Source organism: Tachyglossus aculeatus, chromosome 19 (assembly GCF_015852505.1).
Source record: "Tachyglossus aculeatus isolate mTacAcu1 chromosome 19, mTacAcu1.pri, whole genome shotgun sequence".
Lineage (NCBI taxonomy): Eukaryota > Metazoa > Chordata > Mammalia > Monotremata > Tachyglossidae > Tachyglossus > Tachyglossus aculeatus.
In genome coordinates, this window is record NC_052084.1 from 19,448,406 (window position 1) to 19,520,494 (window position 72,089).

Here is a 72,089-nt window from a genome sequence, read left to right on the forward strand (position 1 = left end):
GATTGAACAGCAAGAAACTAAACAGAATCAGAGAAACATCCTGAGAACTTCAGCTTGCCAACAGATAGTCTTCACATTTAAAGGAGGGGAAAAAAGAGAACATGGTATATATTTCCAATGTTTCATAAGTTGAACAGTCCGTTCATAAGTTCCAGACACCACAGGTTGGACACTAAGTACGAGATTTACCGCCAATCTGACAAACTTTTTCTTTCTATTCCTGTAAGATATGCTCTAGTTTTTAGCATTGCAGACATACCATTTGATCACCCATTTCCTCCATGTACCAAGAGCAGGAATGCTGCAATAATTACTTTCTAAGATTTCTGAAATTTATGGTGGGGCAGGGATATTTGAATGTATAAGACAAACATACTCAAGGCAGATCCTGATGACTGTAAGTTGATCCTCAGTGCCGAAATGCTTCCATGGCACTGATTAGAAATAGGCAAAAGGAATCTGATAGTAGACATAGTAATATTGCACAGAGAGCAATATGGAAGTTGTGATGATTTGAACTATGAAAACCAGAAACTGTGATATTATTTAGATACCCACTCCAGTTATAAAAATAAGTAAAACAGGCACCACAGCATGAGTTGAGTATAAAAGATCTGCTTCAGTTTGGAATTTCCTGCTATTTTGCAGCTTGTGTCACAACCTTGGAGATACTTAAATGTTCTCCAAATTTCCATTGCTTTTAAAATAATACAGATACTGGGTATTTTTTTTTAATTCACTGAGCCATAGCAATGGTTCCTCCATAGGGGCCCTTATTTTTTAGCATTTGGGTTTACTGAACTTTCAAAATAAAATACTTATTTCTTTTGCCCATTGTTTTTTTTTTTTCCTCTGCAATATTTTATTTATTTGTATATGCATATTATTTACAAAAATAGCTCCTTTACACCAGGGGTGGGATCCATGTTTTTTGCGAGAAGAGTCCAACAAGTGAAACTTTAGAGCATTAAGTGAACTAAGCAATATATAATTTCTGGCCTGCCCACAAGCAGCTAAGATTCAGAGGAAACCTTGGCTTTTTTTTTTAATGGTTTTCATTAAGCACTTACTATGCACACTGTATTAAGCACTGGGTTAGGTATGAGATAAGTTGCACACAGTTCATGTCTTGCATGGTGCTCACTCTGTTAATCCCCATTTTACAGATGAGGTAACTGAGGCACAGAGAAGTTAAGTGACTTGCCCAAGGTCACACAGCAAACAAGTGGTGGAGCAAGAATCCTCTGACTGGCAGGCCCGTGCCCTTTCCACTAGGTCATACTGCGACACTAGCTTGAATTAGCATCATTCTCTCCTCCCACTAGATCCCAGATCAAACTTTTCATTCCTTTCCATCTAATCTACTCTTTTTGCTCTTTCTCTTCTCTCCCACCACTTACCCTTTTGGTCATGACCTCCACACTGTCTTGAATTTCCTTTCCCTATTCATCAGCCACAACCACTGCTTTCCCCATCTTCCAAGCTCTTCTGAAATCACAACTCTTCCACCAGGCCTTCCCTTACTCATTTCTATTCATTCTGTTCACTTCTAGCCTCCCCACCTTATAGTCCCTACTCAGTTTACCACAACCACAACTAGCACTTCAGCTGTTCTGTTCATCTTTAGTTCTTAAGCACTCATAATTCCCCAGAGTCTGTTACTTACTCCTGTTAGTAATTTATCCTAGATTATAAAGCCTTTGAGGGAAGGGATTATGTTCATTATTATTATTCTCATTTATAAGAATAAGAATAATACTGATGGTATTTGTTGTGTGCTTACTCTGTGCAAGGCACAGATACAAGCTAATTGGATGGGACAAAATCCCTGTCCTGCATTAGGCTCAGTCAAAATCTCCGTTTTCCAAATGAGGTAACTGAGGACCAGAAAAGGGAAGTGATTTTCCCCAGGTCACACAGCAGACAAGGAGCGGAGATGGAATTAGAACCCATGACCTTCTGACTCTCAGGTCTGTGCTTTATCAACTTGGCCATGCTGCTTCTCAAATGGCAGTAGTGGTGGTGGCAACAGTGGTAATAACAGTATTTGTTAAATACTTCGTGAATGCAGAGCACTGTATTAAGTGTGGAGAAAGAGTACAAAGATGGGAATTAGATACGGACCCTGTCCCTCAAGGGGTTTTTGCTCTAAACCCAAAAGATGCTCAGAAAATATGATCGGTTGAAAAGAATTAATCGATCAATTGGTCATAGTGATTGAGTGCTTACTACATACAGAGCACTGTACTAAGCACTAGGAAGAGTACTAGACAACAGAATTAGCAGATTCGTTCAATCAAATTTATTGAACGCTTACTGCATGCAGAGCACTGTACTAAGCACTTGGGAAGTACAAGTTGGCAACATATAGAGACGGTCCCTACACAACAGCGGGCTCACAGTCTAGAATCAGCTCCCTGCCCAAAGTAAACTTACATCTAGAGGGGGAGATAGACATTAATATGCATAAATAGGCAATTTCTAATATATAATTTAAAGATGTGTGCATAAGTGCTGTAGTGTTGGGGGTGGGACGAATATCAAATGTCCAAACGTCAAAGATCAAAGTGCACAGACAAGTCAATAAGTAATGTAGAGAGAGTTGATGTAATACCTTAAAGCCAATTGTCAGAAACTTTTCGTTGAGGTGGTTCTACAGCACAGAGATGAGAGCACCTGTTTCATAAATCAGGGGTTGTGAGTTTGAATCTCACTAGGTCTGGCCTTCAAATGATTTCCTCTGGACTGTAACACATCGTGGCCAGGCAATGTGTTTGATATTGGAGGGTAGTACTCTCCCAGGTGCTTAGTACAGTGCTCTGCACACAATTAAGTGCTCAATAAAGATGACTGAGGTGGAAATGCTTGATCCTTCTAGACTGTGAGCCCGCTGTTGGGTAGAGACCGTCCCTATATGTTGCCAACTTGTACTTCCCTAGCACTTAGTACAGTGCTCTGCACACAGTAAGCGCTCAGTAAATATGATTGAATGAATGAATGAATGAATCACTGAGGGTTTTTGATGAGTGGAAAGCTGTCTTCAGGAGAACATATATAAGGTGAAAAAGAAGAAATTTGCTTTATGCAAAAAAAATCTCCTGCTTTATTTTCTGTACCTAAAACCTTCAACACCTGAAAAGATAATGTATGGGATGGGCAAAAAGAGAATTTTGCTTCCTGCAAAAACTCTCCAGCTTTTCTGGGCACCTAAGATCATCAAGGCCTCAGAAGAGAATATTTGAGGGGCAAAAAAGGAGAAATTGGTTTCTTGCAGATACAGCTCCTGTTCATTATTTGTTCCTGAATTGTACTTTCCTAGTGCTTAGTACAGTGCTCTGCACACAATAAGCACTCAATAAATACGATTGAGTGAATGAACATTTTAGAAAAATCATCTGGATAGCAGGGTGAATTACAGTCCAGAGAAAGGAGAAACTGGAGACCGGGAGATGGATGAGGAAGCTGAGACAGTAATGTATTCCAGGTATAAGTTCATGAACTGGAAAAGTTTGTAATTCACAAAACTGGAATACATGGCCTTGCACCTTAAAAAAATCTTCCCTATAACTGGGCATCTCTAGATTGTAAACTCCTTATGGACTCTAGTCTACTAACTACTAATTCTGAGAAGCAGCATGGATAGAGCCAGGGCCTAGGAATCAGAAGTTCATGGATTCTAATCCCAGCTCTGCCACTTGTCTGCTGTGTGACCTTGGGCAAATCACTTCACTTCTCTGTGCCTCAGTTACCTCCTCTGTAAAATGGGGATTGAGACTGTGAGCTCCATGTGGGACAGGGACTGTGGCCAACCTGATTTGCCACAGGTTGGTCAAGGCCCTACTGAGAGCTCACCTCCTCCAGGAGGCCTTCCCAGACTGAGCCCCTTCCTTCCTCTCCCCCTCGTCCCCCTCTCCATCCCCCCCATCTTACCTCCTTCCCTTCCCCACAGCACCTGTATATATGTTTGTACATATTTATTACTCTATTTATTTATTTATTTTACTTGTACATATCTATTCTATTTATTTTATTTTGTTAGTATGTTTGGTTTTGTTCTCTGTCTCCCCCTTTTAGACTGTGAGCCCACTGTTGGGTAGGGACTGTCTCTATATGTTGCCAATTTGTACTTCCCAAGCGCTTAGTACAGTGCTCTGCACACAGTAAGCGCTCAATAAATACAATTGATGGTGATGATGATGATGATTTGCCTGTGTCTACCCTCGTGCTTAGTATAGTGCCTGGTGCACAGTAAGTGCTTAACAAATACCACAATTATTATTATTATTGTATTGTACCTCTCCCAAGTGCTTAATACAGTGCTTTTTACACAGGAGTCAATCATATTTATTGAGCTCTTACTGTGTGCAGAGCACTGTAATAAGATCTTGGGAGAGTACAACAATAAACAGTCACATTCCCTGCTCGCAATGAGCTTACGGTCTACAGTCTAGAGAAGTAGAGTCGCTTCGTGGAAAGAACCCGGGATTGGGAGTCAGAAATTGTGGATTCTAATTACAGCTCCGCCACTTATCAGCTGTGTGACTTTGGGGAAGTCACTTAACATCTCGGTGCCTCAGTTACCTCATCTGTAAAATGGGGACTAAGACTGTGAGCCCCATGAGGGACAACCTGATTACCTTGTATCTACCCCAGAGCTTAGAACAGTGCCTGGCACATAGTAAGCGCTTATCAAATACCCTCATTATTATTATTATTATAGAGTACATGTGCAATAAATAGCATTGAATGATTGATCTTTAAATTATTGTATGTGTTTCCTTTTTATTAGCAAATTCTAGATTGACATAGAACCTAAACTCACGGACTCTTGTAGAAGGAGAGATTTACAAAACCATGAAACTACAGATTCAAAATCAATTCAAATTGTATTAATTTATAAGTATGTCCTAACAACTCTTGCTCAAAGCACTTAATTCTTGAGGGTAAAATCTATGGAGAGTAAACAGGAATTGGTTGGTGTTACTATTCCTGCTGACATATTGTTTCAATTGTTCCTGGGAGGGTGAGAGGAAGGAGAGGTGAGATAGGCTGTCCGGTGGATGAGTAACAGATCTTCCCTGTTAAGTGGGATCCTCTCGATCTCACAAACAAGAGTTAACAAGGACACACTGTTATCTTTCCTCGACACAATTCTTAACACCATGTCATGATTTTAGAGAAGCAGCATGGCCTAGTGGAGAGAGCATGGGCCTAGGAGTCAGAAGGATCTGAGGTCTAATTTTGGCTCCTCAACTTGTCTGCTGTGTGACCTTGGGGAAGTCACTTCACTTCTTGGGGCGGGGGTGGCGGGGTCTCAGTTCCCTCATCTGTAAAATGGGGATTAAGACTGTGAGCCCCATGGAGACAGAGACTGTGTCCAACCTAATTTGTTTTTATCCACCCCAGAGCTTAGTACAGTGCCTGGCACATAGTAAGTGCTTAACAAATGTCATTATTAGTAGTAGTATTTATAAAGAATACCACAATTATTGTTATTACTATTATTACTGCCCAATTTATCTGTGCTACCTGGAAACTTTTCAAAGGAGCACATTTGTAACTAGAACAGACCATCATTCCCTATAATAATAATAATGATGACATTTATTAAGCTCTTACTATGTGCAAAACACTGTTCTAAGTGCTGGAGAGGTTACAAGGTGATCAGGTTGTCCCCTGGGGAGCTCACAGTCTTAATCCCCATTTTATAGATGAGGTAACTGAGACACAGAGAGGTTAAGTGACTTGCCCAATGTCACACAGCTGACAATTGGCAGAGCCGGCATTTGAACCCATGACCTCTGACTCCACAGCCCATGCTCTTTCCACTGAGCCTAGAATTTGGAGTCAGGAGACCTGGGTTCTAATCCTAGTTCATCCTAGTTCAGCTGAGTAACCTTGGTAAAGTGCTAAACTAATCTGTGCCTCAGATTACTCATAGTAAAATGAGGATTATATATATATCTGTTTTCCCTTCCCTTTAGACTTCGAGCCAACTGGGACAACATCTATATCGAATCTATTAATCTTGCATCTACCCAAGTGCTTGGCATATTAAAAACATTTATCAAATCATCATCAATGGTATTAAGTGCTTACTCTGTGCAGAGCACTGTACTTAGTGCTTGGGAGAGTACAACAGAGATGGTAGACATGTTTCCTGCCCAAAACGAGTTTATCACACTTACTGCTATTATTCCAGGAAGGTGTTTCTGTGGAGTAAAACATAGTTATCATTAGGGTAGCCCAGGTAATAATAAAGTGCTTAATACATTGCTCTGCACACAGTAAGTGGTCAGTAAATATGATTGAATGAATAATAAGTTAATCAGGTTTGACTCAGTCTCTGTCCCACATGGGGCTCACTGTCTTAATTCCCATTTGAGTTAACTGAGGCATAGAGAAGTTAAGTGACTTGCCCAAGATCACACAGCAGAGGCCTCATGACTGACACATGGCAGAACCAGAATTAGAATCCAGGTCCTCTGACCCCCAGGCCTGTGCTCTGACCACTAGCCATGTTGCTTATCTAAAGTGAATATGATATAGGAGAAGTTAATGTGGAAAACAACTATGAAAATATCATGCTACAGAGCCTCAGTGCTTAGCACAATGCCCAGCATAAGGTGAGGACATACTCCTTAGACTGTCAGATCGCTGTGGGCAGGGAATGTGTCTGTCATTATGTTGTACTCTCCCAAGTGCTTAATACAGTGCTTTGTGCTCAATAAGCACTCAATAAATCCAAAGGAATGATTGAATAAATGAACTAAGCTCCTTATAGACGGGAATCGTTCTACCAACTAAATTCTACTCTTCCCAAAAGCTTCATAGGTTTCTGCACACAGTAAGCGCTCAATAACTGCTACTGATAGATTGAATAAATACCATCATACATGAGGAAGAGAAAATATGATTCAAGCCCTTAAGAACCTGTCTAATTAGATGCAATGGGAAATTATTCCTTTAAAGACTGTGAAATAGAAGCTGTAGTTTCCAAGATTACCATGGATATTCACTGATACAATGTGGACATTATGACAAGGAACGCTTCCCCTAGATAATGGTTCTTTTTATATTTTAAACCATAGAATCATAAGCCTAGAAGCACCCCAAGTGAACAACTTTTAGCAGCTTGGAATTGGAGCAAGTGTGGCCTTGTGCAAAGATGGGCCTGGGGATCAAAGAATCTGGGTCCTATTCCTGGTTTCAGGCCTTGTCTGCTGTGTGACCTTTGGCTAGTCACTTAACTTCTCTCGGCCTCGGTTTCCTCAAATATAAAATAGATATTCAGTACCTGTTCCCCCCCATGTAAGCGCATATAGGACAGGGGCTGTGTCCAACTTGATTAACCTGTATCCAGCCCAGCACTTAGAACAGTGCTTGACACATAGTAAGTGCTTCACAAATAATAATAATAACTTGTCAATTAAAGGTGATGATCTGAATTCCATTGTTCCAGATGGTAACAGACTCATTTGGGAATGGAGGGTAAAAATGGCTTCTGGTAGTTTCTGCAAATTTTAAATTTACTTTTTCAGGATTTTCCCCATAAAACTGCCAAATGGGGAAAAATCCACGACAATTCTCAAGAGGCAGTTTGAAAAGGTCCAACCACAACAACATAGAACTCACTGATCCCAGGGGACAGGTGGTCTGCTTCTGCTGTACTGCTGTTCCAACTAGGGGAATTACATCCACCTGCCTCTTTATTCAGCCTTTCCAGAGAAGGAGCTTCCAGAACTTGCTATTTTGTGATGACACCAAAACCTGGAAAAGAACTCTTCAAGGAGTTGGCTCAGGATAGAATGGAAGACTTATGGGCTCTGCCACTTACCTGCTGTGTGTCTTTGAACAAATAATTCGACTTCTCTGGGCTTCAGGTTCCTCCTCTGCATAATGGAGATTTGATAACTGTTCTCCATTGTATTTAGGCTATGAGTCCTTGAGGAACAGGGACAGTGTCCAATACAATTATTTTGTATCGACTCCAACACTTGGAATAATAACTTGGAATTAAAAGCTTGGAATTGGAATAATTCCAATAATAACATTGGAATTGTGTACGGTGTTTAACACTGTCGGTAAGCACTTAACACATACCATTATTATTATGTAAAATGGGGATGCAATACTTACTCCTTCTTAAACTGTGAATCCCATGTGGGGCAGAAACTGTGCCCAACCTCATTGTCCTGTATCTACCCCAATGCTTAGTACAGTGTTTGGCACATAGTAAGCGCCTAACAAATACCATGCTTTTTTCTTTTTTTAAAATGTTATTTATTAAGTGCTTACTATGTGCCAGGCTCTGCACTAAGTGCTGGAGTAGATTCAAGGTAATCGGTTTGGACACAATCCATGTCCCTCATAGAGTTTAATCCCCATTTTGCAGATGAGGGAACTGAGGCACAGAAAAGTTAAGTGGCTTGCCCCAGATCACACAATGGACAAGAGGCAGAGCTGGGATTAGAACCCAGGTCCTTCTGACTCCCAGATAATAATAATAATAGTAATAATAATTGTGGTATTGGTTAAGTGCTTACTATGTGCCAGGCACTTTACTAAGCCCTGAGGTAGATACAAGATATTCAGGTTAGACACAGTCTCTGTCCCATGTAGGGCTAAAAGTCTTTAGCACCTTTTTATAGATAGGGTAACTGAGGCACAGAGAAGTTAAGTGACTCACCCAAGATCACACAGCAGGTGAGTGGCAGAGCCAGGATTAGAACCCAGGTCCTTCCAACTCCCAGGACCTTGCTCTAACCACTAGGACATGCTGCTTCACTCATTCTTCTTCTAGTTCTTTCCTGGCATTTTTAGTGGCAGATTGGACTAGGTTTTCGCACTTTCACCTGATATGTGCTTGAGTGCTTTTTCTGATGAGCTGTGTTGAGTCATCCACACTCTCTCCCCCAGGGACCCCGTGCTTAATGACATTCTTTCCAAGGTGGCTTGTACAGATATTTGGGTGCAGACTGGGTGTCATGGGGCAGAGTAGATCTGAGACCTCATCATCAAAGGACACCATTATTTCTAATGATTGTGTCGTTTGTTCAGCACTTACTATGTGTGAAGCACTAAACCAAGCACTGGGGTAGATAATCCAGTTGGACACAGTCCCTGTCCAACACAGGCTCACAGGCATATCTGTGAAACATAAAACGAGAGTAGGCAGGACAGAGAGGACAAAGACAGGCTGCATTTTTGAGGTAAACATCTGAGTTATCAGAGATGACATCAGGGTTACATACCTATGGACAGTGGCATTGTCAACATTGATGAGAAAATTGAGGAAAGATGAGAAATTCCATTTTGGTGATATTCAGTTTAAAGTGTCTAAGGGTCAAAGCAGATGTTCCGGAGATAGGTGAAAATATGAGTTTTAAGAGGAGCTAAGAGGTCAAAGGTGGAGATGTAGAATTGGAAATTGTCTACCTGGAGATCGTAGTTGGAACCAAGGGGCTAAATGAACTCCTCTAAGAGAGGGTAAATTCACTGGAAAGAGGCGAGGACTGGGGAGTGAGTCAGGCTGGACACTTTTATTTTAAGGAGGAGGGGATGGAGAATCTGCAAAAGAAGCCTCAAATCAATCATGGGAATTATCAGTTGAAGGAAAAGGAAGAGTCAAAGTTGGGAAAACCAAGAGCCTGAAAATCCAAAGTCCCACTGATTTTGCCTTATTTTTCCTCATTATAATTGGTGGCATTCAATGACCTACATTTAACTTGGGAAATAACGAGTAAAGATCTGGAATCAGCATGGAAAAGATTAAGTATAAAAATTCCTTATTGGGTGCTTACTGTGTGCAGAGCACTGCACTAAGCTCTTGGGAGAGTACAATACAACAATAAACAGGCACAGTCCCTGCCCACAACAAGCTTACAGTCTAGAGGGGGAGACAGACATTAATATAAGTGAATAAATTATAACTATGTACATAAGTGCTGTGGGGTTGGGAGGTGGGGCGGATAAAAGGAGCAAGTCAGGGTGAGGTAGAAGGGAGTGGGAAAAGAGGAAGGGTGGGTTTAGGGAAGGCCTCTTGGAGGAGATGTGCCTTCAGTAAGGCTTTGAAATGGGGGAGACAAACTGTCCATTGGATATGAGGAGGGAGTGTGTTCCACGCCAGAGGCAGGAGGTGGGCAGGAGGTCGGTGGCGAGATGGATGAGCTCAAGGTATATTGAGAAGGTTGGCATTAGAGGAATGAAATATGAGGGCTGGGTTTTAGTAGGAGAGTACCAAGGTGAGGTAGATGGGGACATGGTGACTGAGTGCTCAGTCAATCAATTGTATCTTTTGAGCGCTTACTACGTGCAGATCACTGTACTAAGCACTTGAGAGAGTACATTATGACAGATTTAGTGGACACATTCCTTTCCCATAAAGAGTTTACAGTCTCGATACAAGATAATCAGTTTGGCTTCAATCCCTGTCCCGCTTGAAGCTAAGTAGGAGGGAGAATGATTTGCACAACATCACATAACGAATGTGGTCAATTTGGGATTAGAACCCACGTCCTCCGACTCTAAAACCCGTGCTCTAGCCGCAGGGCCATGTTGCTTCCCTTACCCCAAAATAGTCTACTGAGAAAGTATAAAAGTCAGGCAAGGCCAGTTGGAGACCCTTTCTGTAGAAAAAAGTGGTTCGCCTATTACCATAATGGGGAAGGCAATGGCATTACCACACATGTACTTCCCTGTGAGACTCAGCCTTTGGAAGCCATCAAAGTTGGTATGTCTAGCAGAAGTGTTTGTAATTAGAGTAAATGGAACTGAGACCAAAGGAGGGGTTATGGCTTTGATCCCAGGTGGCCCTGAAATGAGGAGCCTAACGGTGAGGAGGCCCACCCCCCCAGATGGAAAATTTTAGAAGCATTTGTTGCAAACCTAATACGTCCCACAGAGTAGGAAATGATTTACAAGTTCAGACTATTCTTGCTACAATATTCAAACATTTTTTTCCCCCAGGCCATAAAAATGTAATCCTAAACAAAGTTGTAGTTTGGCCAAAAATGCTGAGTATTGATTTACACCTAAACTGCATTAACTTGAGGCTCCTTTGATTTTTGATTACTACAACCTATCATGAAAAAGAAGGGTAGTGTGAAAAATATGCTTTTCAGACAAATTGTATTAGTGTCTGCATTATTTTGCTTAATAAGTCACCATAATACCATAATTCCTTTTGTCTTATTTTCACAAAGGGTCAAAGTAAGCCTGGCAAGAATCATATTTTTAATTTTTGATCATTTATAAATGGTTCTGGATAAGACTGAATCATTCTTGCAGTGAAATGGTGCCTCTTGGCCTGGGTGATATGTGAAAAGACCTTGAAACTACTCAGTACCGATAGCATTTGCTACTTATCGATCATGTGAGTGTTGAAACTCCAGGGTAATGTAAGAATCTGGGCCTTGTTCAAAACAGGATACATTTATATGGGAATAATTTCTCCTTTCAAATAAAATGCATTCACAGAGCTAGATAACTAGGGATATGGATGGCTTTGTCTGAGTCACTACTAAAAGCAGAGAGGATAGACCTACTTAAATCTATTTTAGAAACTCCAATAAGATGTAACCGCACTATTTTATTGTGATAGCTTAAATGTGGTAGTAACTTTAGAAGGTATGGCTTTATAACATAATTTATATAATCTTTTGAACACACAAATAATGATTATGTTTTATTTGTATTTTCAAAGGATTATATAAAACTATTTTCTTGCTTCAAATACCTTGCTTAATAAATTCATGAAACCCGAACATGGGGCTCTTTGGAGCAACAAATAGATCAGAAGTCTTCTCCTCAGAAGGCTTCTCATTCTCTTGTGGATTTTTTTTTAAAGAGTATCTTAGTCCTGCTGCAAGTAAACCGTGAGTGAAAAGTTCTTTGATTTTGATAAGAACTCTTGTCAATCTTTTCATATTACCAGGATCTTAATATCCTGTTTCAGTAGTGTTTATTAAAATATCAAAATGTCCTATTTGTGAGGGAGTGAAGAGTGGAGAAGAATGTAAGGAAGACAGCCAAACAGTGGACCTCAAAATGCCCACCACTTTTCTCTGCCTCACCTTTAAACGCCCCCAGATTCGCAAGTTATAAATTGTGTATGTCAAGCCCTCCCATTCTTAATTTTCTAAAGAGAGTCATTTTGGCTCAGATAAAGGAATTTCTATCTCCCAAAGTCTCCCCCTCCCCCCACCCAACCCCTTTCCCTTTCTTTCTTTTCACCTTTCATGCCCCTCCTCTGTTTATCCACCAAATATTACCCTTCTCTGTGAAAAATAGTCACTTCCTTTCACCGTGATTAAAATCAGTCCTGGAATAGTGATGGCAGGGAAGAAAGAACTATTCTTCCAACTGCTGAAAGACTCATCTAGAATGTCTGTTTTCAATCTGTAGGGTACATTATCTTAGGCAACATAATCCTCATTTTTACTAATATATACACAGCTAACTCAGAGTTGAAAAATTAAGGATTTGCCCAGGCATTCAGATTTTTGGCAATACAACTCTTGGGTCTCTCAGAACTGAAGTAAACACCGAAGAAGAGTGTTCTCAATGCTTCTCTTGAGAAATAGGAAAAAGTAGAAAACGACTTTAAAATTCCTTGGTATGTTTATTAGCACAAAAAGCATTTATCATCTCTAGATTGTAAGCTTGTTTGGGGGAGGGAACATGCCAACTAATTCTGTTCCATTGTACTCTCACAAGCGCTTGGTATGGTGCTCTTCATATAAATAAGAGCTCAATAAGTACCATTGATTGATTGATCTATGGTATTTATTAAGTGCTTACTATATGCAGAGCACTGTACTAAGCTCTTGGGACAGTACAATTCAACGGAGTTGGCAGACACATTCCCTCTCCACAGATCTATCGAGGTGTGGTGGTCTTCTGAGAACTGGTCAAAACAAAGTCAGCTCCTACCCTGTAGATGCTAACAATTTTGCACAATACTGAGCAGAGAGAGCTATTAAGGACTGATAGGCAAATAATAATAATGATTGTGTTATTTGTTAAGCACTTACTGTGGGCGAAGCATTATACTAAATGCTGGGGTAATCTAATTCAATAGCTTCTGTCCCACATGGGGCTCACAGTCTCAAGGGAAGGGAGAGCAGGAATTTAATCCCCATTTTTCAGATAAGAAAACTGAGACCCAGAGAAGTTAAGTGACTTGTTCAAGGACACACTGAAGGCAAGTGGTAGAGCTGGAGTCTAGATCCAGGTTTCCTAACTCCCAAGCCCTTGCTGTTTTTAGTAAGCAACTCTTCTTCTATTATGCATTTATTGAATCCATTTAAATAATTTGACTTTAAGTCAAGGAACTAAGTTAATTTAGTGGGGCAGCATCAAGCAGAATCTCCTTACTGTTGTCAATAAAGTACCCAAGTACCCAATTAACTCTCCTGCTCTTCACTTACTTTGCTGAACTTCTAATACAGCTCAACCTGCGTATGCAACTCCTCTTACCTACTGCCTCTACTTCAATTTAATCTTTCTTGTCACCAGCCCTTTGCTCACTCCCCCTGGCCTGAAACTCCTTCTACCTTCATATTCAACAGACCACTATTCTCCCTATCTTTGAAGCCCCATTAAAATCACATAATAATAACAATGGTATTTGTTAAACACTCACTATGTGCCAGGCACTGTATTAAGCTTGGGGAAGGATATGAGTAAATTGTGTTGGACATAGTCCCTGTCCCATGTAGGGCTCACAGTCCCAATCCACATTTTGCAGATTAAGTAACTGAGTTCCAGAGAAGTGAAGTGATTTGCCCAGGGTCACCCAGTAGACAAGTGGTGGAGCTAGGATTAGAACCCATGATCTTCTGACTCCCAGGCCTGTGCTTACAGAACACCCCATTCTCTATCTGCAATCATTCTGGTACCGTATCTGTAGAATTTTTTTGATAACAATATGGAAGTGGTTTACCATCACCTCCTTCCCTGCTTGGGAAAGTACAATACGATAAAGTTGGATGACATGATCCCTGCCCACAAGGAGATTACAATCTAGTTCACTGTTCTAAACTCTTGGGAAAGTACAATGCAATAAAGGTGGTTGACATGGTCTCTGACTACAGGGAGCTTGGAGTCTACAGTTTCCAGGAGTAGGAAGTGAAGGACAATGCAGAAGGTGATTGAAGGGCCAAGGAAGATTAGAATAATAATAATAATTATGGTATTTGTTAAGCGCTTACTATGTACCAAGCACCGTCTAAGCACTGGGATAGATACAAGGCAATGAGGTTGTCCCATGTGGGACTCACAGTCTTACTCCCCATTTTACATATGAGGCAACTGAGGCACAGAGAAGTTAAGTGACTTGCCCCAAGTAACACAGCTGATAAGTGGTGGAGCTGGCATTAGAACCCACAACATCTGACTCCCATTTTCCACTAAGCCAAGCTGCTTAGTTTTGAGCCCACTGACCTTGATCTCCTTGATTCTCAGTCCCGTGTTTTTCCCATGTTGTGTTCCATGTAGCTTTGGTGGGACATGTGACAAAAGACATCAGGTGCACAAGTCTTATCTCTTGTGTGTTTGCATCATGTTCAATGGCTGTATGATATTAAAAATACTATGCTACTAATTTTTCAACTTCTACATTCCTTGAAGGAATTTATTGTCTCCTCCACTTAAAATTTCAACTCTAAGGTCCAGCCTCAAAATGCCCTTTTATAATAATAATAATAATAATAATAGTAATAATGGTGCAAATTATGCGCCTTGTGCTGTACTAAGCCCTGGGATGGATACAAGCAAATTGGGTTGGCCATGGAGCTAACAGTTTTAATCCCCATTTTACAGCTTAGACTACAGAGGCCCAGAGAAGTGAAGTGATTTGCCCAGGGTCACACAGCAGAGAAGTAGCAGAGCCAGGATTAGAACCCAGGTGGAAAAATCATTTTTATTTTATCTTGCATCTGTAGTCTAGGCAAAAAGAAAAAATATAGTTAGGGAGGGGTTTTCTTAATAACAATACAAACTTTAAAAAAAGAAACAAGTTTTTCTTCCCAATATTTCTTAAGCAAATATACCAGGATTGCTCTGAATGAGAGAAAATGATTTTAAAGGCAAATTGGAAGATCTTGGAGAAAATGGATAATAATTTTCAAAAATCTTATGCCATTATAATAACACAGTGCTTGCTTATGTCTTCACCAACACAAAGAAATCCACAGGAGAATTATTCCAAACAAGCTACATGATTGGCTGATTAGGTTCTGAAATGAGAGCAAAGATGAAACATTCTTATTGTCTCTCCACAAACATATATTGCAAAATCACGCAGAGTGGGTGAGATTCAAAACAAGCCCCAAACTATTTCTCAACATTAGAAAATAAGTCCACTGAACTTTGAAGATATTTCTTCATCAATCTGTCACTCTCCCTTCTCTTCTCAAGCCCCCATCCTCAAAAAAGGATAAGGACAAAATAGAACCACTAATGAATGTGGTTCATTCTCAAATCTACATCTCCACCTCTCTTCACCCATGTTCTCTCTCCCTCCCTCCAGGCTCATGTAATAATAATAATAATAATAATAATGGTATTTGTTAAGCGCTTACTATGTGCAAAGCACTGTTCTAAGTGCTGGGGAGGTTACAAGGTGATCAGGTTGTCCCATGGGGGGGCTCACAGTTTCAATCCCCATTTTACAGATGAGGTAACTGAGGCACAGAGAAGTTAAGTGACTTACCCAAAGTCACACAGCCGACAGTTGGTGGAGCCGGAATTTGAACCCATGACGTCTGACTCCAAAGCCCATGCTCTTTCCACTGAGCCAAGCTGCTTCTCATATCTCCTCCTGCCTTCAGGACATCTCCATCTGGATGTCTGCCCGCCATCTAAAACTCAACATGTCCAAGACTGAGCTCCTTATCTTCCCTCCCAAACTCTGTCCTCTCCCTGCCTTTCCCGTCACTGTAGACGGCACTACCATCCTTCCCTTCTCACAAGCCCACAACCTTGGTTTCATTCTAAACTCTGCTTTCTCATTCACCCACACATTCAATCCATCATCAAAACCTGCCAGTCTCACCTCCACAACAACACCAAGATCTGCCCTTTCCTCTCCATCAAAACCACTACCTTGCTGGTTCAATCTCTCATCCTATCCCGACTGGATTACTGCATCAGCCTCCATTCTGATCTCCCAACCTTCTGTCTCTCCCCACTTCAGTCTATATTTCACTCTGCTGCCCAGATCATCTCTGTACAGAAACGCTCTGGACATGTCACTGCACTCCTCAAAAATCTCCAGTGGTTGCCTGTCAACCTTTGAATCAAGCAGAAACTCCTCACTCTCGGCTTCAAGGCTCTCCATCACCTCGCCGCTTCCTACCTCACCCCCCTTCTATCCTTCTACAGCCCAGCCCGCACCCTCCTCTCCTCTGCCGCTAACCTCATCAGTGTGCGCCATTCTCGCCTTTTCTGCCGTCGACCCCCGGCCCACGTACTTCCTGTGGCCTGGAATGCCCTCCCTCCACACATCCACCAAACCAGCTCTCTTCCTTCAAAGCCTTACATGTCCAAGACTGAACTCCTTGTATTCCCTCCCAAACCCTGCCCTCTCCCTGACTTTCCCATCTCTGTTGACGGCACTACCATCCTTCCTGTCTCACAAGCCCGCAACCTTGGTGTCATCCTCGACTCCGCTCTCTCATTCACCACTCACATCCAAGCCATCACCAAAACCTGTCGTTCTCAGCTCCGCAACATTGCCAAGATCCGCCCTTTCCTCTCCATCCATACCGCTACCCTGCTCGTTCAAGCTCTCATCCTATCCCATCTGGACTACTGCATTAGCCTTCTCTCTGATCTCCCATCCTCGTGTCTCTCTCCACTTCAATCCATACTTCATGCTGCTGCCCGGATTGTCTGTGTCCAGAAACGCTCTGGGCATGTTACTCCCCTCCTCAAAAATCTCCAGTGGCTACCAATCAATCTGCGCATCAGGCAGAAACTCCTCACCCTGGGCTTCAAGGCTCTCCATTACCTCGCCCCCTCCTACCTCATCTCCCTTCTCTCCCTCACCCTCCGCTCCTCTGCCGCTAATCTCCTCACCATGCCTCGTTCTCGCCTGTCCCGCCATCGACCCCCGGCCCACATCCTCCCCCGGGCCTGGAATGCCCTGCTTCTGCCCATCCGCCAAGCTAGCTCTCTTCCTCCCTTCAAGGCCCTACTGAGAGCTCACCTCCTCCAGGAGGCCTTCCCAGACTGAGCCCCTTCCTTCCTCTCCCCCACGTCCCTCTTTCCATCCCCCCCATCTTACCTCATTCCCTTCCCCACAGCACCTGTATATATGTATATATGTTTGTACATATTTATTACTCTATTTATTTATTTTACTTGTACATAACTATTCTATTTATTTTATTTTGTTAGTATGTTTGGTTTTGTTCTCTGTCTCCCCCTTTTAGACTATGAGCCCACTGTTGGGTAGGGACTGTCTCTATATGTTGCCAACTTGTACTTCCCAAGTGCTTAGTACAGTGCTCTGCACACAGTAAGTGCTCAATAAATACGATTGATTGATTGATTGATACTCAGAGCTCACCTCCTCCAGGAGGCCTTCCCAGCCCGAGACCCCCTTTTTTCCTCTCCTCCTCCTCCTCCTCCCCTCACCATTGTGCCCCCTCCACCTCCCCTACCCCCTTCCCCTCCCCACAGCACTTCTATATATGTATATATATTTATTACTCTATTTTTTTGTACATATTTACTATATTTATTTTATTAATGATGTGTACATAGCTATAACTATTTATTCTGATGGTATTGACACCTGTCTACTTGTTTTGTTTTGTTGTCTGTCTCCCCCTTCTAGACTTTGAACTCGTTATTGGGTAGGGACTGTGTATGTTCCCGATTTGTACTTCCCAGGCGCTTAGTACAGTGCTCTGCACACAGTAAGTATTCAATAGGTACAATTGAATGAATGAATGTACAAAACACGGAGTATATATTTTCTTACTGTAAAATTGGAGTTGTTTTGTTTTCAGTAAACCCATTTCTTCTAAATAAGGTTGCCTTCTTATCTACTCAAATTACCACCTTTCCCAGAAAAAATATAGCTAATTGTGGTGTAACATATGTTTTGCATGTGGGAATTGGTTTGCCAGTTTAGGAACAATTTGTTTGGTTTTAGGTGTTGCAAGGTTAAAAGAATGACCCCTTGATTGGGATTTCAGGTGGATTTTTGATTTCATGTAATTTTATGAAGATCTTAAACAGTTAGCCCCAAGATCATCAATTTTAATGATTCTGGGCTTCTCTGGGTGTCTTAGTGTTTATCTCCCTCTCTAGGTTGTAAGCGTATTTTGGGCAGGGAATATGTCTGTTAATTGTATATTGTACTCTCCCAAGTGCTTAGTACAGTGCACACACATAATACACACTCAACAATATTGGTTATGAGGATGATGATGATATTTGTGAACATGTGTATGTGTGTGTGTGTGTGTGTGTTTTTGAGGTTTTCTCCCTTTGTATTTCTTCCTCTCTTTCTGTTTTCCTTTCCTGCCATTTTGTTCTGCTCCCTGGAAGTTCTACCTGCCCCCACCCCACCTGAATTCTCAGGAAAATGATCAGCTTAAACTATTCCCCACAATCCCAGCACTATCCGATACCATAATATAGTATAGCATATATATTATAGTAATGATACTATAGTATCATTATCCACAAAAATAAGTTCTAGTGGCGAATAATGCAGAATTGTAGTTTCTTCTAGGACGATAGACTAGTTGATTACCTCCCAGTAAATTTTGATCCTAAAAATCAGCAAACCAGAGTATACTAAATATACAATTGCTCTCCCCCACTTCAAAGCGTTATTGAAGGCACATCTCCTCCAAGAAGCCTTCCCTGACTAAACCCTCCTCATTTCTTCTCCTGCTCCTGTTGTGTTGTCCTGACTCGTTTCCTTCATCCATCCTTCCTCCCACCTCCACAGCACTTGTGTATATCTGTAACTTATTTATCTATCTATTTATTTATATTAATGTCCATCTCCCCCTCTGAGCTTGTTGTGGGCAGGAATGTGTCTGTTATTTTGTGCTATCCTAAGTGCTTAGTACAATGCTTTTCACACAGTAAGCGCTTAATCTATACGATTGACTGATTGACTGACTGGCTAGAAGAGATCTGTTGGTATAATTTCTAACAATTTTCACTTTGCCGGGTCAAGGTAACCAGTTACATTGAAGTAAATAGGCACTATAAATGGAAAGGTTAGAAATGGAAAGGCACTGTAAATGGAAAGTCTAGATGGGGACACAGACATTGATATAAATAAACAAATGACAGATATGTGCGTAAGTGCTGTGAGGCTGGGAGGGGGGAATGACTTAAGGGAGCAAGTCAGATTGGCAAAGAAGGGAGTGGGAGAAGATGAAAGGAGGGCTTTTTCAGGGATTCTAGCCCAATCAATCAGTCAGTAATATTTACTGAGCACTTACTGTGTGCAGAACACACAGTAGTTGAGAGACATGTTGGTAGACACGATCCCTACCCACAACGAGCCCAAGGAAACAAGATGCCCTTAGAATAACATTAGGTAAATCACCAAATTTCCTAATATTTAGACAACTAAGCACTTGAAGTTCCATTAAAAAAAATACAATTATTCAAAGGGAAAAACAAGGTCATAATTAAGTTGTCTTTACCATTTTATTCTGGTATTTGTTAAGTACTTGTCATGTGCCAAGCATTATTCTAAGCACTGGGCTAGATACAAGATAACCAGGCCGATTACAGTCCCTGTGCGACATGGCCTTCACAGTCTAAATAGGAGGGAGAACAGGTATTGAATCCTCATTTTGTACTTGAAGAAACTAAGGCACAGAGAAGTTAAGTGACTTGCTTAAAGTCACACAGTAGGCAAGTAACAGAACTGAAATTAGAACCCAGGTCCTCTGGCTCCCATGCCTTATCTCCTAAGCTATGCTGCTTCCCAAGAACCCAAGCATTTCAGTATCATGCTTCAATTCCCCCTTCAACTTGCACACTCTTTTAAAAGTCTGTTTGACCAGCTATATTAAGGAGATAGCTACTTAGAAATTCACAATGCACCATGAACCAAGCAATCACATTTTAGAACTCCATTAACCCACTCCCCTGTTATTTCTGCTCTAACAAGCTTAGCATTTCCTGGAAACTCACCCACAGGTTGTGAGGCTATTTTTAGCACAATACCTACCAGTATATGTGCTTTTAGGTATCCCAACATTTATTCTCCTTTCAGAAGCAGTGAAGTAGAATAGAAGAGGGTGTAATTGAACCTTTACAGCAAGGGCAGAGGCATAACGATTTATGGCAAATAATCACTGAATTTCTTGGTTATGGTTGGATAGGCAAGTGGTGAGGGAGAAAGACAAGATTGAGGAAGAAAAGAATCCTGCAATGGATTTTTCCAAGCAGGGAACTTGGGTGAACAAAAACTCCTGGGAAGGAGCTGAAGAGGTCCTTTTTCCCAAATCGATGGATGGGATCTGTTCCATAAAAACCAAGATTAAGATGAATAACAATGATGATACTAATGATATTGGTGACATTTGTTATGTGCCAAGCACTATACTAAGTGCTGGGGAAGATATAATAATCAATCAATGGTATTTATTGAGACTTACCACGTGCAGAGCACTGTACTAAGCACTTTGGAGAGTTCACTGCGTCATAATTAAAAGAAACACCCCCTGCCCATAATGAGCTTACAGTCTAGAGGAGGAGCCAGACAATAATAAGGATAAATAAGTAATTTATAATATATGATTGAGAGAAAGGTACATACAATCTGACCACACAAAGTCCCTGTCCAATGCGGAACTCAGTTAAGTGATAGGGAGAGCAGGTATTGTATTTTCATTTTATAGATGAGGAAATTTAGGTCCAAAGAAGTTGTGACATTTTCAATATCACACAGCAAGTATATGACATAGTCAGGATTAGAGCTCAGGACCTCTGACTCCCCAGCTGGTGGTCTTTCCACTAGGCATCACTGACTGAAAGGGATACTTCTATTGAAAATTATGTTGAGAGTGATAAAAATCCGTAGGTTGGATCTGACCATACTGTTGGATATTGAGTTCACTAGAGAAACTTCTCAGCAGATTTTTCCACTGATACTTCTAGGATGTCACTGTGTTTAAATTTATTTTTTTATTTTTTTTTTTTAATGGCATTTGTAAAGTGCTTACTATGTGTCAGGCACTGCCCTAAATGCTGAGGTAAATGTTAGATAACAGGTTGGATGCAGTCCGTGTCCCACAAGGGGCTCACAGTCTTCATCCTAATTATTCAGTTGAGGTAACTAAGACACAGTTAAATGTCTTGCCCAAATGCAACTAAGAGGATAAGTGGTGGAGCCAGAATTAGAAGCCAGATCCTCTGAGTTTTAGGCCCGTACTTTTTCCACTAGGTCATGCCACTTCCCAAGCCATCCTTCCCCTCTGACTGTCCCCAAAGCACAGAATGGAAAAGGGGCATCTTTATTAAGCACTTACTGTGTGCAGAGCACTGTACAAAATGCTTAGGAGAGTACTATATTACAATTAACAGACATATTTCCCTGCCCACAGTGAGCTTAAAGTCTAGAGGGGCAGCAGTATTTCCCTCTCTGGCTTTCTTTCCACTTTGGCTACCTTAGTTTTGGCAGGTGTGGTGGCCCAGGGTCTGGGGTGGGACTGAACCCAGGGAAGAGACCACCTTGGTTATCAGTCAATCAGTCAATCACATGTATTGAGCTATATTCAACAGGAAAGAAGAAAAAGGGGTAAGAACAGGTAGCAGAAGGAGGTTTCTGGGACACTCAAAGGATGGAGAGAGAGGATTTGTCAGCAGAGGAAAGAAAATGAGGAGGAGAAGCTATGGGTGAGTACAAGAGGAAATCTCACCCAATCAGATCCATTCATGGACTAATTTTTTGTTAAAAAATCCAACAAAAAACAGGGTTTATAACATTTATATGATTTTTATATTATCTGAAAGTATGCTGATACACCCTAAACAGTACAATATTGAACTGTATTTCTTTCTTGCACTGGAGTTTTAACTTTGAATATGATTTTTATGCAAGTACAATCACTATTCTTATTAATATAATACATTAATGTGGTTGTATTACTCATCTATAATTTACCAAGTAAACAATTCTGGATAATATTGGTAAAAATAGGACCTCTAGTCTTGACTCATGATCCAATTCCCAATTTTCCACATTTTTTTCTTGTGAGAAGATAGGTTCCAACTTATTTTTCAATCTAAGGCCCAGATTTTAGAAACCAACTATGTCGCAGTCTGTCCAAGCAGCATGGCTCAGTGGAAAGAGCACAGGCTCTGGAGTCAGAGGTCATGGGTTCAAATCCCAGCTCTGCCAACTGTCAGCTGTGTGACTTTGGGCAAGTCACTCAACTTCTCTGTGCCTCAGTTACCTCATCTGTAAAATGGGTATTAAAACTGTGAGCCCCCCATGGGACAACCTGATCATCTTGTAACATCCCCAGTGCTTAGAACAGTGCTTTGCACATAGTAAGCACTTAATACATGTCATTATTATTATTATTGTTATTATAACCATCAGGCACTCATCAAGGCAATCAATCAATTAGTTGATATTTATTGAGAGTGCAAAGCACTGAAAGTCAGGGATACTCAGCCTTGGTCTGGGTACTCAAATTTTATCAGTAATTGAGGACCAAAATATACAACTAGCCTGAATTACCTAAATATTTCAGATGAAAAACTCTTTCTACTTGAACTGTGAAGAAAATTGAGGCAATGCATGGAGCTAATAATGTGATTGAATGGACAGAGATCCTTCTGACTGACAAGTCCTCCAAGATGGATCATTTTCAAGGTAACTTCATAAAGCGATTAATTCCCATTCTCAAGTCTACATCCAGCATTGCTTGAGAAGATGGGGGCATTCCTGGAGCTGGAAGGCCAGAGTTAACGGCTGCAAGTGTTTCCCCCCCTCTCCCCTCCCTGCTCCCAGGAAGGAAAAACTTGTGGGGTTTTTGCGGGAATTCATGGGGCAGCAGGAAGCTGCCAACTCCAGACCTTGTGCAGGGGTTGGAGAAAATTTTCTGCTTTCCCTTCCACTTGCTTGTTGTTTATCATCGGACATAAAAAGGTTTTGCAAATCTGCCAGGTTCTCTCCCTTCAACCCCAAACCCTGGCATTCACATCCAAACCTCCCCTCTGCCCTCAGTTTCTAATCAATTAATTTATTATGGTATTTTTTTTAGCACTTATCAGATCATGGCTAGGGGAAGCAATCAGAGGAGGGGGTGGGAGGGACAGATGCTTACAATTGGGGGAATACAAACCACGGCAGTTTTCCGGAAGCCTTTTATTTGTCATGGAGTCGTAGATAAGCCATCTGCAAACCTATCGTGTACCTTAGTGTATAAGTCCAAGTGTATTTTTGACCAGAATGATTTAGCTGTGTAAAGATAGAGTCATAAAATCAAATTTAAGGTCTTGTTTCTTTCCTGGAAGGGAGAAGGGAAAGTGAAAGGTAGGAAGGGAGAAGGGAAAGTGAAAGGTAGGAAGGGAGAAGGGAAAGTGAAAGGTAGGAAGGGAGAAGGGAAAGTGAAAGGTAGGAGGCAAGGCAAAGGGGAGCATTCCCTGAATGACTTATGTTAATCCTCAGCACTTTGTAGCTGTAATGGCTGAATTTATCAAGCGTGTACATGGAAGTGTGGACTAAACTCTGTACTTCAGAAATTCAGAATAACCAAGTGACACTTTCCTTGACCAAAAGGAGCTTATACTCTAACGGGAAAGACAAACATAAATTTTTTTTTACAAATGGAGTACAAAATTAAAATTAATAAAATTAATTTACAAAATGAATAAATTGAGCAGGCATATATACATGGATATTTTGGATAAGGTGGGATTTTGGGAAGACTTTAAATTTGGGGAGAGCTGCAAACTTTCTCATATGGGAAGGAGAGGGAATACTAAGCCAGGGAAAGAGTGGGAACAAATAGACACAAGCAGAAAGTTGGGGGCAAGGTTTCACTAGAAGTTTGACTTGAGAGCAGTGAAAAGAGGGAGTTGGAAAATAGTGAGTGCAGAGAACAAATGGGTTAGGTGGGGTGAGTTGGTAGAATTTTTCTGTGCCTCAGTTTCCTTGTTTGCAAAATGAGGATTAAGATGGTGAGCCCCATGAGGGACAGGGGCTGTGCCCAATCTGATTATAGTAAGTGCTTAAGTAATATAGTAAGTAATTTTAGTAAGTAATAACATCATCATTATTATTATTAGCTTCTACCTACCCCACTGCTACGCCTGGCACATAGTAAGCACTTAACCAATACCATTAAAAAAGAATTCCATCACTATATTCTCCAATTTGGGTCAGAAGTATTGGAAATAAAACCAATAGAATACTGGCAGGGTGCAGAAGCTTTTGGCTTCCTGAGGAAGAAAGAAACAGATACTCATCCTACTTAGTGAAGCTGTTTATAGTATTGGCTAGGGAGAAGGGAAAGATGGCTGCGGGATAACTCGATGTGCTTACTATATGGAAAATAGTTTTCCTCTTTTTCAGGCATTTTAAAGGGCAAGGTAAGGGGGAATGTGGTCAAGTTGATTTATGATCATTTTCTTGCTCCACATAATATTCTCTGCTGAGCCACTGCAGGAACTGAAAGTCACGGGGAAAAATGTCAATGTCATAATTTTGTTAATCGTTTTAGCATGTGTTTCTTCCACATGTCTAAAAGCTAATGTAATTGAGATTGTGGTTTCAGTGGTATGTTTGAAAATACAATGTGACTAACAACCCAGTGTGGAATATAATGCGATGGAATTTTTCTTTTCCAAATTGAAGAGCTTTTAAAGTGTTTTACCATACTTTTGGTAGCTACTCTTTTAGAGTAGCCATTTAAACTGAAACTTGGGGTTGGTGTTCTTCAGCTGATCAAAAAGACCTTTTTAAAAACTAGTTTTGAAAAAGTGTCTTTTCTCTTCATGAACCAGAAAATTATTTTTCAAGCCAAAGTAGCAAAATATAAAAAATGCAATTATCTTCCTTGAACATTTCAAATAATACTGTATGTCTTTCCTAAGCCAAAATAACTCTAGGAAATTCAGAGAGAAGTTTGAAACACTATTTTCCTTTTTCCTCTAAAGTTTGCCAACTCATCTGAGATCCACCAAGCCAATAAGTATTCTGATACCAAGGTTTTAGATACTGTTTCTTTTTCATGACAAATTCCAGGATTTCTCAGCAGGACATAGAGTTTTAATCCAATACTATCTACCCCATTGAATGGTTAGGTTACTGAATCAACTCAGCATAGACTGTATACTTTCCATGGGCACGGAACATATACCAACTCTGTTGAACTGTACTTTCCCAAGTGCTTAGTACAGTGCTCTATAAATAACATTGATAGATTGATGGATATTACTGAGTTTAAGTTACATGGCCAGAAGTTCTTGAAACCCTTCCTGGCTTGGACTGAACTGGAAATTATTTTCGAATCCTATTCTGGTGGTTTACCTTTCCATCATGTGCTCTTCAATGTGACCCTCACGGAGTCGACGAATGAAAATCAGAAGGCCAACTGGCTTTGCCACGTTATGCAAAACCGCAGGTTGATATTGGCCCATCTTCCAACACCAAGAATTTAAACTGAGTTTATTGATGTTATTAAAACATTTGACACCATTCATGTTAACCATGGTTTCATTAACATTCATCTACAAAATGGGGATTTGAAACCTGTTCTCCCTCTTACTTAGACTGAGACCCATGTAGATTATCTTGCAACTAACTCAACACTTTGTACAGTGCTTGGCATGTAGTGTAATCACTTAACAAATACCACAATTATTCTCTAGACTGTGAGCTCCCCTTTAGACTGTGTGCTCCTTATGAGCAGGGATCTTGCTAACACATTATACTGAAAGAAAGCTAAGCTCTATGCGTAACTTCCACCAGATTTCAAAGTTTTCTCTTCCTTTTGTGAATCACTAAGCAGCATGACCTAATGGAAAGAGCGTGAGCTTCGAGGTCAGAAAGACCTGGGTTCTAATTCCCACTAGGCCACTTGTCTGGTTTGTGACCTTAGGTGAGTCATTTAATTTGTGCCTCAATTACCTCACCTGTAAAATTGGGATTAAGTTCTACTCTTTAGAATGTGAGTCCCATGTGGACAGGACTGTGTCCAACTTGATTATCTCATATCTGTCCCAGCACTAGTACAATGCTTGGCATATAGTAAGTGCTCAGCATATACCAATTATAAAAACACTGTTGGTTCATTGAAGGGCTGAATTCTTCAAAATCTAACAGTTCTGCTGATGTCTAGTGTTCTTCACTGAAAGGGCTGCAATTTGCTTACTAACCTCGCCATATTTTTTGCTAGAAGTGGAAAAGAATGTTCAAACAGATTAGAATTTGCCGGCCAATATGCCTGAATTAGAAGCAGTGTTGGTTTGGTTGTTAAGAAAGTGATAGGGATGATCAAAATTTCAAGGGATGCAACCAATTTTCTTATCTTTCTTAACAGAAAGGAGAATTGTAAGCTAGAACGTAAGTTCCCTGAGGACAGGGATCCAGTCTACACTGGCATACTCTCTTAGTACTGTGCAGAGCACATAGGAAGCACTCAGTCTCTCATTTTATCCCAACTGGATTACTGCATCAGCCTCCTCTCTAATCTCCCATCCTCCTGTCTCTCCCCACTTCAGTCTATACTTCACGTTGCTGCCCGGATCATCTTTGTGCAGAAACGCTCTGGGCATGTTACTCCCCTCCTCAAAAATCTCCAGTGGCTGCCTGTCAACCTACGCATCAAGCAAAAACTCCTCACTCTCGGCTTCAAGGCTCTCCATCACCTCGCCCCCTCCTACCTCACCTCCCTTCTCTCCTTCTACAGCCCAGCCCGCATCCTCCACTCCTCCGCTGCTAACCTCCTCACTGGGCCTCGTTCTCATCTGTCCCGCCGTCGACCCCCAGCCCATCTCCTCCCCCTGGCCTGGAATGCCCTCCTTCCACACATCTGCCAAGCTAGCTCTCTTCCTCCCTTCAAAGCCCTACTGAGAGCTCACCTTCTCCAAGTGGCCTTCCCAGACTGAGCCCCCTTTTTTCCTCTCCTCCTCCCCGTCCTCCCCGCCCTACCTCCTTCCCCTCCCCACAGCACCTGTATATATGTTTGTACATATTTATTACTCTATTTATTTTACTTGTACATATTTATTATTGTATTTATTTTGTTAATGATGTGCATTTAGCTTTAATTGTATTTGTTCTGATGACTTGACACCAGTCCACATGGTTTGTTTTGTTGTCTGTCTCCCCCTTCTAGACTGTGAGCCCGTTGTCGGGTAGGGACCATCTCTATATGTTGCCAACTTGTACTTCCCAAGCACTTAGTACAGTGCTCTGCACACAGTAAGTGCTCAATATATACAATTGAATGAATGAATGAATGAACTCAGTAAGCCACACTGCTTCTGATCTAGAGAGCTGTCTGGAGTTTGGAGTGATGGGGGAAAAGGCTGGAGCTTGGGAAATAAGTTTATTGGTTTATTGGTTTATTGGTATATTGAAAATTTCACTTATTATGATTAATGATAATGGTAACTGTGGTATTTGTTAAGTACATTCTAGATGCCAAGCATGTTCTAAGCACTGGGGTACTATGACAGGCATCCTCTGCCCCTCCTTCAAAGCCTTTAAGACACATCTCCTCCAAGAAGTCTTCCCTGACTAAAACCTCCTTCCCCCTTTTCCCACTCCCTTCTGCATTGCCCTGACTTGCTCCCTTTATCCATCCCCCCTCCCAGCCCCACAACACTTAAGTACATATCTTCCATTTATTTATTTATATTAATATCCATCTTCCCCTGTACACAGTAAAGCTCTTTGAGGGCCGGGAATGTGTTTGTTTATTGTTATACTGTACTCTCCCAAGTGCTTAGTGCATTGTTCTGCCCACAGTAAGTGCTCAATAAATACGATTTCATGAATATGAATTCAACAGGCCCCACATGGGCCTCACAATCTAAGAAGGAGAGAGAGCAAGTTGGAATCCCCATTTTGCAGAAGAGAGAAGTGAGGCTAAGAGAAGTTAAACAATTCGCCCAATGTCGCCCAGGTTCTTTAACTCCCATAACCATGTTCTTTCGATTAGACCCTGCTGCTTCACATACAATTTTCCCTACTGGAGTAAGAAAAGACAGTTTCATACAGGAAAAATAATTTTTTGAGCAGTGATTAAAGGAGTAAATGGATAGAAAGACAGCTCTTCCTCCACCCTGGGCTTGTGTAGGTCTGTATAGCACTCTAGGAAGCCTTTTGGAGGGAATGCCCATTGTCCCAAGAAAGCCACTGCAACAGAAACCAGCCTGGCACACAGGGTAGGTGTGCATTTTGATTACTTGATTTGAAGAGAGTTAGCATTTATGGCTGACTGCGTAAAGACTGGCTTTGGTGACTGATGGAAAAATTACACTACTTTGTCGGTTCATGTAAATAATAATTAATCAAAGAAACATGTGCTCACCAGTTCAGTCTGGTTTGAATTAGAACCAAAATGCATTCTTGTAAGGCAGCTGAAGGTAACTGAGCCTCATTAAGAAACCTTCAGTATTCCATACCTAAGCATATAAACACTCCCTTCTAGCACTTGTAATGAACGGTATAGAGATGTGTGTGAATACTTATTCTCAGAGATGAGTTAGGGCTTTGTAAATTTACCTTTGGGTTCCAGGGAAACATCAGTGAGCCCTAGAGGAATCTGATCCATTTAGTACCAGAGTGTAAGGAAATGGCCAGGGAAATGATTGGCACCAATAATTCTACTATCATTATGCAATGAAAAGGGGGAGAAATCTGATTTTTATTTGCTAAGGATTCTACCCTCAGGCCACGCAAAAGCAAAAGAATCCTCTGTGTATGAATTAAGAGCAACTTGCAAACCTTTCTGCATATCTGCAACTCAGGTGTTTTGGTATGGGTTTAGACAGGAACCCAGATGCTGTAAAAGGGAAAGATAAATCAATCATATTTAATGAGTTCTTACTGTGACAGAGTACTGTATTAAGCACTTGGGTGGGTAAAGTACAACTTGTGGACAAGTCCCCTGCTCACAAGGAGTTTACAGTCTAAAGGGGGAAACAGACGTTAATACAAATATATTATGGATATGGGCATAAGTGTGGTGGGGCTGAGGTGGGGTGAATAAATAGTGCAAATCCAAATGCAAGTGTGACACAGAAGTGAGTTGGAGAAGAGGAAATGAGGAAATGAAATGAGCTGGGGAAGGCCTCTTGGAGGAGATGTGATTTGTGATTTATTTATTTATTTTATTTGTACATATCCTATTTATTTTATTTTGTTAATATGTTGTGTTTTGTTCTCTGTCTCCCCCTTCTAGACTGTGAGCCCACTGTTGGGTAGGGGCCATCTCTATATGTTGCCAACTTGTACTTCCCAAGCGCTTAGCACAGTGCTGTGCACACACTAAGCGCTCAATAAATATGATTGATTTTCATAACGCTTTTAAGGTGGGGAGAGGAGTCATCTGAAGGATATGAAGGGGTCATCTGAAGGAGTTCTGGGCCAGAGGCAGGATGTGGATGAAGGAGCAGTGGTGAGATAGATGAGCTTGAAGCACAGTGAGTAAGTTGGTGTTTGAAGAGCAAAATGTGCAGGCAGAGTTTTAGTAGGAAATCAGCAAGGTAAGGTAGGAGGGGTAAGGAAACTCCCCTTACTATCCTGTCTTTTAAAGACCTAAATCTTTCCTCCTTAGCATGTGAAGTGATTACTCCCTGCTTCACAGAGAAGCAATTTAATGTGCACACCACTTGACCAGAAAAAAGGATCCCGCTCAGTGAACTAGGCATGATTCTTCAGAAACATCTAGAGTTCAACCAAGGGGAGGAAAGAGAGAGAAATCTCTAGACACGAAGGGGACAGTAAGGAAGGAAAGATGGAACATAGCAGTGCAGCCGAGATTTGAGACAGTGGAGAAAATCAACCAGCCCATGGCCTGGCAATAACCATTCTTATTTCTTTGTTAACATTTGAAAGAACAAGGAAAAAAACTGGTAGGCTATTTCTTTAGTAGCCATTGCTGTCAGTTCAGTTTTGAGTTTTTACCAGAGACAAAAATAATTGGAGGGGAGTCTTTTCATATTTATTTATCAGAGGCTGTGGTATTCAATGTAAGGTGCATGAAAGAAGGCTCCTCAATTTGTCAGTGCTTTTAGTAATGATTGCCTAGCATGCCCTATATTTTCTGTACACTGAGGCGATCTTTTATTTCATATATTACTTCATATTCCTAAAGGCATACTCATCCATCACCCATCCAGAAAGTCACCTTTCCCAGCCTGGTATGGTAAAGAATGCCGTTGGCAACTTTCAGAGAGCAATATTCTTGGACAGATATAGTTCAAACTCCTTATTCTGCTTGGAAAACTTCTGATCCCAGAGCTGTAGGCTCCTAATTAACTCACTGATGCCTAGAGAACCACTGAACAATCAATGCTGACTGTATCCAATGACTCAGTTCATCCCTACTCTGATTGGTCAGTGATTTCATCTTTTTGCTTGCCTCTGGATTCCATACTGACTTTTACACACCTCGTCAAAGGAATAATAGATCAGGTAGATCTCTGTATCTTGTTGCTTTCTTACCATCCTTTGTATCTCCTCTCCTTATTCAGTAGTAGAGAAAGGATATTTATTATTATTAATAACAATGGTACATGTTAAGTGCATACTATGTGCCAAGCACTAGTCGAAGCACTGGGTTAGATACAAGTTAGTCAAGTTGGACACAGTCCCTAGGCCACAGAGGGCTCACACTCTTAATCCCCATTAAACAGATGAGGTAACTAAGGCCCAGGGAAGTGACTTGCCCAAGGTCACACAGCAGACACGTGGTAGAGCCAGGATTCGAGCCTATGACCTTCTGACTCCAAAGCCCATGCTCTATCCACCAAGCCATGCCGTTTCCTAGCAGTGTGGTCTAGTGGAAAGAGCATGGGCCTGGGTGTCAGAGGCCCTGGGTTCTAATTCTGGATTTGCTTTTGGGTTGCTGTGTGACCTTAGGAAAGTCACTTAATTTTCTGTACCTCAGTTTCCTCATCTAAAATGGGGATTAAGACTGTGAGCCCCACATGGGACAGGGGCTGTGTCTAACCTGATTAGCAGTACCTACCCCAGCGCTTAGTACAGAGTAAGTGCTTAATACATACCATAAACTCATTCATTCATTCAATCATATTTATTGAGCGCTTACTGTGTGCAGAGCACTGTACTAAGCGCTTGGGAAGTACAAGTTGGCAATATTAGTTGTTATTAATGATTTTGTTTACACTGTCATTTTCAGTATAAAATATATTTCAAATAAACTGTTCCTTCTACAATCAACTTTCTAAAGAAAGAATTTGGATCTATAGACATGTTATGCTTTTAGAGATTAAGTAAAACTCTAATTGTATCTGTTATATTACATTTTCTATTCAAAGATCAATGTATAAAAAATGCTTTTTCAGGCTCAGCATTCTGAGCTCTTGATTCGCCTTCCTTTCCATTGAAAGATGAGTCAAGGTGGTGCTTTTAGATGTAGGTAGGCAAATAAAGTGTTAAAAGGGAAATTTTCTTTAACATGAACCAGCTGCTTCTTATTTCAGCTGTGTTAGGGAGGAAGAGGAAAGCAGGACCTGCATTGAATTTACATTAAGTTGCCTCCAAAAGAAACAGAGCCGACACATTAAGGCCTTGGACCAGGGAATACCACCTGGCCCCAAATGAGAATAACTGTTTGAAATTTCTGTTTCCTTCTAGTGCTTCAGTGAACCTCAGATCCAGGTACAATACTCACTTTGCCACTGAGAAATCAGTCACTGATTCTCCCTGCACCTGAGCAACAAAATAGTGGAAAGGACACATAGAGGAGCTTCTAAGACTTGGAATAGCGAAAACAAAATACAATAGAAGAGTCCCCTGAGGAACATACATCTGGGGAATCAAAGAGATTTGCTATTTTGGAAATGGTTTCCCCCTTTCCTATAAATATTGACTTTTTGACTTTTAAGAAGCAGTGGGGCCTTGAACAAAAAGCACGGGTCTGGACTTAGGTTGTAATCCCGTCTCCCCCACTTGTCCACTTTGTGACAAGTCACTTAACTTTTCTGTGCTTCAGTTACCTCATCTCTAAAATGGAGTTTAAGACTATAAGCCCAATGTGGGATATGGCCTATGTCCAGCCCTCCTCTTTCATAGCCAACAGACGATTACTCTCCCCACCTTCAAGGCCTTATTAAAAGCACATCTCCTCCAAAAGGCCTTCCCCGACTAAGCCTCATTTCCTCCTCTCTCACTCCCTACTCTGTCACCTTGGGATTTGTACCATTTATTCACCTCACCATCTGTGCCACAGCACTTGTGTATATATCCATAATGTATTTATTTATATTAGTGTCTGCCTCCACTTTAGACTGAAAACTTGTGGGCAGGAAACATGTCTCCCAACTCTGTTATATTGAACTCTCCCAGTGTCTTAGTACAGGGCTCTGTACACAGAAGTGATTAATAAATACAACTGATTGATCTTGTGTTTACTCCAGCATTTATACAGTGCCTGGCACACCTTTAAATGTCATCACGTAATTTGTGACCCAGAGCGACTAATTTATTCAATGATATTTATTAAATGCTTACTGTGTGCAGAGCACTGTACTAAGTGTTTGGTGCAATTTGGCAACAGTGGACTCTACCCAACAGTGGGCTCACAGTCTGGAAGAGGGGAGACAGAAAACAAAACAAAAACAAGTAGACAGGCATCAATAGCATCAATATAAATAAATAGAACTATAGATATATACACATCATTAATAAAATAAATAGAATAATAAATATGTACATACATCCACAAGTGCTGTGGGTTGGGGAGGGGGGTAGAGCAGAAGGAGGGAGTGGAGGCAATGGAGAGGGGAGGGGGAACAGAGGAAAAGGGGGCTCAGTCTGGGAAGGCCTCCTGGAGGAGGTGAGCTTTAAGTAGGGCTTTGAAAAGAGGAAGAGATCTAGTTTGGTGGATGTGAGGAGGGAGGGCATTCCAGGCCAGAGGTAGGATGTGGGCCAGGAGTCAGCGGCGGGACAGGCGAGAACAAGGCACAGTGAGGAGGTTAGTGGTGGCAGAGGAGCCGAGTGTGTGGGCTGTGCTGTAGAAGAAGAGAAGGGAAGTGAGATGGGAGAGGGAAAGGCGATGGAGAGCTTTGAAGCCAATAGTGAGGAGTTTTTGTTTGATACGAAGGTTGATAGGCAACCACTGGAGATTTTTGAGGAGGGGAGTGACATGCCCAGAGCGTTTCTGCAGAAAGATAATGCAGGCAGCGGAGTGAAGTATAGACTGAAGTGGGGAGAGGCAGGAGGTTGGGAGATCAGAAAGGATGCTGACTCCATGGACACACCCTTTTCAGAACTTCCCATTTTCTGTCATGAAGTCACTCTGGTATGCGTATCCGTAGAGTTTTCTCGGTGAAGATACGGAAGTGGTTTACCACTGCCTTCCTCCACACAGAAAAAAACTCTGCCATTGTCTGATCAACGTTTTGATCACTTGATCATCTGCCTTTGACTCTTTCCCGAGCTGAATCGACTTTGATGTTTCAGCTTAGACCTTTCCATTATGGGTAGCTCTCTATGGCACAGCTCTAAGCTTCAACAGTCTGTGCAAACTCTCCTGCCATGAGAAGGCATTAATTAATAGGAGAGACCTGGCATGTAGAAAGTACTTCACAATTACCACAATTAAAAGGATATGTCCTCCTTCCTTCATAGACTGTGAGCTTCTTGTGGGACAGAGACTGTATCCAAACTGATTAACTTGTATCTACCCTAGTCCTTATTATAGTGCTTGGCACATAGTAAGAGGTTAATAAATACCACAATTATTATTAGTAGCACTATTATTAATAATAATGATAATCAGTTGTTTAGGGCTACTAATTCTCTTAGGTTCTTGCAACTTGACCAGATAGTATCAATTTTCCAAATGTGACCCAGAAGACACTGCTAGAATGGGGAATGTGGGCTCCCTACTGGATTCTTTATTAGAAGTAGATGGACACAATCAATCAATTATCAATCAATCATTTATTGAGCCCTTACTTTTTGCAGAGCACTCTACTAACTACTTGGGAGAGTACAATACAACAGAATTGGTAGGCACATTCCCTGCCCACAAGGGACTTAGTCCAAAGAAGCAGAATAAGGAGTCAGAAGGACCTGGTTTCTAATCTTGGCCCTGCCGCTTGAATGCTGTCTGACCTTGGGCAAGTGACTTCACTTCTCTGTGCCTCAGTTCCTCATCTGTAAAATGGGGATTAAGACTGTGAGCCCCATTTGGAAAAGGGACTGTGTCCAGCCTGATTAAGCCTGTATCTACCCCAGAATTTAGTACTGTGTCTGACAGATAAAAAGCGCATAACAAATATCATAAAAAAAAATCAGCAAGCAGGCCATTAGTTAATTCAGTAACAGCCGTGCATATTTTAGGTAAATAATCATGGTGTCTATTGACATTCAAGTCCTGTCAGTGTGTTTTACTATTTGAAAATTGGAGAGGGCAACTGATTTAAACACCCAAAAGTTCTTGTTCATTTTAAAATCTTGAATCAATATGCTTGTGTTGTCTTATGCCTTCCAGTCGTCTTCGACCCACAGCAACGCCAAGGACACATCTCTCCAAGAATGCCCCACCTCCATCTGCAATCGTCCTAGTAGCATATCTACAGAGTTTTCTTGGTAAAAATATGGAAGTGGTTTACCACTGCCTCCTTCTGCGCAGTAAATTTGAGTCTTAACCCTTTATTCTCTCCCATGCCGCTGCTACCCAGCACAGGTGAGTTTTGACTTGTAGCAGATTGCCTTCTCCTGGCTAGCCACTGGCCAAGCTAGGAATGGAATGTGTAGGCCTCTGCCTGACTCTCCCTCCCGTAGTCGAGTCTGGTAGGGTACTGGGAACTCTCCAGCCGTGACCCTGAGAGGGGAATATGTTTGTAGTCCTTTCTAAATCTGGCAAAATGAGATGTTTTCTCATCTCCTTTAATAACCGGTCTCTGGTACTAGAAGTAATCTTGAGGTCAAGGAACCATCTCTACCAACTCTACTGCACTCTCCCAAAAGCTTGGTATAGTTCTCTACAAATACGTGAGCCCTCAGTAAATATTATTAATGGATTAATGACAATTGCTATCAAATTTCAAGGTTTTTGCATAAATTCAAGATAAAGGCCCCAAGGAACTTTTTTTAATCATCAAATAACACCATTTTCAATCTAGGCCCCTTGATCTCTTGGAAAGTCCCTTGGAAAAATGGTATGTTTTACCACAGTTTCATATGCTGGGAAACTGAATAGGTATTTATTAATAGAATCTTAATCATCACAATAGGATTATTTGCTCAAGTAAAAATGTTACTATAATGTCAGTTCAGCATGCAGAAAATCGTTCAATTGCCCTAAGAACTATTCTTTGAGAATATATATCACAGTGTTGCATCCTCTACATGAAAATGCATTTTTTTTTCATTTTGGAAATGAAAAGTAATGTTTATCATAGAGGCATTAGGGGAATATCATATTCAGTTAGATTCAGTTTTTCTCATTCAGATCCAAACCGGAAATGAAATACTTAACTCCTATAAATGTGATTTATACTCTCTGTTATTGGTTTAGTGTAAATTCAGAAGTAGAAAGCTTTTGTATATAGCAACTTGCTCCTCTAACTTATGAGGGTATACTTTTTTTCTATTTTAATGCTCTTCTGGATAATTTTTTCAGTTCTAGGGTTATATTCTCATAGATTAAAGGAAATGTTTATTAAATTATAGTGGCTAGAATCAGTGCCTAAAATTCTTAGTTTTAAAAAAATGTGAATGATGATATGTGGACATATTTGGACAAGTTATGTAAAATTCAGCCATTTAAACCAAACTTTAATATTGAACAGACATTTTGCAAGTCATGCAAAGGAAACATCTTTCTTAATGATGGAAATATGAAATAATTGTGGTTCAGTGGAACCTTTCTTCTTTTGCAAGGAAGAAAGTTGCATGGTAAAGCCCCTTTTCCAATATGCTGAGAAATTTTGCACCTGCACAATTATTCAAAATGTAATATTTTTCAAACTTGCTTTCATAGTGGAAGAATAGGGGCAATGATAATGATTGCTTGTCTGGGGACTGTTGAAGCAACATGGCCTAGTGGAAAGAGCAGTGCCCTGGGAGTCACAGGACCTGTGTTTAAATCCCGGCTTGGGCACTTAACTGCTGTGTGACCTTGGGCAAGTCACTTTCCTTCTCTGTGCCTCGGTTCCTTCATCTGCAAAATGAAGATTCAATACCTGCTCTCCTTCCTACTTAGACTATAAGCCCCATGTGGTACCTTGATTATCTAAGATCTACTCTGATGTTCAGTGCAATGTTTGGCACATAGTGGCTTAAGAAGTGGTGCCTAAGAAATACCACAATTATTATTCATCGTGTAGAGAGAAAGAGGAGGAAGAATGCGGTTTGTTACTTCTGCTTTCTTAGTGACCCTTGATCCATCTCTTTGGAATGCTGAAGTTGATTATTGGATCAGAGAATGCTCAAGTACGGGGTGTTAATTTATTTCAGGATTTTAATGTTTTAGGGTATCAAAGGTAAAAATAATCTTGGTATTTGTTAAGTGCTTACTAAGGGTAGATACAAGCAAATTATGTTGGACACAGTCCCTGTCCCATGTAAGACTCACAGTCCCCATTTCACAATCCCCATTTTACGGATGAGGTAACTGAGGCACCACGAAGTGAAGTGACTTGCTCAAGGTCACACAGCAGACATCCAGGATTAGAACCCATAACCTTCTGACCCAGGCCAGTGCTCTATCCAATATGCCACACCGCTTCTCTAATGGGACCTTCTTCTTTCCAAGCTAGAAAGGCAGTGATTAAGAGTGGAGCTATAACAGATAGCAATAGAGAGTCCATGTTTGCCTCTTCTCCCAGCCCCATCTTCCCATTTCCACGACCAGTACTGGCATGATTGACTCTTCTTGGCCTTCCTTCCTAGGATCTATTAGTGCAGTAGAGTAGCTTCTTCAAGCCTGCATCTCTAAATCTTACAACCTCACCCCCAAGAGACTGATTATCAGGGATAAAAGAGCGGGAGGAATTGAAGATAATCACTCTGTTACTTGGCCCCACTCTGGTTCTTTGAAGGAAAAAAAAATGAATTATTTTCCTCCGGATGCAGGAATTTGCAATGCATCCAGGCACCAATAATGGTTCCCTTTTATCTCCCACATTTTTCAACCTATTTCTCTGCCCTTCCTTTTCCTTCCTCCTCTAAGTAGCTACTTCAGTCCATTTTTTCCTTGTTTTCCGGTAAACAAGTTAGGGTGATTCAACAAAGAAAGAACTGGGGCTAGTTTAGCCGAGCAAATGCCTTCGATGAAAATATCTTACAGAAAGAAGGACTCAAATAAGAGTGTCCCGCAGCTAGCAAAAAGTTCTTCAGAACCAATCTGGATACCAGATGAGAAGGGGCCATCTTCCAATATTCTTCCAGATGGACATTTTACGAGGGTAGCCTCTGACATTGAGCATTTCAACATTCCCGATTTCGGATGGAAATTGGAACTGGAATATAAAATTGTTGGAAAAAGAAAACATTCCTGTGCTTCAAGGGAGGTCCATTGTGTTTTCAGTTGTAAATGAACCTTCTCGTTTAATCTGTAGATGTGATTCTATTCCACACATCGGTATTTTCCTTAGGAAGTCTTAGCAACCCTAGAGATTACTAGCAGAGATGCTAAAATGACTTGGGACAGAAATGGCTTCCCTTTCCTGAGCACAGTAAAGAGGAATGTGGATAAAATACTAATTGATGCAGCATTTATTTTAAGGGTGCGCAGTATTGTACTATTCACAGTTTGAGAAAAGGGGGTAAGTAAGGGCAACAAACTAGTCATGTAATAAAATAATACTAAACAAGCACTCAAGGAAAGAACAAATTGATTAAGTGCAATACGGGTGTTCCATAACAACCCCTAAAAAGATATTTGTTCTGCTTGGAAAATTTCCAGATGAAATGTGTCTCAGATTTCAAGGATGAACAGAAAAGCCATGACATCTGGAGACAACTGCTCAACTGTATCACAGATTACATTATACTGAAGTGCAGAAGAAATCAGAATGTTGGATAATCACATGTCTCTCTGATGGTAGTGGGGGGAAAAAAAGGACTCTTGCAATGTTCCAAGTGGAGAACGCCACAGATGACAGAGCAAAAAGAACAGAATCCTCTGGGTTCCATAATACAACAATTTAAGTATGTTATGATTGGATAAATACACGAAGCGTAAGGCTAATGAATTCATAGAGGGAATCACAATGGTGCCTGAAAATAAGACTGTATTTGGGTTAAAAATAATCTTTTCCACTATCATCAGTAGAGAGGCTACCTAGGCAATATACTTGACCATCACAAAGCTGTGCAGGGTTCATTGGCCAAGTTAGGGTTGATTATAATGATAACAATAATCATGGTGATATTTATTTAAGGCTTACCATGTGCCAAGCACTGTACTAAGTGCTAGGATGGACACAAGATAATCCTATCAGTCAAAGCCCCTGGTCTACCTGGGACACACAGTCTGAGTCGGAGGGAAAATGCTAATAGAATCTTGCTTGTGTACATATCCATAATTTTGATATCTGATGAAGATGATGGCATTTATTATTATTATTAATAATAATAATAATGGCATTTATTAAGTGCTTACTATGTGCAAAGCACTGTTCTAAGCACTGGGGAGTTTACAAGGTGATCAGGTTGTCCCATGGGAGGCTCACAGTCTTCATCCCCATTTTACAGGTGAGGTAACTGCGGCCCAGAGAAGTTAAGTGACTTGCCCAAAGTCACACAGCTGACAATTGGCAGAGCTGGGATTTGAACCCATGACCTCTGACTCCAAAGCCCGGGCTTTTTCCACTGAGCCACGCTGCTTCTCTATTTAGCACTTACTATGTGCAAAGCACTGTTCTAAGTGCTCTCTAGACTGCAATCTCCTGGTGAGCAGCTTGGCTCCCAACTCTGTTGCATTGTACTCTCCCAAGTGCTTAATACAATTCTCTGCATACATTGATTGAGTGATTGATTATATAGCATAGGATTTCAAAGAAGTCTGAACTTGGCTGTTATTAAATTCCCTCCTGAATTAGTGTTTTGGTCATAGAAACAGACATTTGAAAAGGAAATACCATTAATGATTACATTTGTACATACGCCATAAAAGGAAGGTCACCAAGAATTGGCATCACTCTTTAGCACACTATATTCTTTCAGTTTTTCATTTTCATTCATTCATTCAATCATATTTATTGAGTGCTTACTGTGTGCAGCGCACTGTACTAAGTGCTTGGGAAGTACAAGTTGGCAGCATATAGAGACGGTCCCTACCCAACAGCGGGTTCACAGTCTAGAAGTCTGTGAACTTCTATATGTTGCCAACTTGTACTTCCCAAGTACTTAGTACAGTGCTCTGCACACAGTAAGCACTCAATAAATATGATTGATTGATTGATTGATAGGAGACAGACAACAAAACAAAACATATTAACAAAATAAAATAAATATAATAAATATGGACAAGTAAAATAGATAGAGTAATAAATATGTACAAACACATATACATATATACATATATAGGTGCTGTGGGGAGGGGATGTTTTGTTCCTACATAACATCTCCTGGGTCTGTCCTATCCTCTCCACCAAAACTAATACCACCCTCGTCCCAGGCCTGGTTTTGATGTTGCTCGACTGTTAGATCAGCCTACTGCATCAGAAACAGTGTAGCCTAGTGGAAAATGCACAGGCCTGGGAGTCAGAAGACCTGGGTTCTAACCCTGACTCTGCTCTTTGTCTGCTGTTTGACCTTGGGTAAGTCACTTAACTTCTCTTAGGGGAAGCAGCATGGCTCAGTGGAAAGAGCACGGGCTTTGGAGTCGGAGGTCATGGGTTCAAATCCCAGCTCTGCCACTTGTCAGCTGTGTGACTTTGGGCAAGTCACTTAACTTCTCTGTGCCTCAGTTACCTCATCTGTAAAATGGGGATTAAGACTGTGAGCCCCACATGGGACAACCTGATCACCTGGTAAGCTCCCGAGCGCTAACAGCACATAGTAAGCACTTAATAAATGCCATCATTAATTAATTAATTAATTCTCTGAGAGTCAGTTACCTCATCTGTAAATTAGGGTTTGATTGTGTGCCCCATGTGGGACATGGACTGTGTCCAACCTAATTAGCTTTTATCTACCACAGCATTTAGTATGGACCTGGCACAGAGTAAGAGCTTGACATATATTATTCAAAACAAAACAGAGACCAGAAAAAACCCAAATCTTGGAGCACAAAGAACAGACAAGACATGACCAATATGCAGATCACATTCCAATATGCAGATCACATTAACTTCACATTGATTTCAGTGAAAAATTAATTTTTAAAGTCTAAACAGCCAGGACAAGAGGACCGCTTCTTATGCAAAGCTAATATCCATTTATTTAGGACCTGACTTAATACATCTCTCAGGTCACAACTGCACAGTGAATACAGTCTTTGAGCTAAAGATGAGCCCTTGAAACATTAAGCATTGTTTTCAACACCAGCTGTTCCTGCTGCTACTCAGACATTCTTCCAAATATTCATTAAAAGAGCATTCTTGAGAACAGCATTCAACACAGCCATCAGAAAGCATTGGGTAAACTAAAGCATCATTAGAGGCGGTGATTTTTTCTTTGCTTTCGTGACTTACAACTGGGGGTAAAGTCAACTTAGGAGAATCTTGGCTTCTACAGTTCATGGATATTAATTTATTGAGAGGGAATCAAAATGAGATTTCCAAAGGAAAAAACCAAAGTGGATGTGAGGTCCTGGAAAAAAAAAAACAATGTAAGGTGTAGAAGGGAGGTACTTGTTCTACCCAGTTAAAAGGATTTATTGTAAATAGTTTATTGAGATGCTTTTGACTGGTTGATTTTTGTAACATAAAATAAAGGAAAAAGTATGACTGACGTTACTGACAAGAATCTTTCTTTAAATGATTAGTAACTCTTCTGGTACATAGAAATGCCTTTATCTCTAAAGTGGAAAGGGTCATGGATAGAAGGAATGAACAGGGTAGTGATAGCAATTACTGGTCAGGTTTTCAGATATTGATCATCTAGTTATGCTTGTGGGTCATGGATTGCTCACCAGAGAGAGGGTGAACCAAAATGAGGAAATGAAGTGAATTCTATCCTGTACATTTTCCTATGTGTTAGCAGCCACAGGAAAGCATTTAACAAGATAGGAGATGGTTATGGCTAAGAGTTGGAGTAATTTGGGGGGTTTTTGCTTGTTTTTGTGGTGTCTGTTAAGTGCTTACAGTGCCAGACACTGTACTAAGCACTAGGGTAGATCCAAGCTAATCAAGATTGGACCAGTCCCTGTCCCATAGGGGGCTCATGGTCAATATTCCCCATTTTACAGATGAGGTAACTGAGGACCAGAGAAGTAAAATGACTTGCCCAGAGTCACACAGCAGATGAAGCCAGGATTAGAACTTAGGTCCTTCTGACTCCCAGGCCTCTGCTCTATCCACTAGGCCATTCTGCTTCTACTTCATTTGAAAATCAACCGTTCAAAAGCATCTCTTCATTACCAACAGGCTCTTCCCGAGATCTGGGCCCTTCTATAGTTCCAGGACATCTCTCTCCTTTTCAACCAAGTCTTACTCACCCATGTCTTAAAAAGAATGCTTCATATAAATGAAGCCCTCAACAGATAGATCTCTGAAGAACTCTAGAGATATATGAAATCATTTTTCCCTGAAGCATCTTGTTCTGGTAGGAGGTCTTCCAAAAGTCCAGCACTTAATGTTGGCAGCAGAACTGAGGCGCTGCTCTTCTATGGTTATACTACAGAAAGAAGTCTTTGGTAAGACCTCAGCAAGATGCCACCCTGTGTAGCCACAGAGGTCACATGATGGCTGTCACTGTTGCCTATGTGACCTTAATGTCTCTGTGCCTCAGTTTATTTATCAATAGAATGGACATGAAATACTCACCTGGATTTGATCTAGAGGAATATTGCACTTGGATCCATACACTTTGGGCATTTGGTAGACTATCATCATCAATCATATTTGAGAAGCAGTGTGGCTCAATGGAAAGAGCACGGGCTTGGGAGCCAGAGGTCATGGGTTCTAATCGCAGCTCCGCCACTAGTCAGCTGTGTGACTTTGGGCAAGTCACTTAGCTTCTCTGGGCCTCAGTTACCTCATCTGTAAAATGGGAATTAAGACTGTGAGCCCCACGTGGGACAACCTGATCACCTTGTATTCCCCCAGCACTTAGAACAGTGCTTTTCACATAGTGAGCGCTTAACAAATGCCATCATTATTATTATTATTATTATAGGCTTGTCCTCTAAGCTGTAAACTTCTTGTGGGCAGAGAATTCTGTTACATTGTACTCTCCCAAGTGCTCAGTATAGTACTCTGCACATAGTTAAGCACTCAGTAAATATGATTGATTGATTGATTGGAATTCACCCCACCCTCAGCCCCTCAGTTCTTATGTATGTATTTGTAATCTATTTATTTGTATCAATATCTTTCTCCCCCTCTAGACTGTAAATTCACTGTGGTCAGGGAACATGTCTACCAACTCTGTTGGACTATACAAAATGCTTAATACAGCCTGCACACAGTAAGCGCTAAACAAATACAATTAATTGATACGTGTTCTCCTTTACACTATGATTGTCTGGTAGGGTTGACTCTATGCCAGTGCTTAGCAACATAGGAAACCCTTAAACAAACACTATAATAATTATTATGTGGCAAGATTTCTCATACTATATGGGAAACCTACATTCTCAAGGAAAGGTTTATTTTATAGTTAGAAGAAATGCAATCTTCCAATGAATATAAACATCTTTTCATCCTTCACCACAAATCAAATGTCAGTGACAATTTTATTTTATTACAAATATCTGAAGTAGTAACTGGAAGTAAGGAAGGCTTTAATTCGTAACAAAAAAATGTAAACTGTGACGTTTCACTGTGGCAAAATCTTGGAGAATGAATAACTGTGCAACTAGTAGAAAGTGTTACCCAATCCAATTTGAAGCCAAGTAGGTAAGAGAGACCTTAGAATTAGATGATTCACCTAACTCCCTATTTTCACATCCTACTTAAAAAGAGAAGCCTAAATCATGGAACTCTATCTAAAAAATTTATTATGTATTAAATTGGATCTAGTAAATAAATCAAGTTTCAAAGGTCCTGTATTCCTCTTTCCTTTTGGATTTATAAATCTATTTCCCAGTCTTCTGCTTGATGGTTTACAGATGTGAATTCTTTTTAACAGTTCTTCATCAAGTGGGATATAGTCCAAAGGCATGCAGAACTCTCAGGGCCAATAGATAATACAGTCTTATAGATTAATGTGCTTTTCTTCAATGGTTTCTCAGTCAGGCTAGCTAAATATGCATTAAAATTTCATGAAGGGCTGGAAGGACTCATTTTGAATCTCTCATGTCAAAAAAACCCTGAAAGATAAAAAGGAAAGGTCCACCTTTAGCATTTGCTAATCGCTGATGTAACCCTTCCTTAAAGATTTTTGCATCTTTGTCATGGCCCTGCCCAAGATTTCATCTTTTTGAAAAGGGCACGTTTGATTAAGCATCCTGCTAAAGCAAGGTGGTTATAGAACAGCTCAAAAGCCACAACCAAAAGTGAACCTACCATGGAAAGGACCCCTCTGAGAAACCGTTGGTTTAGTGCAATGAAACTTGAGTCACTGGATGCCGATGTTATCCAGATCTGCAATGTCGAACTATTCAAGTTTTTCCCCATTGTGCTCTTGATACCAGAAAGATTTATTCAGACATTCCAATCTGAAATCTTTTAGAAAACCATCCTCCCAAAATTCATTCATTTGACTTCCAAACCCTGCGCAGAGAAGAAAAAACGAACAATTGAAATTTGAACTTTTGACCTGCCAACCCGAATCCCTTACCATTTGAATTCCATTTCCACTTTCCTTTCTTGGGAAGTTGGTAAGCTATATATTTTTCTTTTGTTCACCAGTCTCTCTACATTTGAGGTTTTATGGTGAGAGTTTTGGCTTCCCAACAGTTACTCCCTTCATCTTCCCACCCACTCCATCCTCCCAAGACACAGATTTTTATATTTTTATAGTCAAGGCACACCAATTAAAAAAAAAAAGAGAACCCAGCTAGACTATAAAAAACAGACTTCATGGGGAAAAGCTTTAGAAAATACCTTTCATAAATTCTGGACACAAATAAAATGTGAAATCAGATGTCATTAATATAACAAAAAAATTAATGAGGAAATTAAGTTTGAAGAAAGGCTATCCACAGAGATGACCTCTAGTAATCTCTCTGAAAATCAGTTAGGTGTCATGCTTGAATTTTATCTCTTGTATTCAATCTATCTATTCTATTTATGTTGATGCCTATTGTTTTGATGTCTGTTTCCCCCTCCTTCTAGTCTGTAAACCTGTTGTGGGCTGGGATTGTCTCTATTGCTGAATTTTACTTTCCAAGCGCTTAGTACAGTGCTCTGCACACAGTAGGCACTCAAAAAAATGATTGAATGAATCAGTTTCCTTTAAGAAGCCTTTACCTATTAAGTCCTCTTTTCCCCAGCTCATTCTCCCTTCTGTGTTATCTATTCACTAGAATCTGTGACCCTTGGACAGTTGGTATTCACCGCACCCTCAGCACCACAGCACTGCTGTACATATCTATGAATTATATGCTTTATCCAAGCACTTAGTACAGTGCTCTGCACACAGTAAGCGCTCAATAAATATGATTGAATGAATGAATGAATCTATACCAATGTCTGTCTCTTCCTGCAGACCATAAGCTTATTGTGGACAGGGAACTCTGTTGTACCATACTCTCCCAAGTACTTGGTACAGTGCTCTGCAAACAGTAAGTGCTCAGTAAATACCATTGACAGTAGAGTTATTTGAAGATAGGAATATTCAAAAAGCGATAGACAAATTAGCTTAATTGGGAGAATGGTAGTAGTTGTCGTGGAAGTAGTAGTAGCAGTAGTAGTAGAGAAGCAACGTGGCTCAGTGGAAAGAGCATGGGCTTGGGAGTCAGAGGTCATGGGTTCAAATCCCAGTTCCACTAATTGTCAGCTGTGTGACTTTGGGTAAGTCACTTAACTTCTCTGTGCCTCAGTTACCCCATCTGTAAAATGGGGATTAAGACTGTGAGCCCTACGTGGGACAACCTGATCACTTTGTATCCTCCCCAGTGCTTAAAACAGTGCTTTGCACATAGTAAGCACTTAACAAATGCCATCATTATTATTATTAGTAGTAATGATAATCACATTTATTGAGCACCAACCTGGTGCTGTATGCTGCAGTAGGCACTTGAGGTGTGCAGAAAAATGAAATGACATTTTCCCTGCCCGTAAGAACCTTATATTCTGATGGGAAATACAGAAATAAAACTATATACAACTTTGTACAACTGAAGTAGTCAACATAAATAATTAATTGAACAATTGAATAAACTCAGATTACAAAGTACAGAGGATGGGGTTGTGAGAGATTAGAGGCAATTATGGATTAAGCAATAACACATATATACATGGTAATTTAGTAATATAACAATTACATATGTACATACACACATATGTATATACTTATATACTTAGAGAAGCAGCATGGCCTAGTGGAAAGAGCACAGATCTGGGAGTGAGAGGACCTGTATTGTAATCCTGGCTCTGCCACTTGACTGTTGTGTGACCTTTGGCAAATCACTTAACTTCTCTGAGCCTCAGTTCCCTCATCTGTAAAATGGAGATTAACACTGGGAAATCACTTGTGGAATAGGGCCTGCCCAAACTGATTAGCTTGTGTCTCCACCAAAACTTAGAACAGTGCTTGACACACAGTATTATTATTATTATCAAATGCCATCAAGTCATTTCTGATTCATAGAGACTCTATATATGTATTTTCTCCAAAAAATCCTATATTCTGCTGTAATCTTCCCTAATTGTTGTTATGGTTTCTATCCATCTAGCTGCTGGTCTGCCTCTTCCATGTTTACCCTGGACTTTTCCTAGCATTAGTATCTTCTCCAGAGAATTAGTCCTTCTGATGATGTGTCCAAAAAATGCTAATCTAAATCGAGTCATTTGCGCTTCCAAAGACCCCAGTGGTTTAATTTGCTGCAAAACCCATTTGTTTGTTTTTCAGACAGTTCATGGTATTCGCAAAAGCCTTTTTCCAACACCACATTTCAATGACACGTAAGTGCTTAATAAAATACCATTGTTATTATTAATTATTATTATTATTATATGACTTATGATGATGTCCATCCATGTGTAGGGATATTTTCAATAAGAAATATGTGATCAACAGTCCTATTTACACTGCATTTCCTCATAAAGTTCACATTAAGTTCATAAGGAAAAATGCAAAAAGGATCGGATCATTTCAAAGATCAGGATTTATTATGAAATTCATTGGAAAGCATTTACTGCCAGACCTGCTGGTGGGGAACCATTTAACTCTATTTAACTCTATTATCTTGCAGTTTGGGGTTAGGATTCAGTGATGCTGTTTAAAGCATTTTTTGAACCTGAAAAGTGCTAACTGCAATACCTGATAGCAAGTGGACCTGGAAACTTGTAGAAATGCCATTTCAGTGCATTGGCTCACTAAACCTGTGACTGTAGCGGGGAATCTCGATGCAACCATGAAGAAGAAATTCTTTGGTATTTTGGAAAAAACCCAGAGTTTAGTCTTCCTAGTTAAAAAAAAATTATGCAATATTAACAAAGTGAACTAGATAATAATAATAATGACATTTATTCAGCGCTTACTATGTGCAAAGCACTGTTCTAAGCACTGGGGAGGTTACAAGATAATCAGGTTGTCCCACATGGGGCTCACAGTCTTAATCCTCATTTTACAGATGAGGTAACTGAGGCACAGAGAAGTTAAGTGACTTGCCCAAAGTCACACAGCTGACAATTGGCAGAGCGAGGATTTGAACCCATGACCTCTGACTCCAAAGCCTGGGCTCTTTCCACTGAGCCATGCTGCTTCTCTGCAGATCATGGAGAGAGGGCAAGGGTGAAAGCCTTACCTTATGAAAGAAGCAGTGTGGCTCAGTGGAAGGAGCCCGGGCTTGGGAGTCAGAGGTCATGGGTTCTAATCCTGGCTCTGCCACTTGCCAGCTGTGTGACTTTGGGCAAGTCACTTAACTTCTCTGGGCCTCAGTTCCCTCATCTGTAAAATGGGGATGAAGACTGTGAGCCCCACGTGGGACAACCTGATTACCTTGTATCTACCTCAGTGCTTAGAACAGTGCTTGGCACATAGTAAGCGCTTAACAAAGACCAATATTGTTATTATTACAAAATGCTTATGAAAGGCCTAATGGATAGAGTTTGGTACTGGGAGCTAGAATGACCTGGGTTCTAATTCTGACTCCACCATTTTTCTGCTGTGTGACCTTGGGCAAGTCACTTTGCTTCTCTGTGCCTCAGTTCCCTCAGCTGCAATATGGTGTTTAAGACTATGACCCCCAGGTAGGACAGATAGGGGCCAATCTGATTTGCTTGTATCTAGCCCAAAGGTTAATACAGTGCCTGGCCCATAGTAAGCACTTAACAAATACCACCATTGTTATTATATTATTTATTGTTGTTATTATTATCAGAACTAGATAAGTGGCATCACAATGACTGACACCAAATGAAAAAATGACCACCACAGAGGCTTATGGGATCTTTATAGGTATTGAAAGAAGACAGCATTTGCAGTCATGTCCTTTAAGAAGCGATACCAAGAATCTGGCAGTAACATCTGAATTCAGAAATCACCTATTCTGGTTTTGGTTCCTTCCAATCATGAAGCACCATCAAATCAATACTAAGAGCCAACATGGCTTCCATTAGCAATGCGGCCTGCCTCCTCTCTCCTCAGTCCCCAGGCTCTTCACTGACTGATAGTTCAGTGCTTCTGAGACTTCAAAAAGCTCCAGGACTCTTCACTGCACATCTCCCTGCAGCTAGGAGTTCAAAGCTCACTGTGGGGTTGACCTGCAGTGACCTCCTGCTTTTAGAGATTAAAACTTACTCCTGGGGTCTTTCCAGATCAGGCTACTGCAGCTTACTTCAATAAGGAGCAGAGCAAGAGTCAAAAGTATCATGGGCAGTCGTGAGTGAATGTGTGGGTTTCTGTGTGTATGTTCATTCAATTCATTCATTCAGTTGTATTTATTGAGCACTTATGGTGTGCAGAGCACTGTACTAAGCTCTTGGAAAGTACAATTCAGCAACAGATGAGACAATACCTACCCAACAAGGGACTCACAGTCTAGAAGGGGTGACAGACAACAAAACAAAAGAAGTTAACAGGCAACAAAACAAGTAGACAGGCAGACACTGCTGTATGTGTGCACAAGTATGAGAGAGGGTGAGTGTGAAGGAGTGTAATTAATTTGTAACATTTTTCTACTCCAAAACCTCACATTTAAGGACAGGGAAGGGGCCATAAAAATATACTGTAGACTAATTTTTCCTACAATACAGTCACTTTCAGAGACTAGAATTTCTTAAAAATACCTTAGAACTCTAAAATACAACCTCATTGTAAATTAGGCAACCTTATCCTAAAACTCTTAAGGTTTTAGGATAAGGTTGCCTAATTTACAATGAGGTTGTATTTTAGGTAGGAAGAAAATCAAATTTTCTCAATTTTCTCCCATAAATTATACTAATCTCCTAGCATTACCTCCTAACCAGTCATCTCAAACATATTCGATGGATTCTTCCCCACTGCTTTCAAACATGCTCATGTCTTCCTTATTCTAAAAAAGCTCCCCCTTGACCCTTCGACTCCTTCCAGTTATCACCCTATCTCCAGCCTACCATTCCGCTCCAAACTTTTGAGTGAGTTATCTACACAGCTGTCTTCACTTCTCCTCCTTCAGTTCTCTCCATGACCTCTCCAATCTGGCTTCCGCTTCCTTCGTTCCACAGAAACTGCCCTCTTAAAAGTCACCAATGATCATCTTGCCAAATCCAGCAGCCTCAACTTAACCCTAATCCTCCTCAATCTCTCAGTTGCTTTTGACACTGTCAACTGCCCCCTACACTGGGAAAAATGATCCAATCTTGGCTTCACTGACACTGCCATCTCCTGGTTCTTCCTTTGTCTCTCTGGTTGCTCCTTCTCAGTCTCTTTCACGGGCTATTCCTCTGCCTCCCACCCCCTAACTGTGGGGGTCCCTCAAGGCTCAGTTCTGGGACCCCCTTGTATCCTCCATCTATACCCACTCCCTTGTAGAACTCACTTGCTCCATGGCTTCAAACATTGCCTCTACTCAGATGTTTCTCCCTCTGCACAGTCTCACATTTCCTCCTGCCTTCAAGACATCTCTACTTGGATGTCCTGCTGCCACCTCAAACTTAACATTTCCAAAACAGAACTCCTTATCTTCCCACCTAAACCCTGTTCTCCCCCTTGATTTTCCTGTCACTGTAGACAACTCCACCATCCTTCCTGTCTCACAAACCCTTAACCTTGGTGTTATCACATCTCTCATTCAACCCATATATTCAATCTGTCACTAAATCCTGTCAGTTCAACTTGCACAATATCGCTAAAATCTGCCCTTTCTTTTCCATTCCAAGCTGCTATCATGTTAATTCAAGCACTTCTCTGATCCTGCCTTGATTACTGTATCAGCCTCTTTGCTAACTTCCTTGGCTTCTGTCTCTCCCCATTCCAGTACTTAGTTCACTCTGCTGCTTGGATCATTTTTCTACAAAAAGCATTCAGTCCATGTTTCCCCACTCATCCAAAGTATCTAGTGGATGACCATCTGACTCCAGCTTTAAACCGCTCAATCACCTTGCCCCCTCCGACCTCATCTTGGTCCTCTCCAGCCCACATATTTTGCTCCTTTAATGCTAACCTAATCACTGTGCCTCCGTCTCATCTGTCTCACCACCAACCTCTTGCCCACAACCTGCCTCTGGCCTGGAATGCCCTCCCTCTTCATGTCTGATAGACAATTACTCTACCTGTCTTCAAAGCCTTATTGAAGGCACATGTCCTCCAAGAGGTCTTCCCTGACTAAGCCCTCATTTTCTCTTCTCCCACTCCCTTCTGAGTCACCCTTACAGTCCTCTAGACTGTGTGCTCATTGTGGGCAGGGGATGTGTCTGTACTAAGAGCTTAGTACAGTGCTTCACACACAGTAAGCCCTCAATATGACTGACTGACCCCAATTTGTTCCCTTTATTCAGCCCTCACCAATTCAGCCCCATAACACATATCTATATCCATAATTTATATTAATGTCTGCCTCTCCCTCTAGACTGTAAGTTCACTGTGGGCAGGGAATGTGCCTACAAACTCTGTTATACTCTTATATTGTACTTACCCAAGCACTTAGTGCAGTGCTCTGCACACAGTAAGCACTCAGTTAATATGATAGATTGACTGATACCACCCCACGGAGAACTCTCTGGATCCCTTATACTTTTCTGGGACTATACTGCCCTATCTGAATTCTCTAGCTAATTAACTCCCATGGCTTCACTTACCACCTCTCTGAGGGAACCTCTCAATATTCCTCTCTTTTCCAGACCTTTTACCATCAACTGCACTGAACCCCTGTAAGGGCTTAGTACAGTATCGATGATTGATGGACTGATTTCCTCTTGCCTCTAGGACAGCATTACATGGATGTCCTGCTACCACCTCTAATTCAATAGGTACAAAACTGAACTCATCTTCCTGCTCAAATCCCCTTCACCTAACTTATGCTTCAAATCTATCAATCAATAAATCATATTTATTAAGTATTTACTGTGTGCAGGGCACTGAATAAGGGCTTGGAAGAGAACAACACAACAATATAACAGGCACATTCCCTGCTCACAAGGAACATACAGTCCAGAGGGGGAAACAGACATTAATATAAATAAATGAGTTACAGTTTTGGACCTAAGTGCTGTGGGGTTGGGAGAGGGTTGTCAATACCATCATCCTGTCAATTTCTGAAGCCCACAACTTTATCATTATCTTTGACTCCTCCTGAAAATGATAATAATAATAATAATTGTATTTGTTAAGCTCTTACTATGCACTAGCTCTAAGCACTTGTTAAGCACTAGCATGGGACATGGGAGTCAGAAGGACCTAGGTTCTAATCCTAGCTCCACCACAAGTCTGCTGTGTGACTTTAGGCAAGACACTTAACTTCGCTGGGCCTCAGTTATCTCATTGGTAAAATGGGTATTAAGAGTATGAGCCCCATTTGGGATGGGGACTGTGTCCAATTTGATTAACTTGTATCTACCCCTGTGCTTAGCACATAGTAAGCATTTAACAAATACCATTATTGCTGTTATTATTTTTGTTGTTATTACTAAGCGCTTGGGTAGATACAAGGTAATCAGGTCCCACACGGGGCTCACAGTTAAAGTAGAAAGGAGAGCAGGTATTGAATCCCCATTTTGCAGATGAGGGAACTGAGGAACAGAGACTTCAAGTGTCTTGCTTTAGGTCACACAGCAGACACCTGACAGAGCTGGAATTAAAACCCAGATCCCCTGACTTCCAGGCCCATGCTCTTTCCACTAGGCCATGCTGCTTCCCCTCTCTTTCTACCTCCACATTCAGTCCTTAGAAAAATTATTTTGGTTTTCCTTCACAACATTTTCAGTTTCCACACCTTCTTCTCTATCCAAAGAACCAAAATACTTGATCCAGACCCTTTTCGTATCGCAGACTGACTCCAGTCTCTCCTCTCTCCAGTCCATTATTCACTATTTTGGATCATCTTTCTCACTCCCCAAAACCCTTCAGTGGTTTATTCTTTATTCTTAGACTGTGTGCCCCTGAGGTCCAGGGAATTTGCAAAATTCTCATCCATATATTCTTCCCAGAACTTAGCAGAATGTCCTGTCCCCAGGAAGCACATAATATATGCGATTTACTACTTTGAAGGGACTGGGTAGGGTCTCATGCCAAACTGCTGGTTCACCACTGCTCTTGAATTTAGTTAGAGTAGTAAAGTTCCATTTAGGAACTGCAAGCCAGGTTAGTCAACTTGAATGAACTTGAATGCTCCGAGAAACCCACTCAGAGGTGGGATATTTGCCCTAAATTGAAACAGCATCCATTGCCATTCAGGTGCCAAGCTGATAAAAGAATAATTTTCATCTCTCCTCCATTGTAGACCCCTTAATCAGTCTTTGCTGGGTCTGTCATAAGGATGAGACCGATAGCACAGATTAGCACGGTCAGTGCCTCTTGGGTAGATTGGAACTGTTAGCTCATTATGGGTAGGGGATGTGTCTGCTAATTCTGTTGTATTATACTCTCCCAAGCACTTAGCATAGTGCTCTGCACACAGTAAGGGCTTAATATGTATGATTGACTAACTGCTCTGCACATAGTAAGTGCTTAATAAATGCCACTGATTGGTTGATGGATTGGAAATTCCTGAGTTGCACCTCTTCAGTTGGCCAACCAGCTCACTGCCATTTCTTCAAACTGTAAGGAAAAAGTCAAGCCCAATGAATAAATAAAGCTATAAAGCCCACACATGCCCCAGATCATGAGAAAGAAAAATGGAGGCAATCCTGAAGAATAAGGTGAGCAGAAGGGGAGGTTTCAGGCAATATAACTAAGCTGGCATAGATCTATGTCAAGGGAGTGGCATGATTAATCAATTTAATCAGTCACATTTACTGAGTGCTTATTGTGTACCAAGCACTGTACTAAGCACTTGGGAGAATACAATATAAAGGAGCTGGTAGACACATTCCCTGCCCACAATGAGCTTACAGTCTTGGTGGAGGGTGGGCAGACATGAATATAAATAAATACATTACAGGGATGGACGTAAGTGCTGTGGGGCTGAAGGAAGGGTGACATAAAGGGGAGAAAATCCAAGTTCAGGGGTGACACAAAGGAGTGGGAGAAGAGGACATGAGGCTTAGGGAAGGCCTCTTGGAGGAGATGGGTTTCCAAAAGGCTTTGGCTCCTGGGATCACATACTAGGGGTTTAGGAGTTTGGGATTTAGGGTTTGGAAGCACAAGAGTAAGAAAGAATTAGAGGGTTAGCTTGAAGCTCCTTGTGGTCATCCTCTGTTGTACTGTAGTCTCCCAAGTGTTCAGTACAGGCTCTGCACATAAGAATTGCTCAGTAAATATCACTATTGTTGAGTATTACTGATAGCCATTCATGTTTAAGTCTTTAAATCTCATCTGGCAGGAAATGGAGTTTTAGAAGAACTCAGCAGTGGAGTCTGCATACGGTACTGTTGAGGTTTTTATTTCTCTCCATTGAGGTTGTTCTTTTTATTTTGCATACTAATTTGTCTGAGCTTGCACTCTAGGTTTGCAATTCAAAGAATTTAGTCAGGCAACGGTGCCTAATCAATGTCTACTAAGTGCAGAGCCCTGTTGTATGTGCCGTGGGACGATAAGCAGGTCTATGGCACAGGTCTGTGAACAGGGGAGATCAATTACTCAGCCAATGGTATTGATTAAGCACTGACTGTGTGCCAAGCACCATACTAAATGCTTGGAAGAGTACAATACAAGAGAGTTGGTAGACACATTTCCTGCCACAATGAGCTTACAATCTAGAGAGGGATACAGACATTCATATAAACACATATATTTATTAATCAACATGTCTTCTGCTTCTGCTGTTCTTTCCAAAGTATTTAATATACTGCAGTGCACGCCGTGGGGGCTCAATAAATACCATTCCCGCTGCATGCGGGAAGAGATTGTTCTTCAAACGCTATTGAATTGCACTTTCCTAAAGTGCTTAGTACAGTGTTCTGTACATAGTAAGCACTCAGAAAATAACACTGATTGATTGATGACTGTCCTTTAATGCCTTAATTTTTCTGTGACATCTGTTTGTACTTTTGACAATAAGAGGAGGAGATGAATGGTTAAATTTTTTTTTTAAATGTAGTATCGAATCCATCTGAACAAAGGTGTATTTCCTTCTTGTTCCTTTGTCCATTCATTCATTCAACCATATTTATTAAGAGCTAACTGTGTGACGAGCACTGTGCTAAGCATTTGGGAAAGTATAATACAACAATGAACAGTGACATTCCCTGCCCATAGCCAAGCTCACAGTCTAGAGGTGGGGAGAAAGACATCAATACAAATAAATAAAATTACAGATATATAATAAGTGCTGTGGGACTGGGGAGGGGGGAAAAGCAGAAGGGCATAGGGAGCAAATCAGGGTGACACAGAACCCGTTGTTGGGTAGGGACCATCTCTATATGTTGCCAACTTGTACTTCCCAAGTGCTTAGTACAGTGCTCTGCATACAGTTAGCGCTCAAGAAACATGATTGAATGAATGAATGAAAAGGGTGTGAGAAATGAGGAAAAGTGGGGCTTAGTCTGAGGAGGCCTCTTGGAGGAGATAGGCCTTCAGTAAGGCTTCAATATGCCAGATCTAATGGATCAGGAATGGAGAGCAAGGTGATGCCACCTGATTGAATCTTTTAATCTACCAAGAACAGATCCGGAATAATAACAATAATGATGGCATTTGTTAAGCACTTACTAGGTGCCAAGCACTGTTCTAAGCACTGGGGGGGGGGGGAATACAAGGTAATCAGGTTGTCCCACATGGGGCTCACAGTCTTAATCCACATTTTACAGATGAGGTAACTGAGGCACAGAAAAGTCAAGTGACTTGCCCAAAGTCACACAGCTGACAAGTGATGGAGCAGGGATTAGAACCCTTGACCTCTGACTCCCAAGCCCAGGATCTTTCCACTGAGCCGCACTCCAGCGGAAGAGACATTTTGAATTCGAAGTGTTGGCATGCTTCGGAAAAGGAGTAGTTTTAACAAGGGAGAGGCAGCAGGGCCTAGTGGAAAGAACCAGGAACAAAGAGTCAGAGGACCTGGATTCGAATAATAATGATGGTATTTGTTAAGTGCTTACTATGTGCCAAGCAATGTTCTATAATCCCAACTCTGCTACTTTCCTGCTGTGTGACATTGAACGAGTCACTTGATTCCTCATTTACCTCAATGGAAAAATGGAGATTTAATAGCTGTTCATTCATTCAATCGTATTTATTGAGCAATTGCTGTGTACTGAGCACTGTACAGCTCTCAGGAGAACACTTAGACTGTGAGTCCCATGAGGAACAGGAACTGTATCTGACCTGATTATTTGGATCTACCCCAGTGCTTGGCACAAAGTCAGTGCTTAATACATACCAGAGGTATCATTTAATAATAATAATAATATTAATGGCATTTTTTAAGCACTTAGTATGTGCCAAGCACAGTTCTAAGTGCTGGGGCCCTTCTCTTTCTGAGATTCAAATAAATCCTCTAGTTGAACTGACTTACTACACTCTAGTAATGACACCCAAATGAACAGCTTCGATATTTAGTTTGTTCTCATCGTCTGAAATGGGTCTCATGTTACAAACCTTTAGTCAGGCATCTTACCTAGTTTCTTCATTATTCACCACTTGTTCTTGGAAACATCTGTTTGGAAATCAAATTATCTAAGCAACTCCATAACCTTCCCTCTCTGCTCACAAGGGATTTGCTGGAAACTTTAAACCTAATTGCTATATTCCCCTCGTCCCTTAATAACCATGGTTTTCTTTGCAAGCACATAAGCAGTATTATACACACCCTGCATATCAGGCTTTCTACTTAACTTTTCTGAAGAATTTTTCAAGGTATGAATTATCATCCAAAAAAGTATGGTCTGCATATTGTTAGTGAGACTCAATCAATGATCTCAGGAATTATTCAGTTCTCAATCTCATTTCTCCCAATCAATCAACCAGTCAGTGGTATTTATTGAGGGCTTACTGTGTGTGAAGGGGACTGTACTAAGTGCTTGGGAGAGTATAATGCAACAATCAAAATCAATTGTGTTTATTGAGTACTTATTGTGTGCAGAGCACTGTACCAAGTTCTTGGGAGAGCACAAAGTAACCATCAGAATCAGTTGTACTTATTGAGCACTTACTGTATACAGAGCACTGTACTAAGTGCTTGGGGAGACATTATTATTATTATTATTATGGTATTTGTTTAGTGCTTACTATGTGTCAAGCACTGTTCTAAGCACTGGGGTAGACTACAGCATGACCTTGGACAAGTCATTTAACTTTTCAGTTTCTCCTTTACCTCAACTGTAAAGTGGGGATAAAGACCTTAGGCCCTGTATGGGACTAATCATACTGTACGAGGTAATCAGGTTGTCCTACCTGGGGCTCACATTTTTAAACCCCATTTTATAGATGAGGTTACTGAGGCACTGAAGTTGTGACTTACCCAAGGTCACAAAGCAGACAAGTGGCAGAGCCGGGATTAGATCCCACGTCCTCTGACTTCCACGCCCGGTGCTCTTTCCACTAAACCATGCTGCTTCTATAATGCTGTCACTAGACAGGCTCCCTGCCCACAAGGAGCTTACAGCCTAGAGGGGGAGACAGACAATAATATAAATGAGTAAATTACAAACATATACATAAGTGCTGTAGGGGCTGAGGGTGAGTTGAATAAAGGATACAAGTCCAAGTGCAAGGGTGATGTAGAAGGGTGTGGGAAAACATTCATTCATTCAATCATATTTATTGAGTGCTTACTGTGTGCAGAGCACTGTACTAAGTGCTTGGGAAGTACAAGTTGGTAACATATAGAGATGGTCCCTACCCAACAACGGGTTCACATGGGGAGACAGACAACAACACAAAACATGTGGACAGGTGTCAAGTCGTCAGAACAAATAAAATTAAAGCTAAATGCACATCATTAACAAAATAAATAGAATAGTAAATATGTACAAGTAAAATAAATAGAGTAATAAATCTATACAAACATATATACAAGTACTGTGGGGAGAGGAAGGAGGTAGGGCGGGGAGGATGGGGAGGAGGAGAGGAAAAAATTTGGCTCAGTCTGGGAAGGCCTCTTGGAGGAGGTGAGCTCTCAGTAGGGCTTTGAAGGGAGGAAGAGACTTAGCTTGGCAGATGTGTGGAGGGAGGGCATTCCAGTCCAGGGGGAGGACGTGGGCCGGGGGTCGACGGCGGGACAGATGAGAATGAGGCCCAGTGAGGAGGTTAGCGGCAGAGGAGCGGAGGGTGCGGGCTAGGCTGTAGTAGGAGAGAAGGGAGGTGAGGTAGGAGGGGGTGAGGTGATGAAGAACCTTGAAGCCGAGAGTGAGGAGTTTTTGCTTGATGCATAGGTTGACAGGCAGTCACTGGAGATTTTTGAGGAGGGGAGTAACATGCCCAGAGCGTTTCCACACAAAGATGATCTGGGCAGCAGTGTGAAGTATAGACTGAAGTGGGGAGAGACAGGAGGATGGGAGATCAGAGAGGAGGCTGATATAGTAATCCAGTCGGGATAGGATTACTGCATTTTAGTTGGGGAACACCTCCTGGAGGAGATGAGATTTTTAATAACAGTTTGAGTTATTCACATTTCCTGTCTACATCTAGCTTACAGTCTGGTGCCGGGGAGCAGACATTATTATAAATAAATAATTTACACGTATGTACACAAGTGATTTTGGGCTGAGGTGGAGTGAATATCACATGCCCAAAGGGTACGGATCCAATTGCATAGATGTTCTCCCACCTCTGAACCTCTGATCATAATCTGCCAAACCAGAGATATCACCGTCTTCAGATCTCACCTAGGAGGTCTCTTTAATTAATTCATTCATTGATTAAATCATATTTATTGAGCACTTACGGTGTGCAGAGCATTGTATCAAGATCTTGGGAGAGTTATTCTTTTCATTATGGTATTTGTTGAGCACTTACTAGATGTCAAGCATGGTTCTAAACACTGGGATAGATATACTTTAATCAGGTCGGACACAGCCCCTGTCTCACATGGGGCTCACAGGTTTAAGTAGGAAGAACAGGTACTAAGTACAATAGAGTGGAGCGGAGAGGCATCAATTCTCACACCGTGGATAAAGTTTCACTGTCAGGAGTATCATGTTTGAATTAAAAGACAAGTCTGACTGGTTGGGGAGACAGGGAAGGCTGAAGGATGAGAAGGGGGTTTCAGGGACATAGCCATTGGGGTAAGAGTTGCTTGGAAGTCATGAATGAGAATGGAAATTGAAAGGCAATGCTTACCCTATGAGATCCACCTTTGTGCCTCATTTTCCCAAGAAAAAGGGTTTAAATAGTAATAACAATGAGCCCTTACTCTGGGTTGAGCACTTCTAAACATTGGGGTAGGTAAAAGTTAGATTGGACACAGTCCCTATCCCACCTTGGTTTTACACTCTTAATCCCCATTTTACAGATGAGGTAACTGAGGCCTGGAGAAGTAAAATAATTTGCCCAAGGTCACACAACAGACATTTGGCAGAGCCAGGATTAGAACCGACATTCTTCTGACTCCCAGGCCCGGGCTCTACCTACTAAGCAGGGCTGCTTTTCCTAAAATGGGTTTATGATTTTGAAATCATTATAAACAGAGATAATGTGCATTGCATTGTTAGAACTTTCTTACATTTTTTCATGTATTTCTTCTGTGATTTCCATGTCAATGATTTTCATTTAAATGAAGTACTTAGTATTGTGCTAAGCCCTTATGCATAAAGAAAGCATTCTAAATAACTTTGATGGTTCAATATATATAAAAATGGTATTACCTAAATAAAAACATCAATGCACCCATATTATCATAATAATAATGGTATTTGTTAAGTGCTTAATTTGTGCAAAGCACTGTTCTAAGTGCAAGGAGGTTACAATGTGATCAGGTTGTCCCAAGGGGGGCTCACAGTTTTAATCCCCATTTTAAAGATGAGGTAACTGAGGCACAGAGGAGTGAAGTGACTTGCCCAAAGTCATACAGCTGACAATTGGCGGAGCTGGGATTTGAACCCATGGCCTTGACTCCAAAGCCCATGCTCTTTCCACTGAGCCATGCTGCTTCTCTGTATATAATCAAGGGTAGTTTTGGTTTACAATTGGGTATTCAGCCTTGATTCAGGAATGTATATCATTCCTTCAAAAAAATTGCTTCCAACTTTCATTTCAACTTTAGATCAAGGACCCGTATGAAACCGTATGAAAAATCAGAGGATGTCCTAGATATAGATTTATCCTTCATTTTTTTAAAATGGTATTTTATAAGCGCTTACAAAGTGCTAGGCACCGTACTAGGTGCTGGAGAGAAAGATAAAAGCTAGTTAGGTTGGATACAGTCCATGTCCCATACAAGGCTCAAGGTCTCTATCCCCAATTTACAGTTGAGGTAAAGGAGAAACAGAAAAGTTAAATGACTTGTCCAATGTCATGCAGTAGACAAGAGGTGGAGCCGGGATTAGAGCCCATGTCTTTCAAACTCCTAGGCCTGTGCTTTATATACCAGGCCACATTGCTTTTGATTTCCAAAAGAGACTATACTAAAACAACGCCAAATCTAAAATATATATTTTTATTTTTACTTTCATAATTGAAATGTGAAGCTGATACTTGCCAAGGATTTGAATTGCCAATGGCACCCACTGGTACTTCCCAAGTGCTTAGTACAGTGCTCTGCACACAGTAAGTGCTCAATAAATACGATTGATTGATTGATTGATTGATCAACTGGGCCCTGTTTCTGGTCCAGACCAACACATTACCTACTGCCACTTCACACATCTACTTGCCCCTCAATTTCATCTCACTTTTCCTTCTTTTTCTTCCTTTCTATGCTTGGGCCTTTCAATCTCTTCTTTTGTGATCCTCTTTCCCTGGTAACCCCACTCACCAACCCTCTTTGAGTTCTACAAATTTGGTCACGCTAACCATGAAGAACCTGAATACGTAAAATCTAAAAATCAACTTTGTAAACAGCATTTTGACCTACTTGGGTAAAATGTTTGATTTGGTAATGAAAACACACAAATTAGGACCCCACAGGCAACAGAGGGACACAAAGCACACTGGAAAGTTGTTAATTATCTGTTGAATTTGAACCACAAAATAGCTAAACTGAATGACTGAAGTCACAGAGTCAATTTGGGGATCTAAAGGATCTGAACAGCCCTGATTAACGGGATCATTGTCAACCTTCAGCTCTGCAATTTTAGGAGTAAATCCTCCCCTTCAATTCTACTGGTTTTAGGGTTTTAGGTTCCAGTTAGGCTTATCACTTTCAAAAAAGCTGAGAGTTCTACTGATTTCTGAGAACAACATATATGCCGCCTACCCAAACATACGGATAATTTGAACCACTTTAGAGAAGATGTCTCTTTCTTTCATTAAAAATGAAGTAGGAGCCTGAGGCAAAAAAGAATAAAGGAGACACTTCCTCCTCCCCCTCAGAAGGCAGGTATTCAGCAACTCTGTCTCCTTTGGAGCCGCCTAAGTGGAGAGGGACTTATCTCCACATATAATTATTGATTGGTGTGCAATCAGACCGGGCAGGCTGCACATTTGTATCTACAGCAAACCATTTCAGTTTGGAAACTAAGAGGCCCATTCAAGCAGTTTGTGGCTCAGCCAGCCTCTTGCCACTTCTGCCTTTCTTCTTCGGCTTTTCATTCTCCTGGAACACTGCGAATCAGCATTCTTTGAGAGGAAAAACACAGGCACTTCCATCTAAAGGCAGGTGGAGTTCTGGATGGCTTCCTTAGGGCAAGCCTCTGAAGACACACTATGACCCTAGAACATGGCATTGTGGATAGAGCAGGGGCCTGCGAGTCAGAAGGTCATGGGTTCTAATTCTGGCTCCGCTGCTTGTCTGCTGTGTGACCCTGGGCAAGTCACATCACTTCTCTGGGCCTCAGTACCCTCATCTTTAAAATGGGGATTGAGATTGTGAGCCTCACACAGAACAGGGACTGTGTCCAACCCCATTTGTTTGTATCTACCCCAACACTTAGTATAGTGCCTGGCTCATAATGAGTGCTCAACAAATGCCATAATTATTATTATTATTATTTCCAACACTGAGCTCTAAAAAAGGAGCACAGAGAAGCAAATCAATCAATCAGTGGTGTTTACTGAGCACTTACCGTGGGCAAAGCACTGTACTAAATGTTTGGGAGAATATCATTCTTAAGGAAGATAAAATTCCCTCCTTACTGCCTCCCATGCCCATCTTTCTCCAAGTGGGAAGCCCAGGGCGGGTGAGGGGTGGGTGTGGAAATAATTTTGCACCTGCAAGATAAGAAGTCTGAGCCTGCAGTTGCCAGTGCCCTTCTGCTGTAATGGATGCTAATTGTTATTGAGCCAATGCGTCCTTCCACGGGGGAGCAGGTGGTGGGCTTTATTGCTGTCAGGACCATTATTCTAATAACAAGTTTAGGATTCTTTGCACAGACCTACCCATACAAAGCCCAGACTTTAGTCACAGGCTGCTTTAGAAGGGTTGATTTCCAGAACTCCCCTCGCTCCATAGAAAGAGGTGCTTATAGGGAGGATACATAAGAAAAGTGAAACTCTTCGGGTCCTGAGAAGGCTCAGAATAAACACGGAGAATCTGATTTTCTCTGTGGGGCTTATGCCTTCTTTACACAACAGCTCCCTGCTGGTTGTGATTCTCTACATTCTGCCATCTGGGCGAGGAGTCAGGTTTGCAACTACTTTGGGGACAAGGACCCTCATGGGGAATTCTCCCCCTCCCACCCTGGGATGTCCATCTGCCAGCTTGGAACTTTTCAGAAGGACACAAGCAGGCGGAGAGAAGAAATGAAAGAGAAATCCTCCCGTGATTGTTGTGCTAATACAGTAATTTTAAGCAAGGACATAGCCAATGAATGCTAGGTCCTAGGCAGATCGTTTTAATGTATTTAGAAATATGTTAACCCCTTTGGCTTCAGCTTAAGGTCTGTAGTTCTGCTCAAATTAAGCCAGGGTGGTATTTTAAAGAACATGGGCACTTGCTTAAATCATTCAGTCATATTGAGTGCTTACTGTGTGCAGAGCACCCTACTAAGCACTTGAAAAGTATAATTCAGCAATAAAGCGAAGCCGTACTTCTGATAGACCAATCAACATATTTATTGAGCGCTCACTGTGTGCAGAGCACTGTACTAAGGACTCAGGAGAGTCCAATATAACAATATAACAGAATTGGTGGAAACATCCCCTGACCACAGTGAGCTGGATATGACATTCAGAATTAGTGATGCAGGAAGCCACCCAAAGTTGTGCAGTTTGGTGTACTATTTCAGGCCGAGGCACTGAGTCAGAGTTAAGACCCTAATTTAATCATTTGCATCTTGGCATTATGGGAGCATTAGACATGAGGGGGGAGAATTCACACCCAAATCCATTTGACCCAAGGATCCCCCAAGAAGCCGGTTATATCTCTAAATGGCAGTCCCGAAGGCACGAGGCAAAGGGCAGAGGCAAAGACTTATTTAGGGTACAAACAGAACCTCCTTCGACAATAGGAGAATTGCTCTTCTTCTCAGGAATGAGTTTACCAGGGTAACAGGGTGGAGTGTGGGCAGATGATGCCATCTGCTCCAGGCCTGCCCCCACGTGGTTCCAGCCTCTCACTGCTGGGTAATGGAGGTCGGAGAAGAATTTCAGTGTTATAATGTGGAAACAAATGACTTCTTTCAAGCTCTCTTCTTGGTCCTGTGAGAAGTGTGAGTGCAAGACCCAAGACTTAATGTCTGGAATCAACTAATAGGAAAAGTTTCCATTCTTTAAGATGTTTGCTATGGACAGGAAATCTGTCTTCTATTCTGCAAACAGTAAACAATAAATGTGATCCTATTGTACTGCACTCTCCCAAGCCCTTAGTACAGTGCTCGGATCCATCGATTGATTGATAAATTAGCGACTAGTTTTCATTCTTTCCACATGAACCAACTCCAACCAATCCCATGAGAAGCCGCTGAGGCCTAGTGGATAGAGCATGGGCCTGGAAGTCAGAAGGACCTGGGTTCTAATCCCAGCACTGCCACTTGGCCTTCTAGATGTGAGCCCACTGTTGGGTAGGGACCGTCTCTATTTGTTGCCAGCTTGTACTTCCCAAGCGCTTTGTACAGTGCTCTGCACACAGTAAGTGCTCAATAAATACGATTGATTGATTGATTGTGTGACTTTGGGAAAGTCACTTCACTTCTCTGGGCCTCAGTTCCCTCATCTGTAAAGTGGGGATTAAGACTGTGAGCCCTATGTTGGACAGGGACTAGTTCTAACCTGATTAGCTTATATCTACCCCAGTGCTTTGAACAGTGCTTGACACAGAGTAAGCACTTTAAAAACACAATAATGATAGTAATAATTTGCTTGTATTTACCCCAGTGCTTAGTGCAGTGCATAGCACATAGTAAATCCTTAACAAATTCCATGAAAAAACCCCAAACAAACATAAAAGCAAAAAAAAACCTCTCACCCCTGCCATTTACACCAGTGGTAAATATAGGGAAGCAGTACCAACCAAATAATATGAAGGAGGGAGCACATCATTTTCAATAAGAAGAAAGGATGTGGCATTAACAATAAGCTACAATTCCATATTCTGGGGGCCCATTATTTTAATTTGATGCTGAAAGCTGAGAGGCCTAGGGGGAAGAACATAAGGCTGGGAGTCAGGAAACCTGAATTCTAAATCATAATAATAGTAATAATTTTGGTGTTTGTTAAGCGCTTACTATGCGCAGTGCAGTGCACTGTTCTAAGCTGGGGTTGATACAAGGTGAACAGGTTGTCTCATGTGGGGCTCACAATTTTAATCCCCATTTTACAGATGAGGTAACTGAGGCACAAAGAAGTTAAGTGACTTGCCCAAAGTCACACAGCTGACAAACGGCAGAGCCGGGATTTGAACCCATGACCTCTGACTCCTAAGCTAAATCTGGTCCCGTCACCTGCTTGCAGGGTAACCTTAAATTTAATTGTGCCCCTGCTTCATCACCTTTAAAATGGGGGACCAATAACTGTTCTCCTCCCCATTTATTCTGTGAGGTCCATGTGAGACAGGAACTGAATCTTATCTAATTACCTTGTACCTTGCAGCAGCATGGCTCAGTGGAAAGAGCATGGGCTTAGGAATCAGAAGTCATGGGTTCTAATCCTGGTTCTGTCATTTGTCAACTGTGTGACTTTGGACAAGTCACTTAACTTCTACGTGCCTCAGTTACCTCATCTGTAAAAGTGTGAGCCCCATGTGGGGCAATCTGATTACCTTGTACCGCCCCCGCCCCCCCCCCCCCCAGTGCTTAGAGCAGTGCTTGGCACATAGTAAGCACTTAATAAATGCCATTATTATTATTATTTTTATTATTACCCCACTGCTTAGCACAGTGCCTGTCACTTGTTGTGAGCATATTATTATTATTATTACTGTTGTAAACTGAATCTCTGACTTAAAAGAATCTACAAAGGCAGGGCAAGTTGCCTTTCAGAATCATATTTGTAGTATACTTTTCTCTTTCAATTCATTGACTGAAGCTGTCTCCCCCCAGTCTGGCTACCTTTACTCCTATCTTTTTAAAAAGATCTGGTGTTTCATTCCTACTGATTAGCTTGCAAAGTCAATCACTCAATCAGTTGTATTTATTGAGCTGTATATTGTGCTTTAGAGAGTATAATAGAGTTGGTAGACATGTTCCCTGCCCACAGTGGGCTCACTCTCTAGAGGGATAGACAGACATCAGTAGAAATAAATAAATTATGGATGTGTACATAAATGCTGTGGAGCTGAGAGAGGCGTGAATGAAGGGAGCAAATCCAAGTGCAAGATGACACAGAAGGGAATAGGGGCTTAGTAAGGGAAGGCCTCTTGGAGGAGACATGTCTTCAATAATGCTTTGAAAGTAGGGAGAGTCATTGTCTGATGTGAAGAAGAAAGGTGTGAGGTAAATGAAATTGAGGTGCAATGAGTAGGTTGGCATTAGAAGAGTGAAGTGTGTGAGCTGGAAATGGTAGGAAATCAAGAAGGATAGGTAGGAGGGGGCAAGATGAGTTGAATGTACAGAATAGACTTAGAAAGGTCTGGGAAATAATAATTATCCATCAGTGATATTCATTGTGCTATTATTGGGCACAGAGCACTGTATTAAGCACTTGGGAAAGTCCAATATGACAGAATTGGTAGACATGTCCCCTCCTGGCAGACAATGAGATTGCCAAAATATTAGCCTAGAAGACATGAGAACAAAGGAGAATTTAATTAAGCATCTGAATCTGAGACATTTGATTGGACCCCACCAGTTCTCCAAAGTTCAAAGTGCCAAAGTGGTGCTTATTATTTCAGAGTTAAATTAAATGTTTACTTACAGAGAACTCAAGAAGCTCAAAGCCCCGAGGAATCGCTACTGGATAGTTGCCTAACTGGAAAGCAGGCGGTAGCAGGGAATCTTCCATTTTGCATAAGGCCTTCTAGAGATTTGTTCCATGGAGTTGGAAGTTTTGGCTAAGAATGCATTCCAGCTCTACTAATGACTCAAATTTGGACAAATCAGGCCTGATTTTAGGTTAGTGGAACAGCAGTGATACAGAGCACAACTCAAAACTAAAACAAAACAAATCAGATCTTGGCACAGAAAATGGTGTTTACTCTAAAAGGTTTTTTTTAATTCAAACTAAGAAGCAGTAGGCTCTAGTGGAAATAGTCCGGGCCTGGCAATCAGGGGAACCCAGGTCACAACATCATGTAAAATTCTGGATTCAAGCACTGGATTTAAGTGACTTGCCCAAAATCACATGGCAGAAAAATGGTGAAGCCAGGATTAGGACCCGGGGAGCATAGCTTAGTAGGTAGAGCACAGGCCTGGGAGTCAGAAGGACTTGGTTTCTAATTCTGGCTCCACCACATGTCTGCTGCGTGACCTTCGGCAAGTCACTTAACTTCTCTGGCCTTCAGTTACCTCATCTGTAGCATGAGAACTAAGAGTGTGAGCCCCATGTGGGACATGGGACTGTGTCCAACCTAACTTATACCTTCCCCAGGACTCAGAACAGTGCTTGGCACATAGTAAGCGCTTAACAAGAACCATAATTATTATTATTCTCAACCCAGGTCCAGGTGTCCAAGTTAAATTCCAAGAGATTGGAATTTTAGAAGAAGGCTTTCTTACCAGATAACGATTGTTGATATTAAAAATGGAGATCTTACAATACTAGACATCTCGATTTAGTCCAGCTCTGTTTTGGGCCCCAGAAGAGCACTTCTGTCTTCTTCCTCTCATAGCCACCCTTCTTCTGGATCCTGTTTCCCCTCCCCACAACCCCCAGTGGCTGGTTCTAATCATAATTATAACTGTGGTATTTGTTAAGCACTTACTATGTATCAAGCACTGTATAAAGTACTGGGGTAATAATAATAATAACAATGGTATTTGTTAAGCACTTCCTATGTGCCAAGCACTGTTTTAAGTGCTGGGGTAGTTACAAGGTAATCAGGTTGTCCCCCATAGGGCTCATAGTCTTAATCTCCATTTTACAGATGAGGGAACTGAGGCACAGAGAAGTAGAGTGGCTTTCCCAAAGTCACAGAACAGACAAGTGGCAGAGCTGGGATTAGAACCCATGTCCTCTGACTCCCAAGCCCAGGCTCTTTTCCATGAGCCATGCTGCCTCACATAGGTACGGGATAATCAGATCCCACATGGGCCTCACAGTCTAAATAGGAGGGAGATCGGGTATTGAATTCCAATTCTGCAGATGAGGGAACTGAGGCACACAGAAATTAATTGACATGGCAGACAAGTGGCGCAGCCAGGAGTAGAACCCTAGTCCTCTGAATCCCAGGCCCAGGGTCTTTCTACAAAGCTGCTGAACTCTGAGCAGCTAGAAGCCCAAAACCTTTCTGCCTCTTTGCTTTTATTTTTTTTATATAACAATAATAATAGCAATGGTATTTGTTAAGCGCTTACTATATTCCAAGAACTGTTCTAGGCACTGGGGTAGATACAAGGTAATCAGGTTGTCCCATGTGGGGCCCACAGTCTTAATCCCAATTTTACAGATGAGGTAATTGAGGCACAGAGAAGTTAAATGATTTGCCTGAAGTCACACAGCTGACAAGTTGTGGAGCTGGGATTAAAACCCATGACCTCCAACTCCCAAGTCCGTACTTTTCCCACTAAACAATGCTATTTATCTCTGTCCTTGTCTTTTGTCTTGATTCTGTGGGTACATTGTTGTATCTTTCCATCTGTGCCTCTCTCCAATCCCCTTTTTCCTTTCATACTCAGATTATCTGAGAATCTCTTAAGAGAAGAAGATGTGCATATTTTTTTCCAGCTCTTAGTACAGTGATTTGCACGTGGTAAGAGCTTAATGAAGACTATTATCATTATTATTTTTATTATTACTTATAATGGTTTTGTTACCTAATTGTTCAGGATTGATTTCCTAGGGAGCCAGAAGCCACAGTTTCCCTCAGAGTTGCTTGCTTCTTAAAGCAGCCAATGCAGTGTGTTTCTCAAAAATACAGTATATAAATCAAATTATACTGAGTCCAGGTGAGGCATTTGCCTGGTAGACAGTTATCATCGAGATTTTTCTCCAAATAATTTTCGTCCCTCCTTCACACACCCCTCACACAGGAGTAGGACACTGAATGAGCTGTACATGTGAGAATCAACACTGTACTAAATGCTCTGGAGATTACAACAGAGTGGGAGGACACATTTTCTGCCCTCAAGGATCTTACAGGAGCTTAAAGAAGGGGAGACAATGGCTTTGGGCTTCAGTTCTCTTGTGCCACAGTTTCCTCATCTGTAAAATGGGGATTAAATCCTAATCCCTCATATTTAGACTATGAGCTCCATGTTGGGCAAGAACTGTGTCTGACCTGATTATATTGTATGGGGAAGCAGCATGGCATTAGTGGATAGAGCACGGGCCTGGGAATCAGAAGATTATGCGTTCTAATCCCAGCTCCACCACTAGTCCACTGGGTAACCTTGGGCAAGTCACTTCACTTCTCAGTTACCTCATCTGCAAAATGGGGATTGAGACTGTGAGCCCAGGACTGTGTCCAACCTAATTGGCTTGTATCCACCACAGTGCTTAGTACAGTGCCTGGCACACAGGAGGTACTTAACAAATAATACATTATTATTAGTGTATTGTACCTATCTCAATGCTTAGTATAGTGTTTGGCACTTAGTAAGCACTTAACAAATACAATCAACCAATCATATTTCTTGAGCACTTAACAGTGCAAAGCACTGAACTTAGTGTTTGGGAGAGCACGATATAAGTTAACAAATATCATTGTTATTAATATACTTAGATACATTAGGATATAGATATAAGTGCTTTAGGGCTGAAGGTGGGGTGAATACTAAATGATCAAAGGATATGGAGGTGAAATATGTTTATTCAAGTTATGTAGACTGAAAGCTCCTTTGGGCAGGGAAAGTAGTGCTTAGTACAGTGATCTACACACAGGAAGGATTCAATTTCTGCTGAAAGAAGAGGAATTGTTATGCATAGAACTTTTCTTCTATTATCATTATGATCATATTAGTGAATACGGTTTTATGCATTATCAACCAATCAATCATATTTATGGGGCACTTATTTGGGAAAGTACAATAGAATAAGCAGGTATGATCCCTGCTCTTAAGGAGATCACCATCTATCTGGCAAGATGGATACTAAAATGTATTACAGAGAAGGGGAAGCAACCAGGTGTAAAAGTGTGTGTACAGATGTTGCAGGGGAGGAGGTAAGGTGAATACCTAAGTTCATAGTGGCAAGATCTCAAGTGCATAGGTTATGCAGTAGGGAAGGAGATAAGGTGGGAAATAAGAGGCTAATCAGGGAAGACTTCCTGGAGGAGACATGATTTTAGTAGGACTTTGCAGTTGGAGAGAGCAGTGCTCTGTGCATGTGAAATGGGAGGGCTTTTCCTAAGGAGGGAGGGCAAGAACAAGAGGTAGGTGTCAGGAGAGATGAGAGCTAGGTATAGTGAATAGGTTTTTATTATTATTATTATTGTGTTACCAAGTTGCTTCCGATTCATAGCAACTCCATGGATATACTTTCTCCAGAACGTTCTGTCCTCTGCCATAATCCGCAACCTTTCTAACGGTTCTTCCATTATCGTCGTTATGGTCTCTATCCATCTAGCCACCAGTCTACCTATTCCACTTTTTCCCTGGACTTTTTCTAGCATTAGTGTTGTCTCCCGAGAATTAGTCCTCCTGATTATGTGTCCAAAACATGCTAATCTAAGTTGACTCATTTGGCCTTCCAAAGACCACTTTGGTTTAATTTGTTCCAAAATCCATTTGTTTGTTTTTCGGTCAGTCCATGGTATTCACAAAAGCCTTCTCCCACACCATATTTTAAAAGAATTGATGTTCTTTCTATCCTGATTTTTTCACTGTCCAGCTTTTAGAAAAGAAAAATGTCAGATGAGAAAAATGAAATGTATTTATTTCTAATAGTTGGAGAAACAGTCTGAGTAAGAAGGCGGGAATTACAGTTCATGAGTTGCTTTTGTGGTTCACTGGTGTTATTTCAGGAGGGTAGGGTCTGTTCGTTAACCAGTGATGGTTTAGAAAAGCAGTTGCTTAGATATCATTGTTAAATACAAGTCACAAGCACATGTTCCATTACTGCGCTCTACAAGACCCTGTTTGACCTTCTGTGAAAATGTGCAAACATTAAGTGATTGTCTCCTTTGATAATCACAGAGCCTTTAAATGTTGCAATAAGGTAGCACTTAATAACAGATATTACCATGGCATGGTAACTTACGCAGTGAAAACACTGACTAAAGAATAGCTCTGAAATGTACCCTCTGGACTGTGGGACACCTATAAAAGTCAGAATGTAAAAAGGTTGGAAATGACAGCAGAAACACAGTTTACGAACCCACCATAAAAACAGAAAAACAGAGGTAAATAAATAGCTTAGCATTCCCAACCAATGTATGGATACTTATAGGGTATTTTAACAGCAAACACTCCATCACAGCTGAAGGCATATTATTTGTTTCAATTCTAGTGCTTTGCTTATGAGCCATAGAAGAATTACCTTCCCCATTCAACTTAATTGAACCCTAAAGTACTGAGACAGCCTGTAAGGTAACACTGCCCCAACTCTTTAACCTTGTTGACAAACCAGAATGGGGTCAAACAGATTTAGAGAGTCATTTAACAGTATGTTTCCACTTTTTTCCAGCTATCCACCCTGTGACCTCTGTTCCAGATGTTAACCTTAACCCTCTTCTAAAACCTGTCTCCCTCTGGCCCTCGTTTTATTAGAAAATGCTCAGAATTTTTTTTATTTTTGTGGGTGGGGGTGGGACAAAGGTTTTTGGACACCATGTCCCAGCAGAGTGAATTCTGCTAAGTGGAAAAATAGCAGTAGTCAATAACATTCCCAAAAGCTACATGTCAGTTTATGAATTTGGGGAAACTAGTTAGGAATTTCATCCCTAGCATGAATATGGAGTTTTTATGAATTCTGCTAAAATTGTAATAGTCTTGTGTGACTAGAATGCTTTCATTCAGTAATTCCCCAGACTTGCTTTCATTCAGTAATTCCCCAGACTGAGCCCTGTTTTCCTCTCCTCCTCCCCATCCTCCCCGCCCTACCTCCTTCCCCTCCCCACAACACCTGTATATATGTTTGTACAGATTTATTACTCTATTTTACTTGTACATATTTACTATTCTATTTATTTTGTTAATGATGTGCATCTAGCTTTATTTCATTTATTCTGATGACGACACCTGTCCACATGTTTTGTTTTCTTGTCTGATTCCCCCTTCTAGACTGTGAGTTTGTTGTTGGGTAGGGACCTTCTCTATACGTTGCCAACTTGTACTTCCCAAGTGCTTAGTACAGTGCTCTGCACACAGTAAGCACTCAATAAATACGATTGAATGAATGAATGAATGTTTATTGAGATATTACTGTGTGCAGAGCACTGTACTAAGTACTTGGAAAGTACAATTCAGCAACAAATAGAGACAATCCCTACCCAATAACTGGCTCACAGTCTAGAAGGGGGAAAACAGACATCAAAACAAGTAAACAGATATCAACAGCATCAATATAAATAAATAAAATTATAGATATATACACATGATTAATAAAATAAATAGAATTATAAATATGTACATATATACATAAGTGCTGTGGGGTGGCGGGGTAGAGCAGAGGTAGGGAGTGGGGGCGATGGGGAGGGGAGGAAGAGCAGAGGAAAAGAGGGCTTAGTCTGGGAAGGCCTACTGGAGGAGGTGAGCTTTCAGTAGGGATGCTCATAGTCGTATGTTACCATGAAAGACTTTCAAGTGACCTTGGAAGTTACCCAACTTATGAATGACATTTTCAGTTTTTTTTAACACAATTATCTCTTGTAAGCAGCTGTCATTTCTTTTTTTTTCTTTCAACTTTCTTGTGATAAAAACATAGGGCTCAATTTGTACCATTGTGGTTTATTATCGCTGTTCAATGACTTAATGAATGGTATTCATTGAACACTTACTGTGTGCAGAACACTTTACTATGCACTTGGAAGAGTACAATATTACAGAGTTGGTAGATACATTCCCTAACCACAAGGGATAGGAGGGGAGACAGACATTAATATAAAGAAATTAGGGATGTGGACATAAATGCTGTGGGGCTGAGGGAGGGGTGAATAAAGGGTGCAGATCCAAGTGCAAGGATGATGGGAAACGGAGTGGGAGAGGAGGAAATGAGAGTTTAGTAAAGAAAGGCCTCTTGGAAGACAAGTGATTTTAATAGGTTTTGAAGTTGGGAAGAGTCTGTTGGTTATAAAGATGGAGGGTGTTCTTCGTCAGAGGCTGGATGTAGGTGAGGGTCAGCAGAGAGATAGACAACATCACAGTAGAGTGAGTAAGTAGGTTGGTATTAGAAGAATGGAGTGAGTGTGCTGCACTCTTTTAGGAAATCAGAGAGGTAAAACATGAGGGGTACTGGTATACCTTGGTATACATTGATATAACCTGTGGTATTTCAAACATCTTCAGAAAGGTGACTC